The sequence below is a fragment of the Oncorhynchus gorbuscha genome, linkage group LG10 (assembly GCF_021184085.1).
Source record: "Oncorhynchus gorbuscha isolate QuinsamMale2020 ecotype Even-year linkage group LG10, OgorEven_v1.0, whole genome shotgun sequence".
Lineage (NCBI taxonomy): Eukaryota > Metazoa > Chordata > Actinopteri > Salmoniformes > Salmonidae > Oncorhynchus > Oncorhynchus gorbuscha.
In genome coordinates, this window is record NC_060182.1 from 72,091,850 (window position 1) to 72,152,797 (window position 60,948).

Here is a 60,948-nt window from a genome sequence, read left to right on the forward strand (position 1 = left end):
CCGCAGTGGGGCTGTCCTTCCGACTCCTTGAATGGGTTGCCGACTCGGACCGGCTCCCACTCAGCAGGGCCTGAGTGTTCTGATGCAACTCCACTGCTTCCAGGAGGCCCTCCAAGGTCTGGAGTGCGCATAGACTCGCTGCCCTCTTCATGTCCTGGGGTAGTGCCCGTAGGAAGCGATCCAGGACCACCTTGTCTTGGATGGAGCGGGTAGTACGTCGGTTAGGAGCCATTCCCTGGTGACGCGTAGTAGGTTGCTCATCTGGGCTCGGGGGATGTGTTGGCTACGAGCCTCCAGTTGTGGAAGAGTTGAGCCCGATGGGCCAGGCTGTACCCGTAGCGGCTGAGTATCTCCCGTTTGAATCCATCGTAGTTAGTCGCCTGTTCATCGTTCAGGTCCCAATACACCTTTTGGGCATTCCCAGAGAGGAACGTAGTGCTGTCCGTTCAAACGTACAGAGGTAGGTTTCGATGTTGTCATTAAAAACTGGTTTGGATGTGATTCAGTAGACGCTCCTCCTTGTAGCTTCCTGATTTCCTCAATGAGGTGGACGTTTTGTAGCCCCTGTTCCTCCAGCGTTCATTCCTGAACTGCGAGTTGGGCCCGGATGGACTGAGCTATCAACTAGTCCATGCTAATGTTGCGTAAACATCAACCCTAATCTGACCACATTGGCAGAGTGCCCGCATTCTCCATCGCTTGTGGCAGACCAGGGGGTTGGATCTAAACGTTTACACAGATCAGACACGGACAGAGTAGGATTAGCTCAGTTTCAAAGGTGTTTATTAAAATAATAGTCAAAAAGAGAGATCCGGGTCTTACTGTATCCCCCAAGAGACCCTCTCTGGGATACCGTCTTCTGGGCTCCGGGTCTTGCTGTATCCTGTGGGGATCAAAACAGAACTCCCTCCTGTTACCTCTGGTACCATCCCCAACTATACGGGAGTCCTTTCCTTCCCCCAATCTCTTCCCTGTGTGCTGCCCTTCTGGCAGCTTTATGGGACTTGTACAGCTGGTGAGCAATCAGCCCTTGATTACGCACCAATCCCCAATCAGCCCCAATTAGTCCTTGCCGGAGAGCCTGTCGAGACCTGGCACGTCCAGCAGATGGAGCCATCGCCTCGAGATGTATACTCCGTCTGTCACCAGGCCTCGACGAGTCTCCCCCTGGTGGCTGACATGCTGTACGCCATAGTGTCAATTAATCCCATAAGGGATTGCCAATTGGCGTTTTGACACAAAAATAACATTTAGTTAATTAATTCATTTATTCAAAATATTCTAGAAATCATAAATGAACTCGTTAGGTTAGGTGCTATACTATCATTTGCACTTTGCTACAGATGCCTTTTGCTTGGTCAGCTGAGGTCAACATTTCATAATCGTCATTGTGGAAAAGGTGACATGTTGATATGCTTCAGTTTGCTGCCATATGAGTGGTTTCACGTTTGTCTCCAGCGGTCACAAGGTAAAATTGATCTAAAACAATTGTAATTTATATTTACAATCCCCTTATCCAAATCAATAGCTCTTATCAATTTGTAAATAACCTTGTGGAATTATGAGGGAAATAAGTCAAGGTCTGTAGAAACACCTTCATTTAATAGATTTCCACCCCAAACAAATAGCGGGTGAATAGCATGTTATTCTCATGCTTAAATTAAAGGTCAGAATACGCATAGAGAGACAAGTGCATACAAAATAGCCTACTCATCATCAATGTTAATTCACTTGATAATTATCGCTTTAATAATAATAATACAGTTTTCCATTGAAAGTAGGCCTCGCCTACAAAAATGCCATATAAGGCCCTGTACAAGTCAATTTGCATTCATTTGGCATGCATGGTTTCCTAGATGACTGGACCTCTAATAACATATTCAACCTAAGAAAGTGCCATTTGTCATGTGGTTTGGTTTGGTCAAAGTAGCTTTGCAGTCAAGGGAACAGTGCACGCTGCACATGTACATTCACACTCATGTGTACCCACACATGCATGCATGGACACACACACACACGAGTGATGGTTTCCTGATACGTGGTGACAGCCTTCAAGGAGACGTAGGTAACTGTCAGACTCATTGGCCATGCTACAGTGAAGCCATCTGGTGTACAGTAAACCCAGGTACTTCTCCCTTCCATTCACTCCATCCCTCCTTATCAGCCACCCAGCTCCATGTCCCTGCCCGAGACACTGCCCTCCAGTGGGCATGGTATGTGATGATCTGCCTGCTCTCTGGTCTTAACCACCGTCTTGCCTTTCCTCCACTCCCATTCAACATCGGGTAGGATGCCCATGAAATTACATTGTTCAGTCTCCCCTCGAGCTAGGCTACTGTTGAGGTTGATTTCAAGCCCTTAATTACAGATGAGAATATTAGGGGGTGCAACAGTGTATATTTCCATATTATGGAAAGTAGCAGCCGTTATCTGTATATGAGGTCATTTTTCATTATTGTGCTAAATCAGTGGAATATTCTTTAGCAGCCACCTAATGTACACTGCTCAAAAAAATAAAGGGAACACTTAAACAACACAATGTAACTCCAAGTCAATCACATTTCTGTGAAATCAAACTGTCCACTTAGGAAGCAACACTGATTGACAATAAATTGCACATGCTGTTGTGCAAATGGAATAGACAACAGGTGGAAATTATAGGCAATTAGCAAGACACCCCCAATAAAGGAGTGGTTCTGCAGGTGATGACCACAGACCACTTCTCAGTTCCTATGCTTCCTGGCTGTTGTCTAGTGGTAGCATGAGACGGAGTCTACAACCCACACAAGTGGCTCAGGTAGTGCAGCTCATCCAGGATGGCACATCAATGCGAGCTGTGGCAAGAAGGTTTGCTGTGTCTGTCAGCATAGTGTCCACAGCATGGAGGCGCTACCAGGAGACAAGCCAGTACATCAGGAGACGTGGAGGAGGCCGTAGGAGGGCAACAACCCAGCAGCAGGACCGCTACCTCCACCTTTGTGCAAGGAGGAGCACTGCCAGAGCCCTGCAAAATAACATCCAGCAGGCCACAAATGTGCATGTGTCTGCTCAAACGGTCAGAAACAGACTCCATGAGGGTGGTATGAGGGCCCGACGTCCACAGGTGGGGGTTGTGCTTACAGCCCAACACCGTGCAGGACGTTTGGCATTTGCCAGAGAACACCAAGATTGTCAAATTCGCCACTGGCGCCCTGTGCTCTTCACAGATGAAAGCAGGTTCACACTGAGCACATGTGACAGACGTGACAGAGTCTGGAGACGCCGTGGAGAACGTTCTGCTGCCTGCAACATCCTCCAGCATGACCGGTTTGGCGGTGGGTCAGTCATGGTGTGGGGTGGCATTTCTTTGGGGGGCCGCACAGCCCTCCATTTGCTTGCCAGAGGTATCCTGACTGCCATTAGGTACCGCGATGAGATCCTCAGACCCCTTGTGAGACCATATGCTGGTGCGGTTGGCCCTGGGTTCCTCCTAATGCAAGACAATGCTAGACCTCATGTGGCTGGAGTGTGTCAGCAGTTCCTGCAAGAGGAAGGCATTGATGCTATGGACTGGCCCGCCCATTCCCCAGACCTGAATCCAATTGAGCACATCTGGAACATCATGTCTCACTCCATCCACCAGCGCCACGTTGCACCACAGACTGTCCAGGAGTTGGCAGATGCTTTAGTCCAGGTCTGGGAGGAGATCCCTCAGGAGACCATCCGCCACCTCATCAGGAGCATGCCCAGGCATTGTAGGGAGGTCATACAGGCATGTGGAGGCCACACACACTACTGAACATAATGTTGACTTGTTTTAAGGATATTTCATCAAAGTTGGATCAGCCTGTAGTGTGGTTTTCCACTTTAATTTTGAGTGTGACTCCAAATCCAGACCTCCATGGGTTGATACATTTGATTTCCATTGATCATTTTTGTGTGATTTTTGTTGTCAGCACATTCAACTACGTAAAGAAAAAAGTATTCAATAAGAATATTTCATTCATTCAGATCTAGGATGTATTATTTTAGTGTTCCCTTTATTTTTTGTGCAGTGTATATTAATCTAAACTGGAAGAAGGTTAAGGACGCTCATTTTGAAGATGATGAGGACAGAGATAAAGTAGCAATGAAAAGTACATAATACTGGTCCGAAAGAGGACTCACATGGAGAAATGTTCCAGTAGTAAGTATTAATCGTTCTGTATTTTCCAGAACATGCCTCCAGTCGCACACAAACAAGTCTTTATAAGAACGGTTTACAAACATCAGGCAGACATTTGTATCCATCATGTTTGGTTGGGCTTTTTAGTCTCGTCTGCGATGCACATGATTTATGTGTCATTTTGTTGCTGTGCAGAGCCCAGGTTTCCACGATTGTTATCAGTTTTCAGATTAGTGTGAGTTATTGGATGTGTGTGGTCAGAAAATGGATTTCATTCCCAGACTGCGTGTCCTGATATCTTTTTGAGCATCATTATTTACAGAAAGGTTTTTGTTCCTTGAATATTTTCACTTTATTTGTGCTCATATCATGAATTTCTATACAATGCTTTTTTTGATTTGCACTGTAAAATGGATTAAGATATTATAACATATGAAAGGTTTTTGTTATTTTCAAAAACACTCAACAGAGCAGACAAGCCTAGTCATGATTGCTGAGGTGTAAACTAAAGCATCCAAAACACCAGCTGGTCCTGTCCCTCCGGCCCATCCACCAACTGGGTATCAGAGTTGTCACACCTGGTGAGGTCATGCTGGGAGGCCCAACAACTCCAGAAGGTAACACACACACACACGCACGCACGCACGCACGCACGCACGCACGCACGCACACACACACACACACACACACACACACACACACACACACACACACACACACACACACACACACACACACACACACACACACACACACACACACACACACACACACACACACACACACACACACACACTCACACCTCTCTGAATAATGCAGTGTGTGTGTGGGCCCTGCTTGTGGACGGGAGACCCAAGGGAGACCCCAAGCAGAAGTGTGTCAAGTTGAAATGTGTGTTAAGTTATTCAATGCCCTCCACCTCCCAAATCGAGAGATGGGGGAGGGATGCTAACCTAAATGCAATCCCAGGGTACTGTGCAAATATGAGGAGAGAAGGCAGCAGCAGCTAGCATTGGGAGGTCATCCATTTTTCATGAGTTGGAATAGCAGCAAGGCAAACATCCTTTTTTTTAAAAGGGGAAAACTGTCAACAGTTAACTGATATCCAAGGACACCATTTGGTGCTTTTAGAAATAGTTATAACAGCATTTATCTTTATTCTTAGTCAGTCCAAGCGACCTTGCATCTAGTCAGATCATTGAGACAATACATACAGTGCATGACACAGAATCCACTGGGTTCAAGAAGTAGGCTTTTCAATCATTGAACCCTTATAAATAATTACTGAGAGATTGACTATTGATGAGCTGTTTCTGGTGTGTGTAGTATAACTGTATAAAGAGGAGGGGGTCAAGAGATTCGACCAGCAGCCTATAGGAGGGAAGAGGTCTCCAAAGGAATCAGGACCTGTCACAACAAATCTGACAAGTCAGATGGAGAGGTGATGATGAGAGGTGACAGTAGAGGTTATGTAGTATAGCAGGGTCACTGGACCAGAGGCCATCCATGACAGACATGGTGACGATCATCACCGTGCTCAGATTGTGACCTTTTTAGAGCTAACAACACGTCATGTGTGTAGATGCAACCACACCGTTTCATTTACTTGTCCATGCATAATGTGAAGCCATTACTGTGACAAATCAACAAAACCATTTCAGTGATTTTTTAAAAATGTGTATCTGCCAAAGAAAACAATGTTAATAACAGCCTGCAGTCTGTAGATTTACAGTGGTTTGAAGTTTAGAACAACAGTAGCACTATACAGTATTTGGACAATTTAGATCTTACAGAAACACTGATTGTTTGTCACTCTACAGTATAGATGTTTTTCACCCTGGCTCCCCGTTGGCCTGCCCCACCAACGGGTGGAGCAGGGTGTGGCAACTTCCCAGAACCGCTCTGACCCACAGGCTCCACTTTCTCTGCTAACAACAGAATCACAACAAACAGACACAATCAGGCCCTCATAACAGCTGTCAGAGCAGCTTACCTGCACACAGCCAATCTGTAAATAGCACACCTAACTACCTCATCCCCATTATGTTTTTTTTATCTTGCTCTTTTGCACCCCAGTATCTCTACTTGCACATCATCATCTGTACATCTATCACTCCAGTGTTAATGCTGAATTGTAATTATTTCGCCTCTATGGCCTATTTATTGCCTTACCTCCCTACTCTTCTACATTTGCACACACTGTACATATATTTTCTATTGTGTTATTGACTGTACATTTGTTTGTGTAACTCTGTGTCGTTATTTTTGTCGCACTGCTTTGCTTTATCTTGGCCATGTCGCAGTTGTAAATGAGAACTTATTATTGACTCTGTTTTGTTTATTCCATGTGTAACTCTGTGTTGTAACTCTGTGTTGTTGTATGTGTTGAATTGCTATGCTTTATCTTGGCCAGGTCGCAGTTGCAAATGAGACCTTGTTCTCAACTAGCCAACCTGGTTAAATAAAGGTGAAATAAAAATAAATATCCTGCGTTGGGGAATGGAGGGGTGATGAAATATCCTGTGGCCATTAATCTTTCCTCGGGTGTTGAGGGTGACTGAAACCACAAGGACGGGCACTGATTAAATGTTTCTAATAGAGGCCATTCATCTCCCTGGAAAACTCCTCCATGTGTCACCACCACACAGATAACTATCTTTGTTCAGCCTGCCTCTCTCCATAGAGACATCAAGGTTTTCGTAATGATGCACACAAGTTGATCAACAAGCTAAAATCTTACAGTGATTTCTTTGGATCTGCACAATAAATGACAAACGTACTTTTAGATTACTCATTTGTTGATGAGCATCCCATTCATGAACATCCCAACCTCGTTTCAGCATAACCGATCTGATCATGGTGTTATAAAGGGCATTAATATTCCGAATGTATGTTTTGCATTAACGACCACATGTTTATGGTCCTCGTGCACTCCGATTATCCATAGCTGCCTGCTGTTTTAACGGAAGATGGTTCGATAATATGCTACTTAGTATGACTTGTGTAGACACATTTATATTTTCACATTAGTCATCAATATCTCCCAATCTGCCAATTTCTCAAACCTCAAACACTTTTGTTCTCTCTGTCTACCACAGGTGGAGCCAGGGCCTAGATAGATGATCAACTCACCACACCAGACTGGAATACAGATTTGTGGCCAAACAAAGAGGGAACGTGGAGTTCAACATGGAATAAAACATCCAGGTGATAATATCTTTATAATATCAATCTAAGCAGTTTTTTTGGTAACGTATTAGAAGTCCGATTTTTGAAATATTTTTTTAACCTTTATTTAACTAGCTAGGCAAGTCAGTTAAGAACAAATTCTTATTTACAAAGACGGTCTCCCGGGGAACAGCAGGTTAATTGCCTTGTTCAGGGACAAAACGACAGATTTTTACCTTGTCAGCTCGGGATTCGATCCAGCAACCTTTTGGTTACTGGCCCAAAGCTCTAACCACTAGGTTACCTGCCCTTTTATGATGGGTACTAATTTTGAATTGTACAATATCAGCAATCAACCAATTCACACAGCCAGTCCATTCCCCAGTCAATATTCCAAAGGTATAATCATTGTCTATGTCATCATGAATTACATTTATGTAAAAACATTTATCCTGCCAGGCTCCATATGGTTCACATGACTCCCACCAAACAGTAAGATCATTACATCCCAATTAAACATTTACCTAATTCAATCTCAGTTGAACAACTGTCTAATTTGATCAGTGTAGCAACATTACAGTACACATGCTGTACATCCACTGTTGACATCATGATGTCATGGGGTCAAACGCATCAACTGTGAGCTCCCTCAATGCATTAGACAAAGAGATTAGACAGAGCCAAGAAAGCAGTCTGCAACTTTTGTCAGAGTAACACAAAGTAAATGTAGTACCTGCACCATCAAAGTGGTGAGGTTGACTTCAGTATTTAAATCACGTAAGATAAGTTCATTAGCTCTATTCATTACCAATTAAATATAACATCTTTTAAAAAATGTAAGCCAAAATATAATTCCACCATCTTTAGATGACACTACTGATTCTGTATGAGGATATATGAGTTGGTTGTGGCAGGGGCAAGGGAGGAGAAAGGGGAATGGTTACATGCTGGGATGGGCTCGTGGGAGGGTAGGTGTGAGATTATTCAAATCAGAGACAAAATAAAAACCTCCAAGCTTGGACAACAACGCCCTCCATTGGCCAACCGGAGCATATTTCCCTCCATACTGACACCCTCCATGTAAGCCCAGTGACCACATAGAGATGACCTCTACATACATATTTGACCTCCTGCTTGTCTCCTCTCTGCTTGGATGGAGACTCCTGGATGCTTACCAGACTGTTGGAATAGGGTCGCCCAGGAACGAGAGAGACCCTCTTTTCTGTGGATGAATAAAAGTCATTCCATGAGACACAAGAGGTAAATAATGGACCTCTGAAACAATCAGTTTTTTATTTTTTTTATTTACAAACTGAGCTTTGATTAAATGCCACATTTGGCCCCTGCTGTGTGTTGGTCTCTTAAGCCCAGGTCCCAGTGATGTGGCAAGGTATCAGTGTGGTGAGTGGGGCCATGGTTCCCCCAGACCACAGGAGGTGGCACATTCATTTGTATTTATTTTTTATTTAACCTTTATTTAACTAGGCAAGTCAGTTAAGAACAAATTATTATTTACAATGACGGCCTAGGAACAGTGGGTTAGCTGCCTTGTTCAGGGGCAGAACGACAGATTTTTATCTTGTCAGCGAGCAACCTTTTGGTTACTGGGCCAACGTGCTAACCACTAGGCTACCTTCCGCCCTAATGGGTAATGCCTGGAGTGGAATCGTATCAAATACATCAAACACATGTTTTCCATGCATTTATGCCATTCCCTTTGCTCTGTTCCGGGCCATTATTATGAGCCGTCCTCCCCTCAGCAGCCTTCACTGCCCCAGGCCCAGCGGTGATCAGCAAGGCCCAGCAGAGCTCCATCTGTTCTGGGTAACACCAGTGGCCCCCACCAGGGAGAGCAAGGGGTGGGGGTCACGGATGAGTAACTATGACAAGGTTGAGAGAGTCCTGGTCTGACATTACAGTACACCACATCCTCTCTGCACTTCATCCTTCATCACCCCTCTCCCAGCAGTGGAGACCCCCTGCCCACCAGTACATGCACTTGAGTCCCACTCCGGGCACAGACTCTCCACTGAGTGACAGCAACAGGCCAGCAATGGCCACACACACACACTTACACACACACACAAACAAGCATGCATTACATGCACTCACGTGCACACACACACATGCATGTACACACATACACATTTACTCTGAAGAGAGGCATTCACTGTACAGTCTCCAGCCAGACGTGAGAAACAACACTAGTTTCTTTCCAGGGCTGCTGCTGTTTCTAATGCTCCATCAATCTAATGTTCCAAAGGGCAACTCTCTTAATGTTCCCCATCACAATGACAAAGGAAGATGTTACAAGAGGCATTTATTCTTCAATACGAACTCATACACAAAAAAAACACCATCTGCATGTATATCAATAAACAATTACATTTTTTATAAAATCGGCAAATCTGTGCAAAATGACAAAGTATTCATTATTAGACCTTTGGTAACTGTGACACTAAATAGCTTTTCTAAATTTAAGATGGATATAAATAACAAGCTCGTCTATTTTAATTTAATCATAAGATAAATGTAAGATAAAATAGTGCATATGTGGAGTCTGCAGAATGTGTCACTATGAAGCACACAAAATTATTGATTTGCATATAAACATACAGTAAAAAAACACACTAACCTTTGAGATGGTGGATACCTGCTCTATGGCAGGTAGTAGGCCAGAGAATGCCCTTTGGGTCTCCAGGGCTTGTTTCCACCAGCTGCCCAGCTTACAGTGACCCAGCCTATCCTCTGGGGTGCATCTGAAGCATGCTGCCTCCTCTTTGTGCAAGGCCTTCTCCCCTCCAGGTAACCTGTCTCTGGGGCTGAGGAGGTGCTGAGCTGGGGGATTGCGGCTGGAGTTGTTCCTGCGGGACAGAGGGACTCCAGGGACCTGTAGCTGTCTGGAGCGTACGGACCTCCGACGGGGGATGAGCAGAGAGGAGTCCTGGAGAGAGAAGGGCCGGATATTCATCCCAGAGCCCCCACTGTCCAGTTCCCCCTCCAGGGTAGAGCCTCTATCTGTACTTGGGCCACTGGGCCCTGCACTTCCCAGCTCCTCCAGAGAACAAAAGATCTGGTGGAGCTCAGAGAGCAGGTCCTGGGTGGTATCAGTGAGGGCACAGGATGTCAGGATCTCTGGTTGGTCCACTGCATCCTGGGAGTCCTGGCAGAAACATTCTATTGCTTCCTCAAGCTATGGATGGTCAGACACCCTCTGAACAAACACAGAAACCCAGCTGGCCAATACTGTAGGTGGTCTGCATAGTATGTACAGTATTTATGTAATTGGACAGTAGAAGTCTGTCACCCGTAAGGGCTCCAGCTCCAAGGAGCAGAGAGATGAAGCAACTGCAGCCCCAGAGAAGAGGGAGGTCTGGGGGAGTGTTATGCAGGTGAATGAGGACCCAAAAGCGACTTGGCGAAAACAGAGTCTTTAATCCAGTAAAGTAAAAATACAATCATAAAGCACAATTCCACTCGTAATGACGAGAACAGACTGGAGACTCGATCTTGAACTGCAGGTTGCCTCGGGAAGGCACTTGAACGTAAAGACTCAGACACCTGCTCACCACGCAGCATCTGAGGGAAACACGACACGACAGGGCGATACACAGACACAGCACGGTGAACAATAGACAAGGATCCGACAGGGCAGGAACGGAAAACAAGGGGCAGAAATAGGGACTCTAATCAGGGAAAAAGATTGGGAACAGGTGTGGGAAGACTAAATGATTGATTAGGGGAATAGGAACAGCTGGGAACACGTCTTATCTGCAGGAACACAACGTTAGAGAGAAGAAGAGAGGAAGGGAGAGAGAAAAAGGGGAACGAACCTAAAAAAACCAGCAGGGGGTAAAACGAACAGAAGGAAAAGCAAAATGACAAGACAATCTAAGACAAAACATGACAGTACCCCCACAATCACCGAGCGCCTCCTGGCGCTCTCGAGGAGGAACACTGGCGGCAACGGAGGAAATCATAGATCACAAAAATACAGCACGTCCCGAGAAAGAACCCAACTCCTCTCCTCAGGACCGTAACGGAAAAACGAAAAAAAAAAAAGAAACTAGGGTACTACTCTAAAAAAAAATGAGACACGGGTAGAGAACTGAAAGCTTTAGAGCAAACAGGACCAAACAGGCCAGGAGAGTAACAACTAGGGACAGACTGAGACACAGCAAGGGCAGGAACAAGAACAGGAGAGATGCGATGGCAGGGAACAGACTGAGACCCAGCAAGACCAGGAGCAGAAGCAGAAAAAAAATTACCAGACTTCTTCTGCGCGCAGTCTGAACACGCAGCCACGAAACGGCGCGTGTCACGCTCCTGAGTAGGCCACCAAAACCGCTGGCGAATAGAAGCAAGCGTACCCCGAACGCCGGGATGGCCAGCTAACTTGGCAGAGTGAGCCCACTGAAGAACAGCCAGACAGTAGAAACAGGAACGAAAAGAAGGTTACAGGACAAGCGCGCGGCGACGCAGTGTGCGTGAGTGCTTGCACTGGCTACCTGTCTCTCAATTCCCCAGACAGTCAACCCGACAACACGCCCAACAGGAAGGATCCCACTCGGGATCGGTAGAAGCCACAGAAGAACTAAAGAGACCCCATAAAGCATGAGGCTTGGTGTTCTTAGTACCCTGGCAATAAGAAATAACTGCAAAAATCTCTGAAACTGAGACTCAAAACAACGCCCAACGAGCATGACGCGCATTCAGTCGTTTGGCATAACGGATGTACTCAAGGTTATTTTGGTCAGTCCAAACGACAAAAGGAACGGTCGCCCCCTCCACCAACCACTGTCGCCATTTGCCTAGGGCTAAACGGATGGCGAGCAGTTCGTGTTTAGCCACATCATAGTTACGTTCCGACGGTGACAGGCGATGAGAAAAATACGCACAAGGGTGGACCCCATCGTCAGTATCGGAGCGCTGGGACAGTATGGCTCCCACGCCCACCCCCTGACGTTTGTCAACCTCAACAATAAACTGTTTAGTGATGTCAGGTGCATTGCATGATAGAAGCGGATGCAAAAGACGCTTGTTCTCAAGAGATCAGAACAACAATCATACGACCGGTGAGGAGGAAGGGAGTTGGTTCTGGACCGACTGAAGCCCGTGCGCAGACCATGATATTCCTCCGAGCACTCCTGTCAAATCACCAGGTTCCTCCTGAGAAGAGGGGACAGAACAAACAGGAGAAATAGCAGACATTAAACACGTCACATGACAAGAAACGTTCCAGGAAAGGATAGAATTACTAGACCAATCAAAAGAAGGATTATGACACACTAGCCAGGGATGACCCAAAACAACAGGTGTAAAAGGTGAACAAAAAATCAAAAAAGAAATGGTCTCACTATGGTTACCAGATACAGTGAGGGTTAAAGGTAGTGTTTCATATAATATACTGGGGAGAGGACTACCATCCAAGGCAAACATGACCGTGGGCTCCCTAACTGTCTGAGAGGAATGTCATGTTCCTCAGCTATAAGGCTTCGTCCATAAAACAGCCCTCTGCCCCAGAGTCTATTAATGCACTGCAGGAAGCTGCCGATCCGGTCCAGCGTAGATGGACCTGGTAGTACATGTACTTGACAGAGAGGACCGTCTAGTAGCGCTTATCAGTCGCCCTCCGCTTACTGATGAGCTCTGGCCTTTAACTGGACATGAAATGACAAAATGACCAGCGGAACCGCAATAGAGACAGAGGCGGTTGGTGATTCTCCGTTCCCTCTCCTTAGTCGAGATGCGAATACCCCCAGCTGCATGGGCTCAACACCTGAGTCAGTGGGGAAAGAGAAAAAAAAGTAGTAGTGTCGGAGAGAGGGAGACACAGTTAACGCGAGCTCTCTTCTATGAGCTCGGTGACGAAGATCTACCCGTCGTTCAATGCGAATAGCGAGTTCAATCAAAGAATCCATGCTGGATGGAACCTCCCGAGAGAGAATCTCATCCTTAACCTTAGCGTGGAGTCCCTCCAGAAAACGAGCGAGCAACGCCTGCTCGTTCCAGTTACTGGAGGCAGCAAGAGTGCGAAACTCTATAGAGTAATCCGTTATGGATCGATTACCTTGACATAGGGAAGACAGGGACCAGGAAGCTTCTTTCCCAAAAACTGAGCGATCAAAAACCCTTATCATCTCCTCTTTAAAGTTCAGATAATTGTTAGTACACTCAGCGCTTGCCTCCCAGATAGCTGTGCCCCACTGCCGAGCCCGACCAGTAAGGAGTGATATGACGTAGGCAATCCGAGCTCTCTCTCTGAGTATGTGTTGGGTTGGAGAGAGAACACTGGGTGTTGATATCACACTGAGAAAGGAGCGGCACTCAGTGGGCTGCCCAGAATAACATGGTGGGTTATTAACCCTAGGTTCCGGAGGCTCGGAAGAACCGGAAGTAGCTGGTGACACGAGACGAAGACTCTGATACTGTCCTGAGAGGTCGGAGACCTGAGCGGCCAGGGTCTCAACGGCATGCCGAGCAGCAGACAATTCCTGCTCGTGTCTGCCGAGCATCGCTCCCTGGAACTCGAGAGTAGAGTAGAGAGAATCCATAGTCGCTGGGTCCATTCTTGGTCGGATCCTTCTGTTATGCAGGTGAATGAGGACCCAAAAGCGACTTGGCGAAAACAGAGTCTTTAATCCAGTAAAGTAAAAATACAATCATAAAGCACAATTCCACTCGTAATGACGAGAACAGACTGGAGACTCGATCTTGAACTGCAGGTTGCCTCGGGAAGGCACTTGAACGTAGCAGACTCAGACACCTGCTCACCACGCAGCATCTGAGGGAAACACGACACGACAGGGCGATACACAGACACAGCACGGTGAACAATAGACAAGGATCCGACAGGGCAGGAACGGAAAACAAGGGGAGAAATAGGGACTCTAATCAGGGAAAAAGATTGGGAACAGGTGTGGGAAGACTAAATGATTGATTAGGGGAATAGGAACAGCTGGGAGCAGGAACGGAACGTTAGAGAGAAGAGAGAGAGGAAGGGAGAGAGAAAAAGAGGGGAACGAACCTAAAAAGACCAGCAGGGGGGAAAACGAACAGAAGGAAAAGCAAAATGACAAGACAATCTAAGACAAAACATGACAGGGAGGAGGTTCTCTGATTTGTCCCCTCCAGGTATGACGCTCCACACGTCAGTCACATGAATGATTTCCTCAGTCACTTCCTTGTAGTAGTCAATGTAATCTGGATTATCATGAACAAAAGTAATTTAGTTAAAGGGCCAACTATTTAAATATCTCTCAGTTAAGTCATACTGCAGATGTAGTGAAAACACAGCCACAACACTGAGAGTGTAGTAACATTTGAAACACACCATGGTCAGGTGTCAGGGAGTTGTGACTCTCCACTTGGATCGCAGAAGCAGAGGGCACTGATTGGTTGTCCTCATTACTATACAACTGAGGATGGAGGTTTAGTCTGCGCAGACTATGTCTGACAAACAAATGATCACATAAAGAACACGTCCTTATCTTATTGTACTTTATAACACAATGCTGGCCACAGAAAATAGTGCAACATTGGACTAATCAGTCTGTTGAAATTATAAAGTAAACATAGCCATTGTGTAAATGTAAGGTTTGAAAGGGGTCACCTTCTGTCTAATGTTACATCTACAGGGGAACTGCCTCCTCTTCCACAATTACGAGGTTGTCTCCTGGTATCACAGGTCATGATCTCCTCTACTCCCCCCAATGGAAACATTACAAAATAAACAAAAAATACACACTTTCAAGAACTCAGAAAACCGGAAAATGTTATGTTGGGGTAATATTCAAGAACTGTATTTCAAAAAGAGCTGACAACTTAAATCTTGAGTATCATACAGCTCCAGTCAGTGCATCTGAACTCACACTCAGTGGAGAATGCCATTACAACTCTCCTTCCGTGGCCTCCAACTGCTCTTAAACGCAAGTAAAACTAAATGCATGCTATTCAACCGATCACTGCCCGCACCTGCTCGCCCATCCAGCATCACTACTCTGGATGGCTCTGACTTAGAATACGTGGATAACCACAAATACCTAGGTGTCTGGTTAGACTGTAAACTCTCCTTCCAGACTCACATTAAGCATCTCTAATCCAAAATTAAATCTAGAATTCTTCCTATATCGCAAAAAAGCATCCTTCACTCATGCTGCCAAACATACCCTCGTAAAACTGACCATCCTACCGATCCTCGACTTCGGCGATGTTATCTATAAAATAGCCTCCAACACTCTACTCAACAAATGCAGTCTATCACAGTGCAATCCGTTTTGTCACCAAAGCCCCATACACAACCCACCATTGCGACCTGTACGCTCTCGTTGGTTGGCCATCGCTTCATACTTGTCGCCAAACCCACTGGCTACAGGTTATCTACAAGTCTCTGCTAGGTAAAGCCCTGCCTTATCTCAGCTCACTGGTCACCATAGCAGCACCCACTCGTAGCACGCGCTCCAGCAGGTATATTTCACTGGTCACCCCCAAAGCCAATTCCTCATTTAGTTGTCTTTCCTTCCAGTTCTCTGCTGCCAATGACTAGAACGAACTGCAAAAATCTCTGAAGCTGGAGACTCATATCTCCCTCACTAGCTTTAAGCACCAGCTGTCAGAGCAGCTTACAGATCACTGCACCTGTATATAGCCCATCTGTAAACAGCCCATCTATCTACCTACCTCATCCCCATACAGTATTTATCTTGCTCCTTTGCACCCCAGCATCTCTACTTGCACATTCATCTTCTGCACATCTACCATTCCAATGTTTAATTTCTATATTGTATTTACTTCTCCACCATGGCCAATTTATTGCCTTAACTCCCTTATCTTACCTCATTTGCACCCACTGTACATAGACTTTTTGTTTTCTTTTGTTCTGCTGTATTATTGACTGTATGTTTGTTTATTCCATGTGTAACTCTGTGTTGTTGTATGTGTTGAATTGCTATGCTTTATCTTGGCCAGGTCGCAGTTGCAAATGAGACCTTGTTCTCAACTAGCCTACCTGGTTAAATAAAGGTGAAAAAAAATAAACATTCCTGGTGTCTTTACTCAGGCTGTTGAAGGAGACAGGGTCTGTGGCGCCCTCTAGTGTCAGAGGCAGATCAGGGCAGCCTGGGTGGAGTATGTCTGCTGGGAGGGATGTGCTGTCATCCTGCCTGCTGTGACTCCATCCTAATATAATAATAATAATATATGCCATTTAGCAGACGCTTTTATATCCTCCAGGGAGGAGATCTGCTGCAGCATCACTGTGCTTCCATACACATAAAGGATGCCCCATCTCAGCGGGAGCAGAGAGGAGGCTGCGCTGAAAGAGAACATAGATTCAGAGCTCTCCTTGGATGGGGATTGTGCCAGAGTCCAGTGTTTCTCCTGCATTGAGACAAAGAAATTCATTATTTTAATAACCATCATTGCCCAAGTATAATACCGCAGCACGCTCACTCTCAGACAGAGCCACAGTAGTAAAGTACCTCAGCTATAAGAGGCGGATCGTCATTAGGTGGCTCTGTGTCTCCCTGCTCTCCCAGCCTGTCAGTCATCATATCCACTGGGGAGGGGCCAGGGAGGAGGTGCCTCAGGGCCTGGGTGGTCAGACTCAGCTTCCGACAGCTCCTTTTCCTCTCTTGTTGGTAGGCCATGGCGCCTCCTCACTGGGCCAGCGGATATACCAACCACACAGTGATATTGGGTATTGCTTTATAACAACATTTGTGGGGTCATGTTTTATTATTTTTATTTTTTTTAATTCACCTTGATTTAACCAAGTAGGCTAGTTGAGAACAAGTTCTCATTTACAACTGCGAACTGGCCAAGATAAAGCAAATCAGTGCAACACAAACAACACAGACTTACACATGGAATAAACAAACATACCATCAATAATACAGTAGAAAAAAAGTATATATACAGTGTGTGCAAATGAGGTAAAATACGGGAGGTAAGACAATAAAATAGGCCATAGTGGCGAGGTAAATACGATATAGCAATTAAACACTGGAGTGATAGATGTGCAGAAGATGAATGTGCAAGTAAAGATACTGGGGTGCAAAGGAGCAAAAATAAATAAATAAATACCGTATGGGGATGAGGTAGTTGGATGGGCTATGTACAGGTCCAATGATCTGTGAGCTGCTCTGACAGCTGATGCTTGATGTTAGTGAGGGAGATAAGAGTCTCCAGCTTCAGCGATTTTTGCAGTTCGTTCCAGTCGTTGGCAGCAGAGAACTGGAAGGAAAGGCGGCCAAAGGAGGAATTGGCTTTGGGGGTGACCAATGAAATATACCTGCTGGTGTGCATGTTGCGGGTGGGAAATGCTATGGTGACCAGTGAACTGAGATAAGGCGGGGCTTTACCTAGCAAAAACTTGTAGATGACCTGGAGCCAATGGGTTTGGAGACGAATATGAAGCGAGGGCCAGCCAACGAGAGCGTACAGGTCGCAGTGGTGGGTAGTATATGGGGCTTTGGTGACAAAATGGAAGGCACTGTGATAGACTGCATCCAATTTGCTGAGTAGAGTGTTGGAGGCTATTTTGTAAATGACATCGCCTAAGTCGAGGATCGGTAGGATGGTCAGTTTTACGAGGGTATGTTTGGCAGCATGAGTGAAGGATGCTTTGTTGTGAAATAGGAAGCCGATTCTAGATTTAATTTTGGATTGGAGATGCTTGATGTGAGTCTGGAAGGAGAGTTTACATTCTAACCAGACACCTAGGTATTTTGTAGTTGTCCACAAATTCTAAGTCAGAACCATTCAGGTTAGAGATGCTGGACAGGCGGGCAGGTCCGAGCAGCGATCGGTTGAAGAGCATGCATTTAGTTTTACTTGCATTTAAGAGCAGTTGGAGGACACAGAAGGAGAGTTGTATGGCATTGAAGCTCGTCTGGAGGTTAGTTAGCACAGCGTCCAAAGAAGGGCCAGAAGTATACAGAAGGGTGTCGTCTGCGTAGAGGTGGATCAGAGAATCACCAGCAGCAAGAGCGACATCATTGATGTATACAGAGAAGAGAGTCGGCCTGAGAATTGAACCCTGTGGCACCCCCATGGAGACTGCCAGAGGTCCGAACAACAGGCCCTCCGATTTGACACACTGAATTCTGTCTGAGAAGTAGTTGGTGAACCAGGCGAGGCCGTCATTTGAGGAACCAAGGCTGTTGAGTCAGCCGACAAGAATGTGGTGATTGACAGAGTCGAAAGCATTGGCCAGGTCGATGAATATGGCTGCACAGTATCGTCCCTTATCGATGGCAGTTATGATATCGTTTAGGACCTTGAGCGTGGCTGAGGTGCACGCATGACCAGCTCGGAAGCCAGATTGCATAGCGGAGAAGGTACGGTTGGATTCGAAATGGTCGGTGATCTGTTTGTTAACTTGGCTTTCGAAGACCTTAGAAAGGTAGGGTAGGATAGATATAGGTCTGTAGCAGTTTGGGTCTAGAGTGTCTCCCCCTTTGAAGAGGGGGATGACCGCGGCAGCTTTCCAATCTTTGGGGATCTCAGACAATACGAAAGAGAGGTTGAACAGGCTAGTAATAAGGGTTGCAACAATTTCGGAAGATCATTTTAGAAAGAGACAGTCCAGATTGTCTAGCCCGGCTGATTTGTAGGGGTCCAGATTTTGCAGCTCTTTCAGAACATCAGCTATCTGTATTTGGGTGAAGGAGAAATGGGGGAAGCTTGGGTGAGTTGCTGTGGAGGGTGCAGGGCAGTGACCGGGGTAGGAGTAGCCAGGTGGAAAGCATGGCCAGCCGTAGAAAAATGCTTATTGAAAATCTCAATTATCGTGGATTTATCTGTGGTGACTGGGTTTTCTAGCCTCAATGCAGTGGACAGCTGGGAGGGGGTGCTCTTATTCTCCATGGACTTTACAGTGTCCCAGGACTTCTTTGAGTTTGTGCTACAGGATACAAATTTATGTTTGAAAAAGCTAGCATTTGCTTTCCTAACTGCCTGGGTATATTGGTTCCTAACTTCCCTGAAAAGTTGCATATCACGGGGGCTATTTGATGCTAATACTGTACACCACAAGTTGTTTTTGTGCTGGTTCAGTCAGGTCTGGGGAGAACCAAGGGCTATATATATTCCTGGTTCTACATTTTTGAATGGGGGCATGCTTATTTAAGATGGTGAGGAAGGCACTTTTAAAGAATACCCAGGCAGCCACTACTGATGGGATGAGGTCAATATCCTTCCAGGATACTCGGGCCAGGTCATTTAGAAAGGCCTGCTCACTGAAGTGTTTTAGGGAGCGTTTGACAGTGATGAGGGGTAGTGGTTTGACCGCAGACCCATTACGAATGCAGGCAATGAGGCAGTGATCGCTGAGATCCTGGTTGAAGACACCAGTGGTGTATTTAGAGTGCAAGTTGGTTAGGATAATATCTATGAGGGTGCCCAAGTTTACAGATTTGGGGTTGTACCTGGTAAATTCATTGATAATTTGTGTGAGATTGAGGGCATCAAGCTTAGATTGTAGGATGGCCGGGGTGTTAAGCATGTCCCAGGTTAGGTCACCTAGCAGCACGAGCTCAGAGGATAGGTGGGGGAGGGGGGGCAATCAATTCACATATGGTGTCCAGGGCACAGCTGGGGGCAGAGGGTGGTCTATAGCAAGTGGCAACAGTGAGAGACTTGTTTCTGGAGAGGTGGATTTTTAGAAATAGAAGCTCAAATTGTTTGGGCACAGACCTGGATAGTATGACAGAACTCTGTAAGCCATCTCTGCAGTAGATTGCCACTCCGCCCCCTTTGCCTCCCGGGTGGCACAGTGGTTAAGGGCGCAGTACTGCAGCGCCAGCTGTGCCACCAAAGGCTCTGGGTTCGTGCCCAGGCTCTGTCATAACCGGCCGCGACCGGGAGGTCCGTGGGGAGACGCACAATTGGCCTAGCGTCGTCCGGGTTAGGGAGGGTTTGGCCGGTAGGGATATCCTTGTCTCATCGCGCACCAGCGACTCCTGTAGCGGGCCGGGAGCAGTGCGAGCTAAACCAAGGTTGCCAGGTGCACAGTGTTTCCTCCGACACATTGGTGCGGCTGGCTTCCAGGTTGGATGCACGCTGTGTTAAGAAGCAGTGCAGCTTGAGAGAAGATAGTAACAATTGCATACCACGAAATTGGGGAGAAAAAGGGGTAAAATGTAAAAAAAATATATATATGGTGGTATAGTTAGGGATGGAAATTTAAGGGGTTTTGGTGGTCTTCCTAAGCCAGGATTCAGACACGGCTAGAAGTGGCAGAGTTGGCAGAGTGTGCTAAGGCAGTGAATAAAACAAACTTGTGGCGGAGGCTTCTAATGTTAACATGCATGAAAGCAAGGCTTTTACGGTTACAGAAGTCAACAAAGAGAGCGCCTGGGGAACGGGAGTGGAGCTTGGCACTGCTGGGCCTGGATTAACCTCTACATCACCAGAGGAACTGAGGAGGAGTAGGATAAGGGTACGGCTAAAGGCTATAAGAACTGGTTGTCTAGTACGTTCAGAACAGAGAGTAAAAGGAGCAGGTTTCTGGGCGCGATAGAATAGATTCAAGGCATAATGTGCAGTTATTGACTGTACCTCAATGTTGGCTGGAGTTGTCTGAGTTCAATCATAGATTCCCTGAGGAGTCTGATCCAATCCTCTGGAGAGAGAGTGTTGCTATTCTGAGACTGATACTGCAGGGCAGAGAACGGACGAATAGGAACCCCTGCAATTCCCAACATTTCAATGACTTTCAGAATACTTGATAGTGATGATGATATTTCTGAAATCAGTATCAGTCACAATCACTGATCTGTACCTGGCTCTTTCACTGCCATAGGGATCCCTGTGGTCCACCAACGCTGAGGAAGCCCCTCTATTCCACACTGACTCTCAGTCTCTTCCGACTGATTAGTACAATGGCCTACATCCTAATAAAGATAGTTTTTCAATAGAAAATGACTGACAAACACACTGCATGTACTGTATATGCCTATATGTATTTACATCTGTTATGATATGTGTTACAAAAGGGATCACCTTCCATACTGCTTCCATGCAGTCTGAAGCCTCCACACATAGACCAAGCCTCTCACATCCATTGAGGAAGTACCTGACATGTCATCACTTCCTGTGTGGCCTTTCTTTAGGAGGAACCAGGCATCTGAGATATGGCTGAGGGGCAGAAAAGGCTAGATTGTATGGCTTTCAGTTTTCATATTCAGAGAGACAGTATTTCATACAGTAGTCTATGCAGTATAGTATATCCTTGTATATCTATACCTGTTCTGTAGGAGTACATCGACAGAGAGCTTGAGGTTGTAGGGGCTGTCTGTGGCTGGTCTGATCCAGTATAGATATGTCAGCGCCAAGCAGAATTGCTTTCTCCTCAGCAGACTGTGGATGATGCAGTAGTGCTGCCAAGAGAACCAGGGTGGTTCAGACCTGGGGCTCAGCAGCAGCTCCATTGCGTCCTATACAGATGTAATGACGTACACTCTTAGCACATTTTCTTCTATCTAGAACCTTAAAGAGTTCTTCGGTTATGTCCCCATAGGAGAACCCTTTGAAGAAACATTTTTGGTTCCAGGTAGAACCCTTTTGGGTTCCATGTAGAACCCTTTCTACATATAACCTGTAACAACAACAAGTGTTCTACCTGGAACCAAATGGGTTTCTTCAATGGTGAAAGCTAAAGAACCCTTTGGGAACCCTTTTTTGTAAGAGTGTAGCCATAGGCCACTCTAAACCCCATTTGGCTCTATTGCATCCCGCAAGAAGGCATTAAGAACACCTGATCTTTCCATGACAGACTGACCAGGTGAATCCAGGTGAAAGCTATGATCCCTTATTTGGGTCACCTGTTAAATTCACTTCAATTAGTGTATATGAGAAGACATATTAAAGAAGGATTTTTAAACTTTGAGACAACTGAGACATGGATTGTGCCATTCAGAGGTGCACCGGTTTGTGTCAAGAACTGCAATGTTCCATGCCCCGACCAATTGAGGCTGTTCTGAGGGCAAAAGGGGGGTTCAACTCAATATTAGGAACGTGTTCTTTTAGTTTTGTTCACTCACTGTACACCAATGGACTAAGTGGTGCTGTGATACCAGTCAAAGGTCAACATACTGATAAGTGTCCATGGTCGAGCACCAGCACCAGCTTCAGCAAAGCCTGCAGGTTAGGGGGTGGGTACCCCTGGTTGGTGCAGTCCTCCTCGTAAAGGAGGAAGACAGAAAGAGAGTGAGAGTGACCGCCTATCAGTGATTTAAGGATTACCCAGGAGTGTGGAGAGAAGCCCTGCGATGGATCTGATCCATATCTCTCCATATCTGAGAGATCTGAATTATTTCTTGAGCATCTGAGAGGAAGAGTCAGTGTACGTATAAATACTATCGACTAACCCAAACCCTTGAGCGGTAATACATTGATTGTACTTACAGCTGAAGTGCCAACCCTAACCGTATCAATAATCCTAACCCTAGCTATAACCATAACCGTATCAATAATCCTAACCCTAGCTATAACCCTAACCGTAACAATAATCCTAACCCTAGCTATAACCCTAACCGTAACAATAATCCTAACCCTAGCTATAACCCTAACCGTAACAATAATCCTAACCCTAGCTATAACCCTAACCGTAACAATAATCCTAACCCTAGCTATAACCCTAACCGTAACAATAATCCTAACCCTAGCTATAACCCTAACCGTAACAATAATCCTAACCCTAGCTATAACCCTAATCGTAACAATAATCCTAACCCTAGCTATAACCCTAACTGTAACAATAATCCTAACCCTAGCTATAACCCTAACCGTATCAATAATCCTAACCCTAGCTATAACCCTAACCGTAACAATAATCCTAACCCTAGCTATAACCCTAATCTTATCAATAATCCTAACCCTAGCTATAACCCTAACCGTAACAATAATCCTAACCCTAGCTATAACCCTAACCGTAACAATAATCCTAACCCTAGCTATAAACCTAACCGTATCAATAATCCTAACCCTAGCTATAACCCTAACCGTAACAATAATCCTAACCCTAACCGTAACAATAATCCTAACCCTAGCTATAACCCTAACCGTAACAATAATCCTAACCCTAGCTATAACCCTAACCGTATCAATAATCCTAACCCTAGCTATAACCCTAACCGTAACAATAATCCTAACCCTAGCTATAACCCTAACCGTATCAATAATCCTAACCCTAGCTATAACCCTAACCGTATCAATAATCCTAACCCTAGCTATAACCCTAACCGTAACAATCATCCTAACCCTAGCTATAACCCTAACCGTATCAATAATCCTAACCCTAGCTATAACCCTAACCGTAACAATGCAACTCTTGTTACACTGTACTTATATGAATAGTTACACAGTAATAACAACTCTGTGATGTAAAGTGTGACCGGTTTGTAAAGTTTGACTGTGTGTGTAAGATTAGCGAGAGTTGCACCCCTTCTGAAAAAACCTACACTCGATCCCTCCGATGTCTGGATTACTGCAACTCGCTGTTGGCTGGGCTCCCTGCCTGTGCCATTAAACCCCTACAACTCATTCAGAACGCCGCAGCCCGTCTAGTGTTCAACCTTCCCAAGTTCTCTCACGTCACCCCGCTCCTCCGCTCTCTCCACTGGCTTCCAGTTGAAGCTCGCATCCGCTACAAGACCATGGTGCTTGCCTACGGAGCTGTGAGGGGAACGGCACCTCAGTACCTCCAGGCTCTGATCAGGCCCTACACCCAAATAAGGGCACTGCGTTCATCCACCTCTGGCCTGCTCGCCTCCCTACCACTGAGGAAGTACAGTTCCCGCTCAGCTCAGTCAAAACTGTTCGCTGCTCTGGCTCCCCAATGGTGGAACAAACTCCCTCACGACGCCAGGACAGCGGAGTCAATCACCACCTTCCGGAGACACCTGAAACCCCACCTCTTTAAGGAATACCTAGGATAGGATAAAGTAATCCTTCTCACTCCCCCTCCCCCCCTTAAAATATTTAGATGCACTATTGTAAAGTGGTTGTTCCACTGGATGTCATAAGGTGAATGCACCAATTTGTAAGTCGCTCTGGATAAGAGCGTCTGCTAAATGACTTAAATGTAATGTAAATGTAAATGTAATGTCAACAACTACAGACCAGTATCCCTTCTTTCTTTTCTCTCCAAAACTCTTGAACGTGCCGTCCTTGGCCAGCTCTCCCGCTATCTCTCTCAGAATGACCTTCTTGATCCAAATCAGTCAGGTCTCAAGACTAGTCATTCAACTGAGACTGCTCCTCTCTGTATCACGGAGGCGCTCCGCACCGCTAAAGCTAACTCTCTCTCCTCTGCTCTCATCCTTCTAGACCTATCGGCTGCCTTCGATACTGTGAACCATCAGATCCTCCTCTCCACCCTCTCCGAGTTGGGCATCTCCGGCGCGGCCCACGCTTGGATTGCGTCCTACCTGACAGGTCGCTCCTACCAGGTGGCGTGGCGAGAATCTGTCTCCTCACCACGTGCTCTCACCACTGGTGTCCCCCAGGGCTCTGTTCTAGGCCCTCTCCTATTCTCGCTATACACCAAGTCACTTGGCTCTGTCATAACCTCACATGGTCTCTCCTATCATTGCTATGCAGACGACACACAATTCATCTTCTCCTTTCCCCCTTCTGATGACCAGGTGGCGAATCGCATCTCTGCATGTCTGGCAGACATATCAGTGTGGATGACGGATCACCACCTCAAGCTGAACCTCGGCAAGACGGAGCTGCTCTTCCTCCCAGGGAAGGACTGCCCGTTCCATGATCTCGCCATCACGGTTGACAACTCCATTGTGTCCTCCTCCCAGAGCGCTAAGAACCTTGGCGTGATCCTGGACAACACCCTGTCGTTCTCAACTAACATCAAGGCGGTGGCCCGTTCCTGTAGGTTCATGCTCTACAACATCCGCAGAGTACGACCCTGCCTCACACAGGAAGCGGCGCAGGTCCTAATCCAGGCACTTGTCATCTCCCGTCTGGATTACTGCAACTCGCTGTTGGCTGGGCTCCCTGCCTGTGCCATTAAACCCCCTACAACTCATCCAGAACGCTGCAGCCCGTCTGGTGTTCAACCTTCCCAAGTTCTCTCACGTCACCCCGCTCTCTCCACTGGCTTCCAGTTGAAGCTCGCATCTGCTACAAGACCATGGTGCTTGCCTACGGAGCTGTGAGGGGAACGGCACCTCAGTACCTCCAGGCTCTGATCAGGCCCTACACCCAAACAAGGGCACTGCGTTCATCCACCTCTGGCCTGCTCGCCTCCCTACCACTGAGGAAGTACAGTTCCCGCTCAGCCCAGTCAAAACTGTTCGCTGCTCTGGCCCCCCAATGGTGGAACAAACTCCCTCACGACGCCAGGACAGCGGAGTCAATCACCACCTTCCGGAGACACCTGAAACCCCAACTCTTTAAGGAATACCTAGGATAGGATAAAGTAATCCTTCTCACCCCCCCCCCCTTTAAAAGATTTAGATGCACTATTGTAAAATGGCTGCTCCACTGGATGTCATAAGGTGAACGCACCAATTTGTAAGTCGCTCTGGATAAGAGCGTCTGCTAAATGACTTAAATGTAAATGTAATGTAAATGTAAGATTAGTGTATGCATCCTTACCAGGGTACTTGGGCAGGTGTCCCACCACTGTACCGACCGACAGAGACAGATGTGTTGCTTCAGAGCTCTGCGTTCCCGATTCCATCAGTCCTGCCTCACTGCTGAGGAGCCACAGTCGACCCTGCAGACCACACATGGGATCACCAAACCTACACACACACGCAGGAGAGACAGCCACCAATTAATCAGAAAACAGCTCTCTTTGTGGTGTCCCCATATTGTTACACCCGTCTGCAAAGCTGTCATCAAGGCAAAGGGTAGCTACTTTGAAGAATCTCCAATATAAAATATATTTTGATTTGTTTCACACTTTTTTGGTTACTACATGATTCCATGTGTGTTATTTCATAGTTTTGATGGCTTCACTATTATTCTACAATGTAGAAAATAGTCAAAATAAAGAAAAACTCTTGAATGAGTAGGTGTGTCCAAACTTTGGACTGGTACTGTACATTTATACATCACTTTACAGAACCAACGTTATGGATATGGCTTTAAGAACGTAGTTAACTTGCAGTGCCGTAAAGCCGAGAGGGCTACTATTCATGCCTATGATATCCACCATCAGATCTAAGTACAGCAGACACAGCGAAGTAATAGCCCATTTTACCACATAACTAATATGTGATCAGAAGCTGTAGTCTCTAGCTCTTACCTCCCACAGTATCCGTGCTCCCCTTCCACTCAGGGATCAGACCATCCCTCTCCCTGTGGATGTGCTGACTTGACTAATGTGTGTCCACAGTAGAACTCTCCTCTTACACAAGCTCCTTTGGGCCATGATAATCAAGTAATCTCAATCTCACTCGAGATCGCATTGGCTGATTGGCTGCGTGGATGTGTATGGACGTGTGCGTGAGAGACAGAGAGAGTGACAGGAATAGGAGAGCGTGTGTGTGAGGGGAGGAGTAGGTGAAAATGCTTTGTTGCAAATGCAATTACACCATGAGGATAAAGGAGATTGTATTAAGGTATTTGGAGCTTTTGATTGTCAGTGTTAAGCGATTCTTGGCCCATTTCCTTTCCCCTCTGAAGCATACATAGTGTCACCAAAGCGCTGACTAGTGGGTAGCAGAAATGTTGTTACCTGATCACATTAAGGCATATTATCAAACAACCTGACACATTTTCAGTGTTTGCTTATGAGATTAATATTGTCCTCTTTGATATTGTGGGAATAACACTTGTCATCACAAACTTATGTGTTGCCGTACTTGGCCTCAACCTGTTTCAGGGATGGAGACTCAAAGACCCAGGAGAGGGCTCACTGGACACAATACTAGAAGCACACACATACATACAGACATACACACCCCTGTAAACCCCTACTTTTCTTACCTTTGTTTCATCTCTGTCACTATATGAGTTTACAAGTGACCTTGTTTCCTTTGCTTCAGTGAAGCTTCCATTTCAAAGAAAGAATAGCATAGCACAGTTTAGTGTAAATGGAATAGGCTATTCATACTTTAGTAATTTAGTCTTTGAGAAAAGAAATGTATTTGTCTATTCATTCAATATCAGCCCCTCTGTCAAACGCATGCGCACACACACACACACACACACACACACACACACACACACACACACACACACACACACACACACACACACACACACACACACACACACACACACACACACACACACACACACACACACACACACACACACACACACACACACACACACACACACACACGACCCTTGGCCAATAACTCTTTGTGGTGCTGCAGTCAGATTTGTGCAGGTGGCAGAAGGTACATCCAAATCCTACAGGCCTGATTAGAGGGGATTATTAGGAGGGTCAGGGGGCTTGGCCAGCGGACTCACTCTGATGCTGCTGCGGGCGGGTGTCTGTCTACTCCTTCTGTGCCACTACGGCTCGCCTCTCTCCAGGCCAAGTCTTAGGATGCCTGTCAGTGAAGAACAAAACAAACCCTTAAACAGAGATGGGAGCCAGATCAGACGGACACTGTGAATTCTGCTGAGATAAGGTAGGTCCCACTGAATGCTGCTGTTTAATCATTTTTTGTTAAATTTTATAGTCGATTCTATTTCTAGTTTATTCCATTCTATTTCTTCAGATTAATGAAGTATTGTGTTAACAGTGGGTTCAGCAGAGGTGACAGTCCAGAGATGTGCATTATCCAATTTGGTCATTTTTAATATTTGTATTAGCTACTGTATGAGAAAATGTTCCTGCAGTGATTCAGATATTCATGACTATGTTTGATCATACTGTGTGGTGCAGGGCTGCCAACACTTATAAACAGGAGACCCCTAGTCAAGAAATGTAATATAAATCACTGAGCTAAGCTGCTTATGTGAGGGTGTGCAGAAACCTTCCATCTACAACCCTGGCCCCTCCCTTTATCCATCCACAGCCCATTGTGCCTCTTACACCTTCCCCTATCCTCTCCCCCATCCAGCATCCTACCAGGACATTGGATAAAACTAAACAAACATATTTAAGATGGCCGTGCTGAAAGTGAAATTCACCAAGACCAACAGGGACAAGCTTGCCCAGGTGCTGTGGATCCTCAACTGGGTTTCCGTGGTGACGGGGTTGATTCTGTTTAGCCTGGGGCTCTTCCTAAAGGTGGAGATCAACAAGCGCTGGGAGCTTATGGCAGAAAGGGACCTCCACTACGTCCCCAACATGCTCATTGCCACAGGCCTCATCGCCTGTGGCATAAATTTCCTGGGCGGGAAGATCTGCTACGACTGTGCGGACACCACTAAGTTCCTGCGCTGGAAGCTGCTGATGCTGCCCTACGTCATCTGCACCTTCTTCTTCACCTTCTGCATCCTGGTGGGGGCACTCATGTGCTACGGCATGCGCGGGGAGCTAGAGGAGGCACTGGACCTGGGTCTGCGGGACGCCATGCGCTATTATAAGGACACGGACACACCAGGCCGCTGCTTCCTGAAGCGCACTGTGGACCTGCTGCAGATTCAGTTCCAGTGCTGCGGCAACTTCGGCTTCAGAGACTGGTTCCAGATCCAGTGGATCAGCAACCGCTACCTGGACATGTCCTGCAGGGAGGTTGTGGCGTAAGTACAGACTAGAATAGTGATACCCTACCTGCCAGATCAGACAGAGCTCAGCTCCGTGCCCATGTATACTATGACCTTAAGGTTCTTGAATTTGAGGCTCTAGTGATGCCGTCTGTCTCGGTCTCTCCCTTTTCCCCTCTCCCCGTCTCTAGCCGGCTGAGGAGTAACGTGGAAGGGAAATACCTGATGGACGGGGTTCCCTTCAGCTGCTGTAACATTAACTCACCACGGCCCTGCATCCAGCACCAGATCACCAACAGCTCAGCCCACTTCAACTATGAATACCAGACAGAGGAGCTCAACCTGTGGAAGAAGGGCTGCCGCCAGGCCCTGCTGGAGTACTACACACACATCATGCAGTCCATTGGCCTCACCGTCCTCATCATCTGGCTGTTTGAGGTAGGCATAGGTGTGTTCTTACAAACAGACTGATGTGGTTTGAATATAAGTAAAACATGGTGCCTGAGACTTACCTGACATACACCAAGCCCATTATTTAAACTCAGCAAACCACTCATTAGAAAGAACTCAATCTACATTGCAGTATTCTGTCTGACACCTTGTCCTTGCATTTCAGGGCTTCTGGTCCACCTCCCATGCACGTTATCCTCCCTTAGAGTGATACATATAATTGTTCATTCACTTTGCATGCTCCCTAATCCCACACCAAATCTCTTTTGTGACATTGGCTCCGGGTTATCCATGCTCAGCTTTGTGTGTGGACTCACCCTTTGTCCTCTACTGGGTCACATGGAGCTGTCCCAAAATACACATCCCAAACCTACAGCTACTTCTGGGACCCACATATTTTACTCTGGTCCACTATAAATGATAAACAAAAGTTACAGTCATCAGTATATTACATGGTCTAGGGATTCCCTCAGTAATGTTTGTGTGTTGTTGTAGCTGTCGGTGCTGACGGGGGTGCGTTACCTCCAGACATCCCTGGAAAACGTGCTGAGACAGGGGGACCCAGACTCAGAGTCCGACGGCTGGCTCCTGGAGAACAGCTTTGTGGAGACAGCCAGATCCAACTTCAATATCATAAAGAGCTTGGGGAAGTGCAACCAGATTGACACAGCCAACAACGGCGACCCCAACATCGATGTACCCTCCACAGCCTACTATGGACCAGACAACCTGCCCCCAAAACAGATTCCTGTGGCCAGTTGACACCTGCTCAGACACCTTATATAGCCCACTCCACAGAGCCCTCAAAAGGTGAGGGACCAGGCAATACACATCAAAGGTTTGTCTAAAGAACAGGAACTGCCTCGGGCAATAAAAGCTTGCCTGAAAGAAACATGGAATTGAGGCAGAATAGGACAATGTGGCAAACCGAGCAATGGTTGTAAAAGGGAGGACTGCCATTACAGGGGGATTGGGTGAGGTGATATGACAGTATGCAAATGTTTTTGCAAAATTGAGACAACCCATAGCAGATTGGTACAGAACACGATTATAATAGATAACATGGAAATGGATAGCAGAGATTGTTTAGCGAGAGCATATGAAACAGAATCAATGCGTCTTCGATTCTATGCCATCATCACCTTGTTACCTTTTCATATACCCATAGTCAAATTCATTTAAAAAGGAGTGAAAGCCAAACTGTGTTATTCCGCCTTCAACTTGTGAACCCTTCATTGACAATCGCCTACAGAAATACCTTTAGGTCAAACATTTCATTATTTCAAGAGAGCCAGAGACGTGTTAACTGAAATAGCACAGACATAAAATAAAACAAAACAAACAGTCAGTCACTTCAAGTTCCTAACTACATTTAAATGTGCCTCAGCCTGAATGTAATGATAAGGACATTGGTCGAAATGAAAATATGCAGGCCATTTCCCACTGTATTGGGACAAGCTTGTAGAAAAACATGGCAATTAAATGTGTGCCGAGTCTTGATAAAATACCCACTTAGGCTTTTACAAATATTCACTCTAGTTTTCTACAGCTATAGACCAATGCAACTCAGCATGTCTTACTCATTATAACCAAGCCTTCAAGAAATGTTACAAATATGTCAACAGGGGAAGGATCCATGTGAGTTAGAGGGGTTTGTGGGATAGACATTGCCTACAGATGGAAATCCTAAAAGGGAAAGAGTAAATAAGCTTACAAATACAAAATCATTTCGGAACATATTCAGTTACCAAGATTTTGTTGATAGTTGCTAGTTGGTTTTGTTCAGTACAAGATAAACAATGACTGGTAAGACACATTCTGTAGGAGAAATGTGAAGACCAAGCACACAAGTGTTGGCACTTAAAATAAATATCACTGGTGCCATTTTCCTACTCTAATCAAAAAATAAAAAACCATGTCTTTATTTTCTTTCCATGACATGTGATGAACCTGTGCAGCAAGTCTGTATGCACAACCAAGATTGAGATTTCTAAGCAATAGCAGAATTGAGCTAAGGACCCCCACTGCCTCTGATTACCCCTAATCTGTGTCTGAATGGGATTTCACATTTACCTCTCACCTCCAATTAATCAGCGGACACACACAGTCTATTACGGGCACAGAGCCAGAGCCACACCAGACTACTTAAGGCTCAGTTTCAACTACTGAGCACGACAGATACGACACTACCAATCAACACAATATGTGATCTTGGATGAGGTATGAAAGAGGCTACCTTATTTCAGTCTTTAAGCAGAACTATATAGGTTCTGTGCCTGGTCCCTCACTGTGGAATGAAAGAGTGAAAGGAAAGTCATATTAGCAAGTCTGATTTATTAGACAGCACAGGTGCTGAGCAACAATCAACAAACAGTATTATAGCTGCTGCATAAATACTTACAACAGTCAAGTGCTGCCAGGAAGAGTAGTTATTAGAGCTTAGTAGTAAAGTGGGTATTATACATGTAGGTAATTCTTGCAGGAAACATGAGTTAAGGGCACTGCATAATAGGAAAATGGGAGTTGATGTCATTGTGCAAGTCAATGACCTGACATACGACGTGATGGTGTTGATAAGATATAATTACTTTCAAGTTATATATTTTTTTAGTGATCGACTCTCCTTTCAGACACTGAAGAGTAAGCATAAACTGATGAACAATCACAGCATTTCTGGTCTTATTCCCAGTCAGACACAGAGGGCACAATAACTCATCATCTAGACAATAGCGTCTTTATTCAGACAGCCTTGTTATCATACAATGTCAAGCAACGCAAATTAGGAAAAATAAAACCATACAATATATGCACAAAATGTCATTTTCCTGAAAAGTTTGATGTACAAATATCAACTGTATTATTATAGCGATGAGAGTTTTTCATGTACCCTCCCATAAAATGTACATCCTTGTCTTAAACACACTAATGTAGTAGTAGTGATGTCCTCTTATTTACTTGTTAGATTAGTTATGTGTACAGAAAGCATCTAATGACTGTATCAGGTTGGCAAAATAGGGAATTTCAGCCAAAATAAAAGTATTATGCACACCGAGGGCAAATGTTCAAAAGTACTCAGATTACAAGCACCACAGTAAAAAAGTGAAATTTCTCATGATGTACTTTTGCATTTGACCAGTACAGACATTTCTTGTATATCTATACATACATTATATTTTCATATAATTGAACCAGGATGATGGTGACTAACATGAAGAGGGAGTATGAGGTCTCTGTCACACACAAGAATACGAACTGGACATCCTTTAACACCTCAGGTCCTATCAAGGTCCAATGCAGACGTTATCTCATTATAGAATCATTTTGTGTAACACTGAAGTACCTTTCTGTGATTGTTTCCAATTGAAATGGTCAAAAAGAAACAAAAATAGCTTCTTTGCAAAGAGCAGTTTCTCAAGGAAGAATTGTATTAGGACTGTCTGGGATTAGTCTGTGGGGAGAGGAATACTGAAAACTAGCTGTTATTGGCAGTGTTTTGGAACTCTCTTTCTTATTGGTCTATGAGCTAATATACCACCTGTTGATGTCACCAGGCAGGCCACAACTCTATCCCACCAAAACAGGCTGAAATCTCCAGCTGCATTTTCAAACAACTCTTATATTAAAAGGGCATTAGCATTCTTACAACTTCACAGTTTTATTCCAACCTTAGTGAAAATGCATAGAAACAAAGGAAAATCTATTTTTTGACTGCCCCTGGGCCTTTAAATAATATTGCAATGTTACTATGGGTGTTATTTTCAACAGTAATGAAAACAGAGATGATAGTAGTGTTGTCAGAGAGTACTGTGTGTCACTCAAATAGAGGAGACTGAAAAGGAACACTGACCCTTGTTGGCCAGTCTTCCTCCGGGAATGTGTGAGCACAGTGGATCTCTGAACACAGGCAGTCTGCACCATGGCTGGGGAGCAGGTCTGGACCTCCTGCTCCTCCTGACATAGGATGGAGGACAGCACCTCCCTCTCAGCCGGGGTGGAGCCCCGTTGGAGGCCCCACTACCACACACAACTCTCCTAGCTCCATGGCACAGCTACAGGACAGGGGGGAGAAACATGACAACACACTTATTCACTTTAAACCAACCAGCTAATACATACACTCTGTTCAAAAGTTTGTGGTCACTTAGAAATGTCCTTGTTTTTGAAAGAAAGCACATTTTTTGTCCATTAAAAGAACATCAAATTGATCAAAAATACAGTGTAGACATAGTCATTTACAACATTAACAATTGTAGCTGGAAACGGCTGATTTCTTTAAATGGAATATCTACATAGGTTTACAGAGGCCCATTATCAGCAACCATCACTCCTGTGTTCCAATGGCACGTTGTGTTAGCTAATCCAAAGTTCATGATTTTAAAAGGCAAATTGATCCTTAGAAAACCCTTTTGCAATTATGTTAGCACAGCTGAAAACTGTTTTTCTGATTAAAGAAGCAATACATCTGGCCTTCCAGATACAAGTTTAGTATCTGGAGCATCAGCATTTGTGGGTTCGATGATTTATTTTTAATTTCACCTATATTTAATCAGGTAGGCCAGTTGAGAACAAGTTCTCATTTACAACTGCGACCTGGCCAAGATAAAGCAAAGCAATGCGACAAAAACAACAACAGTGTTACACATGGAATAAACAAAAGTACAGTCAATAACAATAGAAAAATCTACTCTAATCTAGAGTTTGTACAAATGGAGTAAGGAGGTAAGGCAATAAATAGGCCATAGTAGCAAAGTAATTACAATTTAGCAAATTAACACTAGAGTAATAGATGTGAAGGGGATGATGTGCAAGTAGAAATACTGGTGTGCAAAAGAGCAAAAAAAGTAATTAAAAACAATATGGGGATGAGGCAGGTAGTTGGAAGGGCTATATACAGATGGGCTGTGTACAGCTGCAGCGATCAGTATGCTGCTCAGACAGCTGATGCTTAAAGTTAGTGAGGGAGATATAGGTCTCCAACTTCAGCAATTTTTGCAATTCGTTCCAGTCATTGGCAGCAGAGAACTGGAAGGAAAGGCGGCCAAAGGAGGTGTTCGCTTTGGGGATGACCAGAGAGATATATTTGCTGGAGCGCGTGCTACGGGTGGGTGTTAGGGTGACCAGTGAGCTGAGATAAGGTTGAGCATTACCTAGCAAAGACTTATAGATGACCTGGAGCCAGTGGGTCTGGCGACGAATATGTAGCGTGGGCCAACCGACGAGAGCATACAGGTCGCAGCGGTGGGTAATATATGGGGTTTTGGTGACAAAGCGGATGGCACTGTGATCGCAAACAGAACTTTACAGAGCAGTTCATCGTGGCCCTGTCGTTCTCCTCCTTCACCAAAGCTCTGTCAAGGACCTACATGAAGAGGGCCATCACTCAGAGAGACACTTTGACCTGTCCAGCTCTCTCATCGGACTCATAGATGGCAGCTTTCTGATGGGTATCAACAATAGCTCAGTTGGTAGAGCATGGCGCTTGTAACGCCAGGGTAGTGGGTTCGATCCCCGGGACCACCCATACGTAGAATGTATGCACACATGACTGTAAGTCGCTTTGGATAAAAGCGTCTGCTAAATGGCATATATATATATAAACAAAAAGGCTATTTTGTAAATGACACCGCCGGATGGTCAGTAGTCTGATAGGCTAATTGACATAATTTGAGTCAATTGGGGGTGTACCTGTGGATGTATTTCAAGGCCTACCTTCAAACTCAGTGCCTCTTTGCTTGACATCAGGGTAAAATCAAAAGAAATCAGCCAAGACCTCAGAAAAAATACATTTTAGACCTCCGCAAATCTGGTTCATCCTTGGGAGCAATTTCCAAACGCCTGAAGGTACCACATTCATCAGTACAAACAATAGTATGCCAGTATAAACACCATGGGACCATGCAGCCATCATACCGCTCAGGAAGGAGACGTGTTCTGTCTCCTGGAGATTAACCTACTTTGGTGCAAAAAGTGCAAATCAATCCCAGAACAACAGCAAAGGACCTTGTGAAGATGCAGGAGGAAACAGGTACAAAAGTATCTATATCCACAGTAAAACGAGCAAGGAAGAAGGCTAGTTTGCTGACAGGTTGTAGAGAAGAAAATAACAACAATTTAAAAACGTTATTTGAAGCCAGTGATGGCCTTTCTACTTTAGCGCCTTCTTTGTCTAATTTGTGGGGGGGGGGGGGGGGGGAACCAGGAAACCAGGAATTACCTAAGATAATCCTCCAGCCTTCAGTATGGGAGTGCAACATGGGACCACTGGTTTGATAAAGACCATCAGAGTCTCCTGTCTTCTTTCACTTGGGTCTTGTAAGAGGTCACCATTTCCCTAACAAAAAAACAAATAAATGATTGGTACCCCGTAGTGAGGTGAATTCATTATTAGCTGTATTAGTGCATCATGAAAAGAAACATGTTATATAAACAGCATTATGTAGTGTGGGTTATTTTAAAGGGCTGACCTGATTTGCCACAGCTATTTTATTAAGCACCCAGGCCACCACCATGGTTCACAAACTGATTTGTGTTTTTGAAGTAGTGTAGATAAACACTTTTAGTAAAATGATCAATGTCGCTAACAATTATGGTGCTTACATGGAATTGTATACTCCACAACACCATGTTATTACATCATGCTCATTCCTTTGCTCTATCTAAAACTTTTCTTTCCAGGAATAAAATTATATTTGCTCCTACTGAAGTCTATGGAATCTTGCTTCATTGATCTATAACCATGGCGAATTGTTTAATCATTTCCACTTTTGAAAGTGGATACTTTAGTTGTTAAATAAGCCAAAATAACAGACTTGACCAGTTTGAGTAACCCTAGCCCATAGTTAATAGATAACCCTAAAGGCACACTTGCACTTTGTCTCCCCAAATAGTAAATGGAGGGTTTTGACATATCTTGCTGATGCCCAAGCTGAAAGGTAGGTCTGTTATTGAGCAGTATATAACTATTTGTAATAGTATATGTAGGTATATTAGATAAGATATACATTGTTGCTTTAATTGTTGAAATGATACTCTTATTTGGGAGTTGTGCTTTTGAAACCCCTAATTAGCAAACAAATTTATTTTGAAATGACTCCATTGAACTTTTTTCTGCCTCAGTTTTCTTTGTGTATGAGTCCTGATACAATGCATTAGTTATTGACTCCAAACCTATCTCTTGCAATTTGCCCATAGTACTATTGCAGGTTGGATCAAATAAGTCCAAAGAACTATGATGATGAAGGTGGGACTCCTTTTCCTCCTGACTTATGTCTGCACCTTCACCCCTGTCTACCAAACTCAAGAGCGGAGCCCCAACATTACAGACCTGACCTACAAGAACATGGACTTTGCCATGAATCTCTACAGAAAGATTGCAGGTTACCATGATAAAAACATATTTTTCTCACCCCTGAGCATATCCACAGCTTTTGCCACCCTCTCCATGGCAGCGCAGGGACCCACACGAGACCAGATAGTGAAGGGGCTCAACCTGGCCCACCTAGATCGGGAGAACCAGCCAGACATAATTCCAGAACTCTTCCAACACCTCCAAGGGAACATCACACAAGATGGATCCTTGAAATTTGACCAGAGCACCGCCCTCTTTGTCCGCCTAACTTTTGAGGTAGAGGGAGATTACAGTGACCAGGTCAAGAAATTCTTCAACGCTGACATCAACAATGTTGACTTTGCAGATAGAAAAGCTAGCGTTGCCCTGATCAATGACTACATAACGAGAAAGACTGGTAACAAAGTCAAGGAGGTGGTCTCTAACTTGGATCCACTCACCCAACTCATGCTCATCAACACCATTTTCTTTCAGGGTGAGCAGCTATGTCATGCATTCTCTGATTTAAGCAGTTCCACCATATAATTTAAAAAACATAACATTTTACTGGTTAGTATGTTTAGTTTAGACATGGGTCTACCATAATTGTATCCCATCAGTATATCTTATTTGAAGATATACTGATAAAATCTTATTTAAAGATATACTGATGGGATACAATTATGGTAGAACCATGTTTTAATACATTTCATTTTCAAAGTTGAATTGCATTGCCTAAAATACCACAATAACACATTTTCTTCCCAATAAATATGCTTTGTCATATTTGGAATTTAGGTGAATGGCAAATGCCCTTCAACCCTAATCACACAGAAAATGGACGCTTCTTTATTGACAACTACAACATTGTCCAGGTGCCCATGATGTTTAGAATGGAGGATAAGTTCTACACAATGGATGACATTCCCCTGAAAGCCAAGGTGCTGAAGCTACCTTACCGGGAGGGCGTTTCAATGCTTATTCTGCTACCCAACAAAGGCCTGGATTATACCACAATAGATGACGAGATCACAACTAAGAGATTCCTCAGTTGGATCAAAAACCTGAAAAAAATGTAAATAGAAAAGTCAAGTGTATTTTGTGATGAAACATTGCAAAATTCCATTGGTTTTGTAAGCGGTGTTTTGTGTTTTATGAAAGTTGTCTGTTATTTCACAGGAAACTGGAAGTTCAACTCCCCAAGTTCAAGATGGAGCAATCTTACGCTATGCACAGCATCCTTCCAGATTTGGGCATATCCAGTATCTTCCATGACACCGCTAACCTCACTAGGTTGAGCAAAGACCCAGGCCTGAAGGTGTCAGAGGTCAGTTGAATTAACAGGCCTAAACCAATTTCCATCTATATCAATTGAGAAATGTATCATTAAATTACACACTGTGGATAAATAACAAATAACATATTATTGCAATGATAATTTGGTTGCAGGTGTTGCACAAGGCAGTGATTGAGGTGGATGAGAAAGGCACCACTGCAGCCGCTGCCACAGAAGGCACCATCACTGGATATTCCTTACCCTCTTCCTTCATCGTCAACCGACCATTCTTCTTTTTTATTTACCATGAGGCCACTAACAGCTTGTTGTTCATGGGCCGAGTGATTGACCCCACCAAAAACTGATTGTAAAGAGTACTATGTATTTGGTGTCTGGAGAGGTGTTGTACATGTAATATGTTCAGTTTGTATGTATTAAAAGGTGAACAGATATTCAACTGGTTTGGTGATCTTCCTAATATAAAGACTGTAACCTGAACATTTTAACCCTGCCTGAGTCCTTAAATTAAAGGCATGTATCACATATTATCTAAAAAAATAAGCAAATATGACCAACGTAAGAGTCCAATTAATGTTACATTATAGAAAACCTTTTCATAGGTAGTATGTCTGATCTGCATGGTCAATGATGTCTTCTCCATCACTTCAGACACACATTCCAGCAACACTGCTCTCTGCTCAAGCTGAAAGGTTACTAATAAAGTTTTTCAAACCACGTGATTACAAATGCCATGGCTGCGTCCTCGTGTCATATGTGAGTCCAATCAAGTCGTGTGATTTATCCTTATCGGAGGAAATTCCTGTGAACAGTCAAAGGTTGTTTATTTATTTTTTTAATCCGTTTATGCAGCTATATTTCGTGAAACTGTATTGAATATTAATTCATTTGTGGTGCAGAGTGTTTCATGTGGACAGCTATAAAATAGCTAGCTGCCATGCTGATCTATCTAATATGTCAGACTGGCTAGCTAGCTTTCAATTACTTCTATAGTGAATACTTCCCTTTATTATATTTATGTTCACCAGCTATAGCACGTACCAGTTAGAATACAGCAATTCAAGGGGTTTTATCTACCAGTAGCTGCTAGTTACAACTGATGCGTTTGTTGTCATCATAGCTAGCTAGTTTGCTAATGGCTAGCTACTTCAACTACACGTTTTGGTATAAGGACACTTTTTGTAACAATCTAGCCGGCACTTTGTACTGTACTAAGATCAAAATATCAAATTGAAATACACAATTATTCATTTTACTGTTGATCATGAATGTAATCTTAATCATTAACTTTTTAACTTATCTATTTATAGAAAATGAAGCCCAACAGGAGCCAGATGAAAAATATGCGCCCTTTCTCTCGGCCGAAGTCAGCCAAACGGGGAATCCAAGTGAAGGGCAGCTGGAAAGCAGTAGAACTGGACCCCAGTCTCTTCTCAGAAGAGGGCATGGGGGGACTGGTATGTTTTGAGGAGCTGACAGACTACCGCCTGATAGACTCTGCCAAGGAAGAAGCTAAAGCAGAAGCTAAAGCAGAAAAAGACAAAAAGAAGAGAGAAGAAAGAAAAGAAAAGAAAAAAGCTAAGAAAAGAAAGGCTAGTGAGGGAGATAAGGATGGAGGGAAACAGGAGGTATGTGAGGGAGGTAGTGACAAAAATGAAACGTCTGAAAAACCAGCTAGGAAGAAGAATAAAAAGAAAACAGCCCAACAAAATGATCCAACCACACAGGATGACGTTTCTGTGGACAGTAAAGTGAAAAGTGAGGAGGTGAAGGACGAAGTCCAAAACCTTGAAAATGGTTCAGAGAACGTTGTGGTCAAGGAGGAAAAGGAAACTGTCTCGCAAGATGCTGTTACGTGTCCTGAGGATGCTCAGCCACAATCAAACAATACAATGACTGATGGCAAAAAGAGGAAAAAGAAAATAAAGTTAGAAAAGCAGACGGTCCCAGAGTCACAGCTAGCGCAGGAGTCACAGACAGAGTTACCCCCTCAAGGCAAAATGTCTAAACTCTCCAAAAAGAAATCAAAGAATTGGACCAATGCGGCGCGCTCTGGTTCTGACCAAAACTCAGATGTGACAGCGTGGAAGGATCTGTTTGTCCCTGACCAAGTGTTGAAGGCACTGAGCAGTCTCGGGTTCGGATCACCCACGGCCATTCAAGCTCTGGCATTGCCACCTGCTATCAGAGACCATATGGACATTGTTGGGGCCGCCGAGACGGGTAGTGGGAAGACTCTGTCTTTCGGCATCCCCATGATCCATCATATCCTGGAGTGGAAGAAGGGAGTAGATGAAAGTGAGGGGGTGACGGATGGCCAGACTGAGCCAGGAACACAGGTGGAAAGCTTGTACCTGCCGACTGTGGAAGAATCTGGAGAGACAAGTATTTCCATGGACACCAGCAACGAGGTCACTGAGCCAGCTCCAAAGACCAGGGCTGAGTCTAAAGAGGCCTGCACTGTGGAAACCACAGAGCAGGGGAGTGAAGATGTAGCAGAGGAAGAGAATGATGCTGATGACAATGAAATCATTGAGGAGGAGGATGATGAAGAAATATATCAGGAGGACGAGGATGAGAGTGACTCTGAAAAGATGGGGTGCGTCAAAGTCATTGAGAATATGGAGTTTGACTTTGACAACACAGCAGAAGAAGATGATACTCTGAAAGTCAGTGAGAAACAGCCATTGTTAGGGTTGGTTCTGTGCCCTACCAGGGAGCTGGCTGTACAGGTGAAACATCACATTGATGCTGTGGCAAAGTTTACTGGTGAGTGCGAAAGGCAGTGAGAAACCACTGATTCATAAAAAATCTGATAACCCTATTCATGAAGTAGGTGTGGGCTTTCAAGAATCACAAAGCTATTTAAATTAATAGATTCAACTGATGTGTTCCTGTGTGCAGGTATAAAAACAGCGATTGTGGTCGGTGGAATGGCTCAGCAGAAACAGGTCAGGATGTTGAAACGGAGACCTGAGATCATCATTGCTACTCCAGGACGCCTGTGGGAGATGATCAAAGAGAGGCATCCACATCTGGTCAACCTAAGGCAGCTAAGGTATATAAAATACAAAATGTGTAGTTTTATGACATTACATGTAGTCTGTACTTGGCAACTAAAAGGTGAATTACCTACACAGCACACAAAAGTAAACAGTAAGAGGTCAGGATGAAGCAGTTTGTTTTGGTAGCGTCAATGTAATCGGCAGTGTGTTTAAATAGTTGGTATAATGCATATTTAATGCAGATGTTTGTCCATATCTGGCCTGGAAAGTACATTTTTTTCCTCATGATTTTAATTTATTTTTTCATAGGTGTCTAGTCATTGACGAAGCAGACCGCATGGTGGAAAGAGGCCATTTTGCTGAGCTGGAAAGTCTGCTGGAGATGCTGAACACTGTCCAGTTCAACCCAAAGAGGCAGACATTTGTGTTCTCCGCCACCCTGACCATGGCCCACAGCTTGCCCACCCGTGTCCTGCAGAAGAAGGGCAAGAAGGTGGACCAGCGAAGCAAGCTGGAGGTCCTTATGGAGAAAGTTGGGATCAGGTCCAAGCCTAAAGTCATTGATCTGACCCGGAAGGAGGCTACAGTCGAGACCCTGACTGAGACACGGATACACTGTGAAAAGGAAGAGAAGGATTTCTTCCTGTACTACTTCCTGCTCCAGTATCCAGGCCGGACTATGGTGTTTGCCAACAGTATTGACTGCATCAAGCGGCTTAACTCTCTGCTGGTCATCCTGGACCGTACTCCACTGCCACTGCATGCCAACATGCACCAGAAGCAGCGCCTAAAGAACCTTGAGAGGTTCGCTGAGAGGGAGAGGTAAGGCATAGAAAAATGACATGTATATGCTGCAGGCTAGTTATTATCCATATCGGTTTAGTTATGGATTGGATTAGCCTTGAGTGGGTCAGCAAATTTGTCTCTACCAAAAACTATTTTGACTATAGTACACATTGATGTTTACAGCTGTGTGCTCCTGACAACTGATGTGGCTGCAAGAGGGCTGGACATTCCAAATGTTCAACATGTCATTCATTACCAGGTATGCATTTTGACACCTTTGGTGGCTTCCTGTCATGCTTTGTCTCTGACAGTTATTCCTTAAATTAAGAACATTATTGTGTGTGCCTCAGGTTCCAAGGACATCAGAGACTTATGTCCACCGCAGTGGTAGGACAGCACGAGCTACCAAAGAGGGGCTCAGTTTGCTCCTGGTTGGGCCAGATGACATGATGAACTTCAAGAAGATTTACAGAGCTCTGGGAAAGGATGAGGAGGTTCCCATGTTTCCCATACAGAGCAAGTGCATGGCTGCCATCAAGGTAGACACCTAACCAGGCACCTATATATCACATGATCAATCTGAGCTAGGAGCTGCACATATTTACTTCTCTTTCATAATATGACATATGGTACAATGTTTTGTCTGCCTTGACAGGAGCGAGTCAACATGGCCAGGAAGATAGAGAAGATTGAGTTCCACAACAGCAGAGAGAAGCAGCACAACTCTTGGTTTAAGCAAGCAGCAGAAGCTCTGGAGGTGGATCTTGATGATGATGTTCTGCTTGGTAAGACTACATAACTCATTTAATTATCTAGGAGTGGGAGGTTGGCTCATGAGAAATCCAGACATTCCATCAATAGATAAGTAACATTTAATTTTTTCAGGGGGGAGGAAGGACGAGGAGGACGACAGGCAGCAACAGAAGATGGTGAAGGGCATGAAGAAGCACCTGAAACACCTGATTTCTCAGCCTGTATTTAAGAATGTGATGAAGACCAAGTACCCCACACAGATGGGCAAGCTCTCCCTGCCCAACATGCCCCTACATGGTTTGGAAACGGCCTTGACCAGTGTTTCCAATCAGAAGAAAAGACCGAAAAAAAAGAAAAAGCAGCAGTAGTGTTAATGTGTAGTCTCAATTAGAATGTCTTTTCATAAATGGAAATACAGTGCAATTATTGTAACATTTTCACATAAAATGATTTTAAGAGATATCTTGTTTTTATTTTTTTGCAACATTCAAGAAAGCAGAGAGGAGTTAACCGCATTTGTTTACTGTACAGTATGTTCAAAGTATTCAGACCCCTTGACTTTCTCCACATTTTGTTACCTTACAGCCTTATTCTAAAATTAATCAAATAGTTTTTTTCCCCGTCAATCTACAGACAATGCCTCAATGATAAAGCAGAAACAGGTTTTTAGAATTGTTTGCAAATGTATTTAAAAAAACGTATCCCGTTAACATTAGTATTCAGACCCTGTACTTTGTTGAAGCACCTTTGTCACCGATTACAGAATCTAGTCTTTTGGGGTATGATGCTACAAACTTGGCACACCTGTATTTGAGGAGTTTCTTGCATTCTTCTCTGTAGATCCCCTCAAGCTCTGTCAGGTTGGATAAGGAGCGTTGCTGCACAGCTATTTTCAGATCTCCAGAGATATTTGATGGTGTTCAAGTCCGGTCTTTGGCTAGGCCACTCAAGGACATTCAGAGACTTGTCCTGAAGCCACTCCTGCATTGTCTTGGCTGTGTGCTGAGGGTAGTTGTCCTTCTCCCAGGTCAGATCCTGAGCGCTCTGGAGCAGGTTTTCATCAAAGATTTCTGTACTTTGCTCTGTTAATCTTTCCCTCAACTGGTCTGGACTGGTCTCCCAGTCCCTGCCGCTGAAAACATCCCCACAGCATGATGTTGCCACCACCATGCTTCACGGTAGGGATGGTGCCAGGTTTCCTCCAGATGTGATGGTTGGCTTTCAGGCCAAAGAGTTCAATCTTGGTTTCATCAGACCAGAGAATCTTGTTTCTCATGGTCAGAGTCCTTTAGGTGCCTTTCGGCAAACTCCAAGCAGGCTGTCGTGCCTTTTACTGAGCAGTGGCACCTGTTTGGCCACTACCATAAAGGCTTGATATGGTTGTCCTTCTGGAAGGTTCTCCCATTCTCCATCCACAGAGGAACTCTGGAGCTCTGTCAAAGTGACCATCGGGTTCCTGGTCACCTCCCTGACCAAGACCCTTTTCCCCCGATTGCTCAGTTTGGCCGGGCGGCCAGCTCTAGGAAGTCTTGGTGGTTCCAAACGTCTTCCATTTAAGAATGATGGAGGCCACTGTGTTCTTGGACTTTCAATGCTGCAGACATTTTTTGGTACCCTTCCCCAGATCTGTGCCTCGACACAATCCTGTTTCGACGCTCTACGCACAATTTCTATGACCTCGTGTCTTGGTTTTGTTCTCTGCCATGCACTGTCAAATGTGGGACCTTCTATAGACAGGTGTGTGCCTTTCCAAATCATGTCCAATCAATTGAATTTATGACAGGTGAACTCGGAGTTGTAGAAACATCTCAAGAATGATCAATTGAAACAGGATGCACCTGAGTTTCATTTAGAGTTTCATTGCAAAGTGTCTGAATACTTATTTACATATGGTACTTATTTTTTTATTTTTAATATATTTGCAAAAATGTCAACCTGTTTTCACTGTGTCATTATGGGGTATTGTATGTAGATAAATTATTGAATCAATTTTAGAATAAGCAATGTAACAAAGTGGAAAAAGTCAAGGGGTCTGAATACTTTCCGAATGCACGATATTACAGAACAATACAAACTTTTACAAATTATTTTTTTTAACTCTTCAAATAAATGATTAACACTAAACTTCCTGTAAACCTGAGATATGTGGAGTCCTTTATCAGGCCCCTCAATGGCAATAATGTGGGTAGAGAATGTCGTAGTGGGCTGTTTTATAGAGGAGGTGTAGGGAGGGCTGGGTTCCCTCTGGAATGGTGTGGTGGGCCAGACGCTATCAGTCTCCCCCTCAATGGAAGCAATGTGGATGCTAAGGCCTCCGACAGAGCCAGGATATCTATATGGTCACACTCCATTGCCATGGTTTCCACTTCCTGGATAAGTCAAGAATGGACATCATGTAAGTATGTACCCATGCAGAAACATCATGATGTGTGGTCAATACAAATGTTGATGGGTTTGATCACAAATTACAGATAGCAAAAAAGTAATGTCAGTGAGTGGTCCATGGCTCCAGAGTGGCACAGCGGTCTAAGGCACTGCATCTGTGCTAGAGGCGTCACTACAGATCCTGGTTTGATTCCAGGCTGTATCACAACCGACTGTGATTGGGAGTCTCATAGGGTGGTGCACAATTGGCCCAGCATCGTTAGGGTTTGGCTGAGGTAGGCCATCATTGTAAATAAGCATTTGTTCTTAACTGACTTGCCTACTTAAATACCCCATTTACTTTAATTTATTGCACCAACACTAGAGAGCAGCAAAACACTTTCAGACACTAGTTTTGAGTGGCGAGAAACTCCTTGGGACAAGGTAAAATTGTCCACGGAGAAAATCAGCAGCACCAGGCACACTTCCATAGCATATTAACGAAACAGGAGACGATAGCAATATGGTATTGAGCGCAACTCCTACTTGAGTGCAGTAAACCTTGACTGGGTGCCTCCACAAAGTGGCTAAAGAGTCTGCATGGTTTTGCAGGTAGGCTAATGTGAGCAGCCTTTAGGGATTGCACCATACTGTCAAAGGTAGTTTGCTCATTAAAGAGCTGGAGCAATGTGTCACCATGTTCATCAGCTTCACATTGTTCCAGAACACCTACAAACTAAAAGCTGAACCTGTCTGATAATCAACCCTTGTCATTAATCAACAGGCTTCAGTTACATGAGTCTGGCGGTTATTATTGTGAAGATGCAATATTTGATTTTAGAAAATAGTACCAAGGTAGATACATGTACATTTACCATGTTAAGCAAGTATTTGAAAGAGTTCTCATCAATGCCTGCAGCCACTAACTCTGCCTCTTTGTATCACTGTTTCTTTGAATCTGAGCGACATTATGCATATTCCTCCATTATTTTGAAGTGGAAAAGCCACACGCAGGCAAAGGCACATTCTTGGAATCCAAAACATTCTACAAATGCACATGGCAAAGGCTATGTGTAGGAAGGAATTTACCTTTGCAAAGCTCTGTCCTTTTGCAACAATGATTCCAGGTGTCCAAAGCTTAGGGCTCTGTAAAAGCAATTGCCATCTCCCCTGATTTCCCAGATGTACTTATACTGGCTGAAAATGTCTGTCAAAACTGAAGCGATGTTATTGTTTTTTAATTCGTCAAATTCAAACAAGTAATTTCATTTCACTAGCCGGTCTTATATTTGATTTAATACCTCTGATTTGACTAACAGTTAGTCCATATAATTTATGGTAACACTTTTTTAGTTTCCTTATTAGTGTAATTTCATTACAATTGTTTCAAGATAGCCAAGGCATATCTATCCAATGAAGTCGGATCTCACAGCAGACAAGTAAAGCTTTGTATGTAGGTAGCATCATTCACGTTATGATCTTTGTCAGCCTTTTGCAATGGCTAGCTAGCTATATGAATAGGCATTACCCAATACTTTGCAGCTTCCTCCTCCAGTAGGTATTTCTTCTCTACTTGAAACAAACGGTCGTGCGTCCATCTGTGAAGAACAGTCGTTTGCCAAATGAATAGTCTGTAAATGGTGTACTGACAATAGTAAAAAGTCATGCTTTGTTAATTCCTACGTTCAAAATGTTTTGTTGCTAAAAGATAACATTACCATACCTGAGGCGTCTCAAAAATAGTCATAAGACAAACTAATCAACTTCTTTGCTCGCTTTGAAGACAATACAGTGCCACTGACACGGCCCACTACCAAAACCTGCAGGCTCTCCTTCACCACAGCCAATGTGAGTAAAACATTTAAACGTATTAACCCTCGTAAGGCTGCTGACCCAGACGGCATCCCTAGCCGCGTCCTCAGACTAGCTTTGAGAGACTAGTCAAGGATCATATCACCTCCATCCTACCTGACACCCTAGACCCACTACGATTTGCTTATCGCCCCAATAGGTCCACAGACGACGCAATCACACTGCCCTAAATCTGGACAAGAGGAATACCTATGTAAGAATGCTATTCATCGATTACAGCTCAGCATTTAACACCATAGTACCCTCCAAACTCGTCATTAAGCTTGAGACCCAAGGTCTTGACCCCGCCCCGTGCAACTGGGTCCTGGACTTTCTGACAGGCCACCCCCCAGGTGGTGAGGGTAGGAAACAACATCTCCACCCCACTGAACCTCAACACTGGGGCCCCATAAGGGAGCGTTCTTAGCCCTCTCCTGTACTCCCTGTTCACCCATGACTGCGTGGCCATGCACGCCTCTAACTCAATCATCAAGTTTGCAGACGACACAACAGTGGTAGGCTGGATTACCAACAACGATGAGACGGCCTACAGGGAGGTGGTGAGGGCCCTGGGAGTGGGGTGTCAGGAAAATAACCTCACACTCAAAGTCAACAAAACAAAGGAGATGATCGTGGACTTCAGGAAACAGCAGATGGAGCCCCCCTCTATCCACATTGACGGGACAGTATTGGAGAAGGTGGACATTTTTAGGTTCCTCTGCGTACACATCACAGACCAACTGAAATGGTCCATCCACACAGACAGCGTGGTGAAGAAGGTGCAACAGCGCCTCTTCAACCTCAGGAGGCTGAAGAAATTTGGCTTGTCACCAAAAACACTCACTTTCACAGATGCACAATTGAGAGCATCCTGTCGGGCTGTATCACCGCCTGGTACGGCAACTGCTCAGCCCACAACCTTAAGGCTCTCCAGAGGGTAGTGAGGTCTGCACAACAAATCACCGGAGGCAAACTACCTGCCCTCCAGGTCATCTACACCACCCGATGTCACAGGAAGGCTAAGAAGATGAATGACAACAACCACCCGAGCCACTGCCTGTTCACCCCGCTATCATCCAGAAGGCGAGGTCGGTACAGGTGCATCAAAGTTGGGGCCGAGAGACAGAAGCTGTTTTTCAATCTCAAGGCCATCGGACTGTTAAACAGCCATCACTAACATTGAGTGGCTGCTGCCAACATACTGACTCAAATCTCTAGCCACTTTAATAATAATAAATTGGATGTTATAAAATGTATCACTGGTCACTTTAAACAATGTTTACATACACTACTCGTCTTATATGTATATACTGTACTCTATACCATCTACTGCATCTTGCCTATGCCATTCGGCCATCACTCATCCATATACAGTGGGGAGAACAAGTATTTGATACACTGCCGGTTTTGCTACTTATAAAGCATGTAGAGGTCTGTAATTTTGATCATAGGTACACTTCAACTGTGAGAGACGGAATCTAAAACAAAATGTAAAGAATCACATTGTATGATTTTTAAGTAATTAATTAGCATTTTATTATTTTCTGGTTTTTGTTTTAGATTCCGTCTCTCACAGTTGAAGTGTACCTAGGATAAAAATTACAGACCTCTACATGCTTTGTAAGTAGGAAAGACTGCTGATTTTGCAGGTTATCAAATACTTGTTCCCCCCACTGTATTATTCCATTACTCCATTATTTTACCAGGTAAGTTGACTGGGAACACGTTCTCATTTGCAGCAACGACTTGGGGAATAGTTACAGGGGAGAGGAGGGGGGATGAATGAGCCAATTGTAAACTGGGGATTATTAGGTGACCGTGATGGTTTGAGGGCCAGATTGGTAATTTAGCCAGGACACCAGGGTTAACACCCATACGATACGTGCCATGGGATCTTTAATGACCTCAAAGTCAGGACACCCTTTAACGTCCCATCTGAAAGACAGCAGTGTCCTATTTTTTTAGTCCAGAGGAAAGAGTGCCTCCTACTGGCCCTCCAACACCACTTCCAGCAGCATCTGGTTTCCCATCCAGGGACTGACCAGGACCAACCCTGCTTAGCTTCAGAAGCAAGCCAGCAGTGGTATGCAGGGTGGTATGCTGCATAACTACATATTCTTATTCATTCCTTTACACTTGCGTGTATAAGCTAGTTGTTAAATTGTTCAATTTACTTGTTAGTTATTACTGCATGGTCGGAACTAGAAGCTACAAGCATTTCGCTACACTCGCATTAACATCTGCTAACCATGTGTATGTGACCAATAAAACTTGATTTGATTTTTAATTTTGTCTGTCCACCTTCATAAAGACTAGGTTAGCATGCTACTAAGATAAACATGGCTAACTAAGTAGAAACACATATTTCCACAAATTGTCATCCTGTCTCACAAGGCTAAGCGCGTGGCAAAATACAACTGTTGTACGCAATAAAAAGTGGAATGAAACGTAACATCGAAAGACGTAATAGATGAAATGTTCGAGCAACAGTACCAACCACAACAACCGGATATTTAGAACTGCCACGTTGCTTTGTGTTTAAAGGGACAGTACATTGACAGACAAAAGGGTTAACATTAGTTACCAGTATCTTTGGGACATTGATTATTTTTGTTCGAGGAACCTCCCTGAAATATCCATAAATGGGCCTAGCTTTGTCTGTGTAGTCCTCCTATTGTAGTATGTTCAAACTTCGGTGGATTACAACCACCATAGGAACTTCCCTCAACTTGGTAAATGTTTTGCAATTTAACTCCACAATCTTCCCATTTAAAAAAACAACAGCCACAACCCATCTTCAACTGTTTATATTCATAATATCAAAGAGAACTTGTAATATTCTGAAATAAATCAAGCAAACAAATTAATATTTGAATTCATCCTAACAAAGTTCAATCATCAATCTTATATTAGGCTATATGAGAAATGCATGTACAACTTCTTTGGAACTACAACCACAGCAATTTCCTTCGTCAGCAACTTTAACTTATCACCACAAAGAACTATACAATTATAACACTACTGCGACAACAAGTTGAAAGTAACTTCTATTGCACTCGCATCCGTTACTGTGTCCGTATGCATGTGCGTGCGTGCACTTACATGGTTGTATTTGTGTGTTTCTCCACAAACTCGCAAAAGGTCTATTCGGCATTGATCAACTAGACAGTCCACTCCTCCCACTGGTCTTGCTGGTGCTCTTCAGTTGTGTTTTACTGTTAATGTTTTTCAGTGATCTTCTGTGCTCTGTGGCACTCGTCAATACGTTGCCCGAGTCTATCAGTCGTGTTGCTCTCATCTCGATGTCTGCCCTCTCCAGAATGTATTCCTGTAAATATGGTTATAAGTGTACTGTAAGTTATATAATCAATTGGTAGTTGCAATATTGATTGGGGAGACAAGATATGATTACAGTATACAAAATCTGGAATTCAGAAGAAAAAAATATTTAAAATTCTATATAAACTAAGTGTGAGAACAAATGGGGACTAATTTCAAGTTAAATACTAACAACAATGCAATTAGACATTACCTTTACCATATCCATCATCGTCAGCATGTCTATCTCTTCCAGAGGCCCATAGTGCTGTAAGTAGCACTGCTCTGCAAGGTTCTTCACAGCTATCAGCAGGCAACCCACTTCCTCAACCTGACAAGAGAGGTGGAGTGGAGTTTATTATGGTATTATTATTGGTTATTAGTGTAAAATGGTGGTGGTGCTCAGACCTGGTCTCTGGACTGGCCTTGGTGCATCATCAGTTTTATCTCAGTCTGGTTGTTCTTCTCCTTGTCTCTGTCCCATTGGGTCTGCAGTTCAGACAGCTCCCTGTTCATCATCTGCCTCCGACGAGGGAAGTGCACACAGTATAAAGCTTACTACAAGTTCTACGCAGACACAATATTATTGTATTTTTTGTACTTGTTACATTTTACAAACATATATGGAAGTTGGATTGTACATTTGAAATGCGTATTTAGAAAAGTGAATAACCAAGCACACAGGTTTTTTTTAAATGCATACATTAAACAATGCCAGAGGCCTTATAAAAACATTCAGAACACCTGCTCTTTCCATGACAGACTGACCAGGTACATCCAGGTGAAAGCTATGATCCCTTATTGATGCCACTTGTTAAATTCACTTCAATCAGTGTATATGAAGAGGAGACTGGTTAAAGAAGGATTTTAAGCCTTGAGACAATTGAGACATGGATTGTGTACTGTATGTGTGCCATTCAGAGGGTGAATGGGCAAGACAAAAGATTGAAGTGCCTTTGAATGGATATGGTAGTAGGCGCCAGGCGCACCGGTTTGTGTCAAGAACTGCAACGGTGCTGGGTTTTTCATGCTCAACAGTTTCCCATGTGTATCAAGAACGGTCCACCACCCAAAGAACATCCAGTCAACTTGACACAACTGTGGGAAGCATTAGAGTCAACATGGGCCAGCATACCTGTAGAACGCTTTCAACACCTTGTAGAGTCCATGCCCTGATGAATTGAGGTTGTTCTAACCCAATATTAGAAAGGCATTCCTATACACTGGTATACTCAGTGTATAGTAAATTAGTGCCTTCCAAAAGTATTCATACCCCTTGACTTTTTCTACATTTTGGTGTGTTACAGGCTGAATTTAAAATGGATTCAATTTAGATTTTTTTGACACATTTTAGAATTTAAATTAATGATATTTAATAAGCTTATGTATCGACCTCACGGGCTTCGTCAGAGCCGTGAGGTCGATATGTAAGCTTATTAAATATCATTCATTTAAATTCTAAAATGTGTCAAAAAAATCTAAACTTTTGATAGTGTCCAAACTTCCTCACGAAGCAACGTCAGCACAAACAATTAGTCAGGAGCTTCAAGAAATGTGTTTCTATTGCCGAGCAGCGACACACAAGCCTAAGATCACCATGCATCGGCAGGACTGGAGTAAAGCTCGCCGCCATTGGACTTTGGAGCAGTGCAAATGCCTTCTCTGAAGTGATGAATCACCATCTGGTAGTCCAACAGACAAATCTGGGTTTGTCAGATGCCAGGAGATCGCTACCTGCCCCAATGCATATTGACAACTGTAAAGTTTGGTGGGGGATGAATAATGGTCTGGGGCTGTTTTTCATGGTTTGGGCTAGGCTCCTTAGATCCAGTGAATGGAAATCTACAATGTGATTTTCTGGATTTTCTTTTCTCATTTTGTCTGTCATAGTTGAAGTGTACCTATGATGAAAATTACAGGCCTCTCTCATCTTTTTAAGTGGGAGAACATTCACAATTGGTGGCTGACTAAATACTTTTTTGCCCCACTGTAGGTTATTCATCAAAGTAGCCTATTTTGCATTGATTTCCAGTATATAATTTCAGCAATTGTTCAATCTCTGTGACTTGATGCAAACATAACTCTTTGTATGCAGGACATAAAGTGCATTTATTTTAGAAGTTTTACTTAGTGCCTTATTGCAAACAGGATACACTTTTAGGAATATTTTTATTCTGTATTTAACCTTTATTTAACTAGTTAAATACTATTATAGTCCATGCAACTTAATATTTAATTTGTTAAGCACATTTTTACGCTTGCCATAACAAAGAGGTTGAGTACTTATTGACTCAAGATATTTCAGCTTTTCATTCCTAATTAATTTGAACTTTGACATTATGGGGTACTGTGTGACACAATCTGAATTTAATCCATTTCATTTAAGCTTTATATACTAGGCAAGTCAGTTAAGAACCATCTCTTATTTAAATTGATGGCCTACTCCGGCCAAACCCTAACCCAGATGACGCTGGGCCAATTGTGCGCCGCTCTATGAGACTCCCAATCATGGCCGGTTGTGATACAGCCTGGAATTGAACCAGGGTCTGTAGTGACGCTTCTAGCACTGAGATGCAGGGCCTTAGACCGCTGCGTCACTCGGGAGCTTGTAACACAACAAAACGTGGAAATAGTCAAGGGGTATGAATACTTTCTGAAGGCACTGTACATGTATTTCTAACATGCTGACCACTCGCATGGTGTGGTCAAAATAAATGTACACCTACATGTTATTCAATCATTGCACCCACACTGCTAGCGTGTGTCAAAGAGTGTCTGCGTAGTCAGGCGCTAAAATAGAACTTGGTTCTATTTGTGACACTTGATGCGCAGCAAGTCCCACCTCTCCCATCTCCTCATTGTTTTTTTTATAAGTATATACCCACGTGCCATCTCCTCATTGGTTTTTAGGAACATATACCCACGTGGGTGATTTGAAAGATGAACTGAGGTCCACACTCCAGTCGGTTGTGGTAATGCACCGTGAAGTTAGTTGCCAATAGCCATATAAAGTCCAAAGAAGAAGAAGCTTGAAGGAGGCGAGATTACTAGAAACAAACTCTGTTTACCCTTTTATCTGTGGATTAATTGTTGGAGTAGAGGACCTTGTGCATTTCAGGTAAAATAACAACCCAATGTTTATATCCCAGGACAAATTAGCTAGCCACAGCAAGCTAGTTAACTAAATTGCCATAAATGTTTGCTTATCGACCTGTAATCAAATGAATATAGTTGATTCATAGTTTGTTTTGATATTTCAACTTGCGTGTCCTGATCACTTCTGGTGACAAAATCAACATGCGCGCAATGGCACACGCAAGCTAGCGGGATATACACTGCACCAGCAAGATAGAACAGCACACACCAGTAAGACGAAGGGGGGTGGTCTGTGCATGTTTGTAAACAGCTGGTGCACGAAATCTAAGGAAGTCTCTAGATTTTGCTCGCCTGAAGAAGAGTATATTGTGATATATTGCAGGCCACACTACTTGCCTAGAGAATTTTCAGCCATACTTTTCATGGCTGTTTATTTACCACCACAGACAGATGATGGCACTAAGACCACACTCAGTCAGCTGTATAAGGAAATAAGCAAACAGGAAACCACTCACCCAGAGGCGGTGCTCCTAGTGGCCGGAGACTTTAATGAAGGGAAACTGAAGTGCTCCCGCTGTGGGAACATCAATCAGTGGAAATTTCAAGTGCGCCACGTATAGTTTTTGATAAAACTCAAACTTTAATAAAAATTGACATACAATATACTGAATTAAAGCTACACTTGTTGTGAATCTATCCACCAAGTCAGATTTGTAAAATGCTTTTCGGCGAAAGCATGAGAAGCTATTATCTGATACCATGCACCCTCAAAATACTGCAACGTCACCTAACACGACAGATTTTGAGTTAGCCGTCTCAAACCAAAACGCTGAAATAAAATATAAAATATTCATTACCTTTGGCGAGCTACTTTCTTGGCACTCCTATATGTCCCATAAACATCATTTAGGGTCTTTTTTCGATTAAATCGGTCCATATATAGCCTAGATATCGATCTAAGAATACTGTGTGATAAACAGAAAAAAATAGCGTTTCATAACGTAACGTCATTTTTTTAAATTCAAAAAGTCGACAATAAACTTTCACAAAACACTTCGAAATACTGTTCTAATGCAACTTTAGGTATTAGTACACGTTAATAAGCGATAAAATTAATCAGGAGGCGATGTAATTTATTTTGCTGTCCGTGTAAAAAACATGTCCGGAGAGAGCTCGATCAAAACATCCGGTCGGAGACCGGAGGGAAGGAGTTCCCTTGAACCGGTTAGACCAAGAATCAATTGCGAATCAAATGACAAGACTCTAGACAACATGTGGAAGCTGTAGGCACTGTAACCTCGGCCCTATTTAATTCGGTTCACTTTGAACAACTCCTTGAAGTCGCGGAAGGATGTATTTTTCCATTTTCAGTAAACAGTTTTCCTTGCACTTTTCGATTAAACGCACGTTCTGTTAAAGCCACAGCCGTGATTTAAACCGTTTTAGAAACGTCTGAGTGTTTTCTATCCACACATACTAATCATATGCATATACTATATTCCTGGCATGAATAGCAGGGCGCTGAAATGTTGCGTGATTTTTAACAAAAAGCTGCGAAAAGCTGCTTGAATTCTCAACTTCCTTAAGTAGTTAAATCCGTTCTACCAAATTTTTATCAACATGTTAAATGTGCAACCAGAGTGAAAAAACTTCTAGATCGACTGTACTCCACACACAGAGACGCATACAAAGCTCTCCCTCGCCCTCCATTTCGTAAATCCGACCACAACTCTATCCTCCTGATTCCTGCTTACAAGCAAAAATTCAAGCAGGAAGCACCAGTGACTCGGTCTATAAAAAAGTGGTCAGATGAAGCAGATTCTAAACTACAGGACTGTTTTACTATCACAGACTGGAACATGTTCTGAGATTCTTCCGATGGCATTGAGGAGTACACCACATCAGTCACTGGCTTTATCAATAAGTGCATCGAGGACGTCGTCCCCACATTGACTGTACGTACATACCCCAACCAGAAGCCATGGATTACAGGCAACATTCGCAGTGAGCTAAAGGGTAGAGCAGCCGGATTACCAGGACATGTGTTCCGGGCATGTGCTGACCAACTAGCAGGTGTCTTCACTGACATTTTCAACATGTACATGATTGAGTCTGTAATACCAACATGCTTCAAGCAGACCACCATAGTCCCTGTGCCCATGAACACAAAGGCAACCTGCCAAAATGACTACAGACCCATAGCACTCATGTCCGTAGCCATGAAGTGCTTGAAAGGATGGTAATGGCTCACATCAACACCATTATCCCAGAAACCCTAGACCCACTCCAATTTGCATGCCGCCCAAACAGATCCACAGGTGATGCAATCTCTATTGCACTCCAAACTGCCCTTTCCCACCTGGACAAAAGGAACACTTATGTGAGAATTCTATTCATTGACTACAGCTCAGTGTTCAACACCACAATACCCTCAAAGCTCATCACTAAGCTAAGGATCCTGGGACTAAACACCTCCCTCTGCAACTGGATCCTGGACTTCCTGACGAGCCGCCCCCAGGTGGTGAGGGTTGATAGCAACACATCTTCCACACTGATCCTCAACACTGGGGTGCGTGCTCAGTCCCCTCCTGTACTCCCTGTTCCCCCACGACTGCATGGCCAAGCACGACTCCAACACCATCACTAAGTTTGCATACAACACAACCGGCCTGATCACCGACAATGATGAGACAGCCTATAGGGAGGAGATCAGAAACCTGGCTGGGTGGTGCCAGAATAACAACCTATCCCTCAAAGTAACCAACACTAAGGAGATGATTGTGCAGTACAGGAAAAGGAGGACCGAGCACGCCCCCATTCTCACCGACAGGACTGTAGTGGAGCAGGTTGAGAGCTTCAAGTGCCTTGGTGTCCACATCAACAACTAACTAGAATGGTCCAAACACACCAAGACAGTCATGAAGAGGGCATGACAAAGCCTATTCCCCCTCAGGAAACTAAAAAGATTTGGCATGGGTCCTGAGATCCTCAAAAGGTTCTACAGCTGCAACATCGAGAGCATCCTGACTGGTTGCATCACTGCCTGGTACGTAAATTGCTCAGCTTCTGGCCGCAAGGCATTTCAGAGGGTAGTGCGTACGGCCCAGTACATCACTGGGGCTAAGCTGCCTGCCATCCAGGACCTCTACACCAGGCGGTGTCAGAGGAAGGCCCAAAAATTGTCAAAGACCCCAGCCAACCCAGTCATAGACTGTTCTCTCTACTACCGCATGGCAAGCGGTACCGGAGTGCCAAGTCTAGGACAAAAATGCTTCTCAACAGTCTTTTACGCCTCTGCTACTCTCTGTTCATCATATATGCATATGTCTCTTTAACCATATCTACATGTACATACTACCCCAATCAGCCTGATTAACCGGTGTCTGTACGTAGCCTCGCTACTTTTATAGCCTCTCCACTGTATATAGCCTGTCTTTTTACTGTTTTATTTCTTTAATTACCTATTGTTCACCTAACACCTTTTTTGCACTATTGGTTAGAGCCTGTAAGTAAGCATTTCATTTCACTGTATTCGGCGCACGTGACAAATAAACTTGATTTGATGCGAGCAGTCTGGTCAGCATGTAAGCATGTACAGTACTAGTCAAGTTTGGACACACCTACTCATTCAAGGGATTTGATTTTTTATATTTTATACATTGTAGAATATCAGTGAAGACATAAACTATGAAGTAACACATATGTAGTAACCCAAAAAGTGTTAAACAATTCAAAATATATTTTAGATTTTAGATTCTTCAAAGTAGCCACCCTTTGCCTTGATGATAGCTTTGCACACTCTTGGCATTCTCGCAACCAGCTTCATGAGGAATTTTCCAACAGTCTTGTTCCCACATATGCTGAGCACTTGTTGGCTGCTTTTCCTTCACTCTGTGGTCCAACTCATCCCAAACCATCTCCATTTGGTTGAGGTCAGGTAATTGTGGAGGCCAGGTCATCTGATTCAGCCCTCCATCAGTCTCCTTCTTGGTCAAATAGCATACACAGCCTGGAGTATATAATATATTTGTATTTGTTGAACACTTTTTTTGGTGTCTAAATGATACCATATGTGTTATTTCATAGTTTTGATGTCTTCACTATTAGTCTATATGTAGAAAACACTATAAAGAAAAACCCTGACCCCTTTATGGAACAATAGATGGATCCCTATGTTTTTCCAGAATAGTAACTTTAGACATGGTCTGATAAGGGGGATCACTCTTCTGGGACATTGTTACGAGGAAGGAGTTCTTATCTCTTTTGATCAGCTGAAACAGAAATACCACTTGCCTAACAGGGACTTCTTTAGCTACCTACAACTACAAAACTTTATTAGGGTGACTCTTAAAGGGACAATGGAACCTACCTAAGATGTCACCTATTGAACATCTCTGCCACGCAGACCAACCACTGTTCAAGACCATTTCCCGTGTATATGATGCTCTTATGTCAGGACTAACACTGCCTGGGCTAGATAAACCCCGACTTAGTTGGGAAAAAGATCTGGGTATTGATCTTGATGAGGATCTATGGAGTGACCTATGCAGGGATGGTGTCACATCCACATTGAACTCCAGATACAGACTGATCCAGTTTAATTTCCTCCATCAGCTCTATGTCACCCCATCTAGACTGCACAAGTTCAACCCAGATATCTACTCCCTATGTTTTAGATGTGGCTCAGATGAAGGAACATTCCTCCATTCCACTTTGCAGTGTTCAAAACTACACGGTTTCTGGCAGGGGGTATGCGATACCATATCCTCAAATCACAGGGTTGCATTCCCTTTAGACCCGGAGGTCTGTCTACTTTACTAACACCAATCTTAGGCAAAGCCATACTATAAAGCTAACAGAAATATTGCTAGCGATTGCCAAGAAATGCATTGCCTTGAAATGGAAATTAGATTCCTCCCTGCCAGTTGCAATGTGGCTATCGGAAGTTAATAGTTGTATCCCTTTGGAGAAAATCACTTACTGCTTGAGAAATAAGTTAAAGACATTTTACAGAATTTGGCAACCTTTTATTGACTATATGGAGAATCTCCCCCACATCTCATTGATTGAATCTATATATAATCCTCACATAATGTTTCACACGTAATGTATAATATGTAGCCTACGGCAGGTGATCCAATGTCTCGTTATTTTTTTCTTATTGTATGTTTGTATATATAATTATAATTTTTGGGGTATTTTTTGTTACGCTTGTCTGTTACTGTCACTTTGTCTTATCGTTGTCTAATATCTTTTCACTTTTGTTTTGAATGAAAAACCTGGAATGAAAAGGTGTGTCCAAACTTTTGATTGGTACTGTATGTGAATGTCTGACCAGCTTGTTGGTGTTATGCTCCTGCTTCAGGCTGTCCAGGCTGCGCTGGCCCTGCTCCAGCTCTTCCACCAGCTGGCCCAGGCGCTCCACCAGGTCCTGATGAGTGAGGGACAGGGTATCATGGCGCCGAATGATGGGCATCACCAGGGAATCTGCCCCATACTCCAGGTAATCTGCATTCACAGGCAGGTTAAGAAACAAACATACTTATTGTATTGTACCTCACAACCAACACTGTCATTTTATGTTTATTTGTTGGAGGCAACAATCCAATCCAATAGTTTTCTAGATCTAGGTATTGTTTCAATTAAAACAATCAACTAAGAAAAAACAGTATATTCAACTACAAAAAAACATGAACTTACTCTCCGGGAGAAAATCTAACATTTTCATCATGTAGTCTTCGTACATTTTATACTTGGTCACCCTGTCCTTTAAATACTGCTGCCTGTAGGGATTGGGAAAAAAGATATCAGATGAAGAGGGACCAACAAGTATTTGTGCAAGAAATTTCCCAATCCAAAAACCAGCTCCCATTCACCTGGCCTGCAGTTTTTCCAGCTGTTCAGTGAACTCTTCTTTCTCGTTCTGCTTCAGATCGTTCTGCTTCCTTGCTGCCTGGTACTTCTTCAGGGCCCGACGGCGCTTTACCTCATTGTCCTCAACAAACTTCTCAAATTTCTTAGCTCTGTCTTTAGTCTGGGTGAGATCATAAACCCAAAGGAAAGAGTCAAGAGATGACGTACACATAAGCAGGTCAATACTGTATATCTTGGTTCTATGTTAAGCCTATACAGTATCTGTATCATTTCACCTGTCCATGGATTTGAAATGCTTTAGCTCATCGTGAATTGTGTATTATAAACTAGGTGGTTCGAGCCCTAAATGCTGATTGGCTGAAAGCCGTGGTATACCACAGGTATGACAACATTTTATTTTTACTGCTCTTACATTGGTACATTGGTAACCAGTTAATAATAGCAATAAGGTTTGTCAGGGAAGTGTAATATATGGCCAATATATCACAGCTATGGGCTGTGTCCTAGCACTCTGCGTTGTTGTGCAGAAGAACAGCCCTTAGTCGTGGTATATTGGCCATATACCACACCCTCTTGGGACTTATTCCTTAAATGTAACTCACAGCCTGCTGTTTCAGCTCTAGCTCTGCCTTCCTCTGTGCAAGGGCCTGCATGCGGCCTTTGAATTCCTGTCGTTTCTGTGCCAGCTGCCTATCCACTTCATCCACCTCCACCTGCTTCTTCAGGACGAGGGTTCTCTGTAATGTGTTCACTCCTGTCTCCAGGACTCTGCTAGCGGTCTACATGGGAAATCACTAGTCACAAGAATACTTAACATCAAATATATCTACACCAAGACACTGGCCTATGTTTTGTGTTCAAATAAAATCTAATTAGGACTACTTACCTCTGTTATAACAGGTATGTGATTGACATTTTCATCTTCTTGTCTATGTCAGGGAAAATATATAATCCAGACGTTTAATGGCAATGTAGTGCTGAAATTGGTCGTCCAATACAACTAAACTTGAGCTGCATAATTGTGCAATATAATTCAAATGCAAATCATGATGCATCCAATTGTCATGGACCTAAAATATGATTATTCAATTCAAGTTTATCAAGACATAATGATTGTGGCCAGAAGGATTAGCAAAACTGAAGGTGAACAGATGGGCTATAATTATCGTGCATAATGCATAAGATTATAAAAGTTGATTGTAACATACCTAGTTTCCTCAAATTGCGTTACAAAAATGTTTTTCATTCTATTCTCCACTTTCAGCTTTAGACGAGGATCACCTTTATTTATACAAGGAAGAGTCTCCATATTTTTAGGCGTTGCAACTTTTATTTGAGAAAATAAGTGATCCTTGAGAGTGAACAGAACTCCAATAACATTATAAAACGCAGCATTTGTTGTGTTCCTGAAAGAATTGTTCCGTGCACACGAACAAGAGAGCAACAAAAGTCTTCCGGATTGGGTGTCCTCCTGAATTTGTGTTACATGTTGCCGAGGAACCAGGGGGAGGGGAGAGGGAATGCGAGGGGATCGTTTCCCGGTTGACATAGCAACTGCCCGGGAGGCGTTCTAATTCACGGATGGAAAGCAACTGAAAGGTACTCCACAAAAGACAGTCGCCTTTATAAATTGTTAAGCCTGACATTGCGAACACATCATAAACGTTGTCCCAATCTGAATAGAATAATTCTTATACATTAGATTTTAAATTCAGTACCTGTCAAAAGTTTGGATGCACCTACTCTAGGCCTTTCTATGGAGTTTTTCCTAGCCACCGTGTTTCTACACCTGCATTGCTTTCTGTTTTGGGGTTTTAGGCTGGGTTTCTGTACAGCACTTTGTGACATTAGCTGATGTAAGAAGGGCTTTAAATAACTG

General features: G+C 43.9%; 4 protein-coding genes and 3 long non-coding RNA genes across 10 annotated transcripts; 3 read left to right on the top strand and 4 right to left on the bottom strand.

Annotated features, from left to right (window-relative positions):
- Positions 1-14,419: 14,419 nt before the first annotated feature.
- LOC124045278 lies at positions 14,420-17,107 on the bottom strand. The gene is made up of 3 exons (XR_006840819.1): positions 16,320-17,107; positions 14,925-15,012; positions 14,420-14,515 (listed from the first exon to the last, which is right to left on the bottom strand). It is a non-coding gene; the product is annotated as an uncharacterized LOC124045278 (long non-coding RNA).
- A 3,711-nt stretch (positions 17,108-20,818) lies between these two features.
- LOC124045433 lies at positions 20,819-21,745 on the bottom strand. The gene is made up of 4 exons (XR_006840855.1): positions 21,560-21,745; positions 21,317-21,451; positions 21,096-21,207; positions 20,819-21,002 (listed from the first exon to the last, which is right to left on the bottom strand). It is a non-coding gene; the product is annotated as an uncharacterized LOC124045433 (long non-coding RNA).
- A 6,036-nt stretch (positions 21,746-27,781) lies between these two features.
- LOC124046493 (photoreceptor outer segment membrane glycoprotein 2-like) lies at positions 27,782-33,573 on the top strand. Its single transcript, XM_046366917.1, has 4 exons — positions 27,782-27,927; positions 28,363-28,987; positions 29,143-29,389; positions 29,897-33,573. Exons 2-4 carry the CDS (start codon positions 28,407-28,409, stop codon positions 30,161-30,163), a joined length of 1,095 nt encoding a protein of 364 aa, XP_046222873.1. The 5' UTR covers positions 27,782-27,927; positions 28,363-28,406; the 3' UTR covers positions 30,164-33,573.
- On the bottom strand, positions 32,122-36,062 carry LOC124046494. Its single transcript, XR_006841022.1, has 2 exons — positions 35,616-36,062; positions 32,122-33,450 (listed from the first exon to the last, which is right to left on the bottom strand). It is a non-coding gene; the product is annotated as an uncharacterized LOC124046494 (long non-coding RNA).
- Positions 36,063-36,252: 190 nt separating this feature from the next.
- On the top strand, positions 36,253-38,456 carry serpina10b (serpin peptidase inhibitor, clade A (alpha-1 antiproteinase, antitrypsin), member 10b). The gene is made up of 5 exons (XM_046366916.1): positions 36,253-36,333; positions 36,593-37,224; positions 37,527-37,803; positions 37,908-38,055; positions 38,178-38,456. Exons 2-5 carry the CDS (start codon positions 36,630-36,632, stop codon positions 38,367-38,369), a joined length of 1,212 nt encoding a protein of 403 aa, XP_046222872.1. The 5' UTR covers positions 36,253-36,333; positions 36,593-36,629; the 3' UTR covers positions 38,370-38,456.
- Positions 38,457-38,588: 132 nt separating this feature from the next.
- On the top strand, positions 38,589-43,028 carry ddx24 (DEAD (Asp-Glu-Ala-Asp) box helicase 24). Its single transcript, XM_046366915.1, has 8 exons — positions 38,589-38,840; positions 39,333-40,791; positions 40,927-41,080; positions 41,337-41,849; positions 41,997-42,072; positions 42,164-42,352; positions 42,469-42,598; positions 42,699-43,028. The coding sequence occupies exons 2-8, from the start codon at positions 39,336-39,338 to the stop codon at positions 42,932-42,934; spliced, it is 2,754 nt and encodes a 917-aa protein (XP_046222871.1). The 5' UTR covers positions 38,589-38,840; positions 39,333-39,335; the 3' UTR covers positions 42,935-43,028.
- A 1,469-nt stretch (positions 43,029-44,497) lies between these two features.
- On the bottom strand, positions 44,498-60,533 carry si:ch1073-416d2.4 (coiled-coil domain-containing protein 42 homolog). 4 transcript variants are annotated; one of them, XR_006840820.1, is made up of 11 exons: positions 60,278-60,533; positions 59,956-59,998; positions 59,672-59,848; positions 59,072-59,229; positions 58,896-58,978; positions 58,531-58,703; positions 50,508-50,618; positions 50,314-50,430; positions 49,884-50,109; positions 46,459-46,528; positions 44,498-44,935 (listed from the first exon to the last, which is right to left on the bottom strand). XR_006840820.1 is itself a non-coding variant. In XM_046364569.1 (9 exons), exons 1-9 carry the CDS (start codon positions 60,376-60,378, stop codon positions 49,939-49,941), a joined length of 1,134 nt encoding a protein of 377 aa, XP_046220525.1. In that variant the 5' UTR covers positions 60,379-60,533; the 3' UTR covers positions 49,573-49,938. The 4 variants fall into 4 exon arrangements, 2 of the variants coding, with proteins under 2 accessions (XP_046220525.1, XP_046220526.1); XR_006840821.1 differs by lacking the exon at positions 44,498-44,935 and having other exon boundaries at positions 46,363-46,528; XM_046364569.1 differs by lacking the exons at positions 44,498-44,935; positions 46,459-46,528 and having other exon boundaries at positions 49,573-50,109.
- Positions 60,534-60,948: the final 415 nt, after the last annotated feature.

Bases quoted from the DNA above. Each gene is read 5' to 3' on its own strand.
- serpina10b (XM_046366916.1), top strand. From the start codon at position 36,630: ATGATGATGAAGGTGGGACTCCTTTTCCTCCTGACTTATGTCTGCACC. The intron at 37,225-37,526 runs GTGAGCAGCTAT...TTTGGAATTTAG, and splicing joins CAACACCATTTTCTTTCAGG to GTGAATGGCAAATGCCCTTC. The intron at 38,056-38,177 runs GTCAGTTGAATT...ATTTGGTTGCAG, and splicing joins CAGGCCTGAAGGTGTCAGAG to GTGTTGCACAAGGCAGTGAT.
- ddx24 (XM_046366915.1), top strand. From the start codon at position 39,336: ATGAAGCCCAACAGGAGCCAGATGAAAAATATGCGCCCTTTCTCTCGG. The intron at 40,792-40,926 runs GTGAGTGCGAAA...TCCTGTGTGCAG, and splicing joins TGCTGTGGCAAAGTTTACTG to GTATAAAAACAGCGATTGTG. The intron at 41,081-41,336 runs GTATATAAAATA...ATTTTTTCATAG, and splicing joins GTCAACCTAAGGCAGCTAAG to GTGTCTAGTCATTGACGAAG.
- LOC124046493 (XM_046366917.1), top strand. From the start codon at position 28,407: ATGGCCGTGCTGAAAGTGAAATTCACCAAGACCAACAGGGACAAGCTT. The intron at 28,988-29,142 runs GTAAGTACAGAC...CCCCGTCTCTAG, and splicing joins TCCTGCAGGGAGGTTGTGGC to CCGGCTGAGGAGTAACGTGG. The intron at 29,390-29,896 runs GTAGGCATAGGT...GTGTTGTTGTAG, and splicing joins TCATCATCTGGCTGTTTGAG to CTGTCGGTGCTGACGGGGGT.
- si:ch1073-416d2.4 (XM_046364569.1), bottom strand. From the start codon at position 60,378: ATGGAGACTCTTCCTTGTATAAATAAAGGTGATCCTCGTCTAAAGCTG. The intron at 59,999-60,277 runs GTATGTTACAAT...TCCCTGACATAG, and splicing joins ACGCAATTTGAGGAAACTAG to ACAAGAAGATGAAAATGTCA. The intron at 59,230-59,671 runs GTGAGTTACATT...GATCTCACCCAG, and splicing joins TAGAGCTGAAACAGCAGGCT to ACTAAAGACAGAGCTAAGAA.